This window comes from Anolis sagrei, chromosome 6 (assembly GCF_037176765.1).
Source record: "Anolis sagrei isolate rAnoSag1 chromosome 6, rAnoSag1.mat, whole genome shotgun sequence".
Classification (NCBI taxonomy): Eukaryota; Metazoa; Chordata; class Lepidosauria; order Squamata; family Dactyloidae; genus Anolis; species Anolis sagrei.
The window spans coordinates 16,796,582-16,868,670 of NC_090026.1; the positions used below are offsets into that span (position 1 = coordinate 16,796,582).

Sequence of the window (72,089 nt, forward strand, 5' to 3'; positions counted from 1 at the left end):
ATCCACAGATCACTGCTGGCTCACCTGGGACGCTCTTATGGTGCCCTGGGGAGGCTGAAACTGCGTTCTTTTGAACGACGGATACGGAGACCCACTGGGCCCCAGTATCTGTGGGTTAACCAATCAGCTCAAAACAGGTGCCATATTTTTCCTAGACTAATTTTAAGACTGCTATCTTACTTTTTGCAGAACAGACCCCTGCGCTCTGGAAAAACCCTTTTTGTCTCAAAACCTCATGTGGGGACCAGCAAGCCTCTTTCCATGGCTCCACACTGCAACAATGTTCATGCCTCCATTTCATGTGCACACAGAAACCTGTCGACCCCGAGGAAGTCCCTTGGGACACCCCAAATCCTTGGCAAGCTGTTTTGGCCTTTATGAATTGGAACTGCAGTTTTCTTTTTCTTTTATGAATGGACTCCGACCCCTGAGTGCTCCCATTGCCTCCCATATGCTCTCCGTGGACTTTTATGAACTTCTCAGGAACTTTTATAAACTTTCTTCAACTTTCATGAACTTTTTGAGGACTTTTATAAACTTTTACAGACCTTTAAGAACTTTTTGGAACTTCCATGAACTCTTTGCCAAACCACTACGAACTCTTATGAACTTTTATCAACTTTTCCAAACTTTGATGGACTTTGGGAAGGGATGATGTAGGACCCCTGACCCTGCATGATTTCCCCCTCACCTTATGAATTCCATGTATGTTCCCATACCCTATTTCCCCATTCCCTATATATGTGTATGTCAGTATTTAAAAAATGATGGAAAAAGCCAACTTTTCGTGAAACCAGCACCTCATGGCTCCGAGAAGTTTCCCAATTTCCTGGGCCAGTAAATCCCTAAACAAATGTCTCAACCAAAACCCATTTGCATAAACAATAAATAAATGACTCTGATCAAAGCAGACCTTGGAGGGCTTAGCCAGGCCATCTGGAATGATAGGGTCTAAGGACTTTCAGATCACCCAACACAAAGGGCAATTCTCTATCTGCGAGGAACCAGAGATTTCGCTACAGCCTCATCCATTGTGTCATATCCTGACAGGCCAAAACTAACATTGACTTCATCAGTGAACTCCATATCTCAGGACAGTAAAACAAAAGGACCTAGCCTCCCAGGGCTAGACAAAGATGCTGATTCAAAAGATGAAAACAATAACTTTGATTTGGCTCAAGAGGTTAAGCTATCACTGGATCATAGGGCAAACATTAGTCATTTTAATCCTGTCATTTTACCTCTCCCATTCATTGTTTCCTGCCCAGCATGCCTCCTGTCTCCTCACTGGCTGAGCAGCCAAAGCAGGGCTAGCGCTCTGATTGGACAGGGCGCAGCCTAGCTGATCGTGCCTCCCAGGCAGCTGATGACTCTAGCCAATCAGCGCGAAACTGGCTGGGGTAGGGGTGGGAGCAGGAAATTTGTATTGGACAGCTCTGTATTCCCTATAAATATTGTAATATTTTCCCCAATGAGTCATGTCGTCTCCTGGGTAAATTATTGCAGTCATCATCCATTCCAGCTGGAATGAGATAAACATTTCAGTGGCTTTCCTTCAACTTGGTAAGATTTTATTTGGGAAAAATTAGGGGAAAATTCCTTTGAGTGCTTGCTGTCTCACCAGGGTTCCCGGATACTCTTTGTGGGGTCTGGCCAGTCTCTGCTTTGCCAGGGCCTCCCAAATTCATGCTTGACATCAAGTGGAAGACACATAGCTCAGTTGCACACACACCATAACTCAGATGTGTTTGCCAGCCTGTGTGGAATAGGTCTTGCTGTTATCTAACTATGCCCCTCCCAAAAATTATGGTAATATATTCTAAAACATGCAGGAAGAGCTGTAAAAGTTGGGCAGAGTGAAATGGTCTCAGCTACTAGTTATAGACCCGAAATTTGTCCCATCTGTTTGATTTGTGTTTCCATTTCATTCCGTCCATTTGGATGGCACGAAACAGGAATGCTTCTCCTTGTACAAAAATAAACACCTATTGGGGCGTCCATTATTTGACTCCAATTATTAATAAGTTATTGTACAAGTAAACTTGTGACCAGTGTGGTATAGCTGTTTGAGCATTATACTATGTAACACAATTTTTATTCCTGGGTTGTAAATGTCATTTCCTAATTGGTTGTATCATAAAAACATGGGAACACTTTGTTTTTGCAGGACATCCTGCAGCACATTTTGCTATAGTTTTCCAATGAATATCTCATCGAGTCTTGACAAATTCAACATAGTTTGTGGCAGCCACAAAGACGAAGCTTCTGGAGTATAACAACTAATTAAGTACTGGGTGGCACAGCGGGTTAACTGCTGAGCTGCTCAACTTGCTGACTGAAAAGTTAGCAGTTCGAATCTGTGGACAGCGCAAGCTCCTGCTGTTAGCCCCAGCTTCTGCCAACCAAGCAGTCCAAAAACATGCAGGTGTGAGTAGATCAATAGGTACCACTTCGGCCGGAAGGTAATGGCATTCCATGCAGTCATGCTGGCCCATGACATTGGAGGTATCAAAGGACAATGTTGGCTATTCAGCTTAGAAATAGAGATGAGCACCACCCCCCAGAGTCTGAAAGAATTAGACTTAACGTCAAAGGGAAACCTTTACCTTTACTTACTGCACAATTAAACAGGAAATAACACTTTAAAACCTTCCTTTTTGGGAACTTTGGAAGAGTGCCATGCTGTGGAGCTGCCAAAAGGTATGGAAAGAACCGGTTTTAATGTTTGATCAGAAAGGGTTGGGAAACTTTCTAAGAAAGATGGCACGGGCCGTTCCAGCTGGGTCAGTCAAAGGTACCCTATGAATGAAGGTTTTGAAGGCAGCCGACTGGAGGTTAATATTTTTGCCCTTAATTTTGCCCCCCCCCCCAAAAAAAAACATTCCTTTGACTTATTAATCATCAGTAATCTTTGTTCTCCTCTGATATATGGTGTCTTGGATTATACTGCGTAACACGATTTTTGTTCCTGGGTTGTAAATATCATTTTCTAATTGGTTGTATCATAAAAACATGGAAAGGGTTTATTAAACTGCAAAAACTTTGTTTTTGCGGGATATTCTGCAGCAGATATTGCTATAGTTTTCCAATGAATATATCACTGAGTCTCCACTAATTCAACATAGTTTGTGGCAGCCACAAAGACGAAGCTTCTGGAATATAACAACTAATTAAGTACTGGGTGGCACAGCGGGTTAAACCGCTGAGCTGCTCAACTTGCTGATCGAAAGGCTGGCAGTTTGAATCCATGGACAGGGTAAGCTCCTGCTGTTAGCCCCAGCTTCTACCAATCTTACTGTTCAAAAACATGCAGGTGTGAGTAGATCTATAGGTACCACTTCAGCGGGAAGGTAACGGCACTCCAAGCAGTCATGCTGGCCCATGACATTGGAGGCATCAAAGGACAACATTGGCTCTTCAGCTTAGAAATAGAGATGAGCACCACCCCATAGAGTCTGATAGAATTAGACTTAACGTCAAAGGGAAACCTTTACCTTTACCTACTGCACAATTAACAGGAAATAACACTTTTAAACTTTCCTTTTTAGGAACTTTGGAAGAATGCCATGCTGTGGAGCTGCCAAAGGGTAAGCAAAGAACCAGTTTTAATGTTTGGTCACAAAGGGATGGGAAACTTTCTAAGAAAGATGGCAGGGGCTGTTTCAGCTGGGTCAGTCAAAAGTACCTACCGAATGAAGGTTTTGAAGGCAGCCGACTGGAGGTTGATATTTTTGCCCTTAATTTTGCCCCCCCCCCCAAAAAAAAACAACAACATTCCTTTGACTTATTAAACATCAGTAATCTTTGTTCTCCTCTGATATATGGTGTCTTGGATTATACTGTGTAACACGATTTTTGTTCCTGGGTTGTAAATGTCATTTTCTAATTGGTTGTATCATAAAACATGGAAAGGGTTTATTAAACTGCGAAAACTTTGTTTTTGCGGGATATTCTGCGGCAGATATTGCTATAGTTTTCTAATGAATATATCATCGAGTCTCAACCAATTCAACATACTTTGTGGCGGCCACAAAGACGAAGCTTCTGGAATATAACAACTAATTAAGTACTGGGTAGCACAACGGGTTAATCCGCTGAGCTGCTCAACTTGCTGACCAAAAGGTTGGCAGTTTGAATCCGTGGACAGGGCAAGCTCCTGCTGTTAGCCCCAGCTTCTACCAACCTCGCTGTTCAAAAACATGCAGGTGTGAGTAGATCTATAGGTACCAGTTCAGCGAAAAAGTAATGGCACTCCAAGCAGTCATGCTGGCCCATGACATTGGAGGCATCAAAGGACAACATTGGCTATTCAGCTTAGAAATAGAGATGAGCACCACCCCCCAGAGTCTGATAGAATTAGACTTAACGTCAAAGGGAAACCTTTAGCTTTACCTACTGCACAATTAACAGGAAATAACACTTTAAAACTTTCCTTTTTGGGAACTTTGGAAGAGTGCCATGCTGTGGAGCTGCCAAAAGGTACGCAAAGAAACAGTTTTAATGTTTGATCAGAAAGGGTTGGGAAACTTTCTAAGAAAGATGGCAGGGGCCGTTTCAGCTGGGTCAATCAAAGGTATCTACTGAATGAAGGTTTTGAAGGCAGCCGACTGGAGGTTGATATTTTTGCCCTTAATTTTGCCCCTCCCCCCAAAACATTTCCTCAACTTATTAAAGAGATATTGCTATAGTTTTCCAATGAATATATCATCGAGTCTCAACCAATTCAACATAGTTTGTGGCAGCCACAAAAACGAAGTTTCTGGAGTATAACAACTACTTTCAAGGTAAGTACCAAACAATTAAATGGGAAATAGCTATTTTCAAACTAGGAACAGAACATTTTTCAAATTTGGTTACATAGTTTTGTCCAGGAACTTGGGAAACCAGAGTTTGAATCCCTCAGCTATGGAGGCTATAATAAATAGGGGGTCAGTTATTAGCAAATCCCACACCACTTATAAAAGATTATTAACCAAATCCCAACCTTGTACCACCAAATTATAATGGTTAGGGATTAGTTGTGAACAAATCCCAGCCTCTTTCCAACTACTTGTAATGGAATTTGGTTTAGGTAATTTAAAATCAAAAGCTGAATAACCTGGAACACTCTTCTGGCCGGAAAACCTTTTAAAAGAGCACTGGCTACCACCAAAATTTAAAGAAATGTTAAGCCTTTGGCTTGACTTGAGGTATCTTTAGGCTAGAATATGCTGGATTTGCACTCAGATTCCTATTCAAATAAATGCTGCCACCATTAGACTTTGGTTTCTTCTGTAAATTGCTATAAAATTTCTCACACAGAGGCACACATGAGACAATGGCTGTGAACAAAGAACAGTATTGTTTATTTGAGAGAACTTGAACAAAACAGGCATTAAGCTTAGCTGTTTCAATGTTGAATAAAGCGTATGGTTTCTTTAAATAGTTCAAAACTTAATTGCAAATAACACTCCTCTCTCCCTGACAGGATTCCTCTCTGACTAGTAATCCTAAACTCCACACAGACAGTCCTTTCCTTTTGGGATCTGCCTCTCCACTTCCCTAGCTATCCTTCCCAATAGCTGTCAATTCTTTTCCTTAATTAACTCTGCTGACTAACTGATCAACTTTAGGGTTAAACCGCTAACTCTTCTCTTCTTCACACCAAACCCTAACTCCTTCTTCTTTGACACACAGACCCTAACGGAGCTGTCAGGTTTTAAAAAAACACCCTTAAAGTCATTTTTCCCCTTTTCCAAGTTAAGCTCCGCCCACTCTCTCCCAGCCAATCACAAACTCCCCTCCTTTCCCTCCAAGCTGCTCCTAAGCACGCCTCCTCCAGGAAATGAGATTCTAAGATGGATGCCCCCAGGAACCTTTCTAAAATGGCTGCTGAACTTCCTGGGCCTACTTTTCTGGACTTTTCCTAGCCTAACAGTAGGGAATTAATCACAGAGCCCTGTTTGGGAAAGTCACTCTCTCTCAGCCCAAGAGTAATGCGATGTAGAACCTCATTTGAACAAAACGTGTCAAGGATAGTGACAGTGGAAGACACGTATTTATTTATTTACAGCATTTATATTCCGCCCTTCTCACCCTGCAGGGGACTCAGGGTGGATTACAGTGTACACATATATGGCAAACATTCAATGCCAATTTTGACATACAACATATACAGACATAGACAGAGGCTATTTAACTTTTTCTGGTCGCCAGGGGAGCTGTTGCTTTCATCGTCCATCTGCAACACTGATGAAGTACTTCCGCATTCCCCGCATGCTTTTTTGCTGGAGTGCTTTGCTGGAGTCTTTTTTATGGCTTCATAAATTAGTTAATTTAGCCTCCCCACACTTTAAGGTGGTACCTAATTTTCTTACTTGACAGATGCAACTGTCTTTTGGGTTGCAAAGGTCGACAACAGGCTACACAATTGGTTGGAAACCCACTCCAACATGGGCTGGCTTTGAACTCATGACCTTTTGGTCAGAGTGATCTTAATGCAGCTGACACTCAGCCAGCTGCGCCACAATCCCGGTGCTCAACTGCAGGTGCACTCCTTACTCAGCGCTCAGCTGCAGGCACCCTGGCGCTTTGGGCCTATGAGTGCAGGCTTTGGGCCTAATATGCATTGTCTAAACTCTAAAGGAATACTTTTCATTTCATCTATGCTGACGATCATGCCATCACCACTCAAGCAGGGAGCTTTGAAATGGTTGAGCAGAAGCTCTACGAAGCTTTAGGTGCTCTTACTGTCTATAAATGTCTATAATAATCTTACTATCTATAAATGGAGCCCCCGGGGACATGAGAGAAGCCTCCCACAAGGATGGTAAAAACATCAAAACAGACGGCCAATTCTCTCACACCAGAAACGACTTGCAGTTTCTCAAGTCGCTCCTGACATGACAAAAAACTGTCTATAACAGTAAGAACCAGCTGATTCCTAATCCATCTAAAACTTAATCATCTTAAAAGCAGACAAGCATCTCGAACTCTGAGGATTACCTGGGAAGGAATCCCATTGGAGCATTGCAGCACACCAAAATACCTAGTAGTTGCTCTGACTTATAGGAAGCACTGTTTAAATATCAAGCAAAAAGTGGGTGCTAGAAAAAATATCATACAAAAACTGACTGGCACAACTTGGGGATCACAATCGGACTACTCTGCTGCTAAACATGCATGTCCAGTGTGGAATACATCTCACCACATTAAAACAGCGGATGTGGATCTTAATGAAATATGTTGCATTATCACAGGATGTCTACACCCTACACTGCTGGAGAAATTATACTGTTTAGCCGGCATTGCACCACCTGACATCCTTCAGGAAGTAGCAGCCTGTAATGAAAGGAACAAGACATTAACATCTCCGGCCCATCCTCTATTCGGATATCAGCCAACAAACCAACACCTTAAATCGAGAAAAAACTTCCTAAGCTCTACAGAGATACTTGCAGGAACAGCTCAGCAAGTGAGAGTCCAAAAGTGGCAGCTTAAAACCCAGAACCTCAATCAGTGGCTGAGACCGGAGGAGAAACTCCCCCCTGGCCATACAGAAGACTGGGCAATCTGGAAGATGCTGAATAGATTGCATTATGGCACCACGAGATGCAGAGCCAATGGGGTTACAAAGTGGAGACCACAATATGCGAGAGTAGAGAAGAGCAAGCCACACACCACTTACTACAATGCAGTCTGAGCCTACCACATGCACAATGGAGGAACTTCTTACAGACACACCAGAGGCACTCCAAGTAGCCAGATTCTGATCAAAGGAAATTTAGCTCTAAAATCAGAACAGTCAGTGAAGAACAACAATTAAAACAAAAAAAAGGGGGGGGGAATTCCAGACAAGAAACAATCAAGGCCAGCTAACACCTCCTAACAAAGGATGGCTCCAGCCAGGAATCAGACAGGTTTCAAAGCTGCAAAGCTATTAAATCATAATCAAAGTGGCCAATTGCAACACACACATCTGCCTCAAACAGACAAGAGTTCTTTCTCCGACCCTGGACATTCCACAAATATATAAACCCCACTTGTCTAGTTTCCAACAGATCTCACAACCTCTGAAGATGCCTGCCACAGATGTAGGTGAAAAAAGAGAATGCTTCTGGAACATGGCCATACATCCCAGAAATCTAAGAGCAATCCAGAAATTTAGCATAATGCCAAGTTTTTAACTTTGTGGTTTTTCTATACATTATCCTTGTATTCTCAATTCGCTTCTGACACGATAAATAAAAAATCTACCACAAGGATTTATCTCAATTGGTGTTCCCCAGTAAGCAGACCAACATGAGCTGTTTGAAAGTACTGCAATGAAATGACATATTTTAAACTTTTTAGAATAAAATTAATATATTTTCAGTATTTACCAAGAACCGCTAATGAATCACAATTAAGACCAAGTATCTTGGCCTGAAACAGATCTCAGCAAGCATGACAAGAAAGGGGAGCTTTTTGATGCCAATGTATATAACTTAGTACTAGGGTAATCTATACTCAGGACAGGTTGGGAGATGTAGTTTAGTGAGGCACCACTGCTCTTTGGCAGAGAAGGCTAAAGACTCAGTTCTTGTGGGTTTTTTCGGGCTATATGGCCATGATCTAGAGGCATTTCTCCTGACGTTTCGCCTGCATCTATGGCAAGCATCCTCAGAGGTGAGGTCACCTCAGACCTCACCTCTGAGGATGCTTGCCATAGATGCAGGCGAAACGTCAGGAGAAATGCCTCTAGAACATGGCCATATAGCTCGAAAAAACCCACAAGAACTGAGTGATTCCGGCCATGAAAGCCTTCGACAAGGCTAAAGACCTTTACAACTATAATTCCACAGGATGCCATAGCACTAAGTCATGGCATTTAAAGTGGCATCAAACTGCATTAACAATTCAGGCCCAGACTATTTGAAAAACCACATCTCTGCGTACAAACCAGCACTAGCACTGCAGTCCACAGAGGAGGCCCTGCTCTCGATCTCATCCCCATCTCAAGTGGGGCTGCTGGGGACGAGAGCGGGGGCCTTCTCTGTGGCCGCTCCCTGTCTCTGGAACTTCCTCCCTAAAGAACTGAAAATGGCTCCTCTCTCCTCTGCTTTAAAAAGCTTTTAGTAAATTTGATGAAGTAGAAAGACCCATCTGTGTAATCTAGTCTATAGAGAGAAGAGAAGGATCAGCATCTCTTACACCCATCCTCACCTTGACATCAGATGCTTCCTTAGCCTGCTGATGTGATATCTTATATTATGCTTTTAATGTATAGTGTTTTAATTGGTCTGACTCCTTGTACTTATTATGTTTATTTAGCTCAATCCTTTGCTTCGGATGTCTACTATGGCTGTTACAAATTATGGGAGTTGGAATCCGAAACAAAGTTTGCCCACGCCTGGTGTAGATGCACCCAAAGTCCCAGACTAGAATAGTAACCACTACCTGATATTATCTCTCCTTCTGTATAATTTGTTGTGTTTAAAGCAGATCCGTATTGAGCAATTCTTGACGCAGAGAGCTGGAAATGTTCATTCCAGAAACAATCCAGGTCTCATCATAGCAGGTGGTTCCCATAGCCCAGTACAAGGAGGGGCAATTTGTTTGGAGAACACCCAGGAAAATACAAACTAGAGAGTTGCATAAGAGATGAGTGATGTTTGCCCAGCAGGAAGGCTCCCAAGATAAAGAGTCGACACCTCAAATCTCACGGGCGTTATAAAAGATGAGACTTTTCTTCAGCTGATTCTGTGGAACCCAGATACAGATCTACATCAACCAAGGGCTGCAATGTAAGTTGAGGGTACTTTCACATTTATCTCCCCTCCCTTTGGACATAAGGGAGAGAGGAGTTGACAACCAATGTGGTCTTTTATGGGGATTGGTGGGACTTTGGGATGGTTACCTAAACTATAGAGAATCCTCTACATTCAGTATTTGTAGAATTTGGAGACAGCTGTTTCAGGCAAATACAAAGAGGTTCATGTCTCTTCAATAAAGCTTGGAAAAGTTACTTTTTAGCATGGCACAGAAAAGAATGCTTAGTTTGTCCAGGAGAAACTAAGTGAATAGGTAAAAAAGAGGTCATAGGAAGCCCTAACTGGCAAATAGAGGGAGAAAACATGGAGGCAGTGACAGACTTTGTATTTCTAGGTGCAAAGATTACTGCAAATGCAGACTGCAGCCAGGAAATCAAAAGACTTTACTTCTTGGAAGGAAAGCAATGACCAATCTTGACACAATAATGAAGAGACATCACACTGGCAATGAAGATCCGCATAGTTAAAGCAATGGTATTCCCTGTAGTAACCTACGGATGCAAGAGCTGGACCATAAGGAGAGAGAAGCTTTTGAACTGTGGTGTTGGAGGAAAATTCTAAGAGTCCATACTTCAGGAAATAAAGCCCGACTGCTCATTGGAGGGAAGGATATTAAAGGCAAAGATGAAGTACTTTGGCCACATAATGAGAAGACAGGAAAGCTTAGAGAAGATAATAATGCTGGGGAAAATGGAAGGAAAAAGGAAGAGGGGACAACCAAGGGCAAGGTGGACGGATGGTATCCTTGAAGTGACTTGTTTGACTGGAGGAGCTGGGGGTGGTGACAGCTAACAGGGAGCTCTGGCATGGGCTAGTCCATGAGGTCATGAGAGTCAACCTGGGAATCACAACCAGACACAGCGAAGGAATCTGCCCTTGCACTTTGCTACTCTGCAGCTGAATACACATACACAGTGTAGAGCACATTTCACCAAGTTAAAATGGTGGATGTGGCTCTAAGGGGTGAGAATGATGGAGTATTAAAATGGTAAATAAATAAATAATATAATTCATGAGACATGCCGCAATATTACAGGATGTCTATGCTCTACACCACTGGAGAAATTACACTGTTTAGCCGGTATTGCACCACCTAACATCCGTCAGCCAGTAGTAGCCAGTAAAGAAAGGACAAAGGTATTGACATCTCCAACCCATCTCCTGTTCGGGTATCAGGCAGCAAGCAAACACCTTAAATCAAGAAATAGCTTGCTAAGATCTACATCCACAGGGGTTGTGACTTCACAACCTCTGTGGCTGCTTTCTATAGATGCAGGCAAAACATCAGGAGAGAATGCTTCTATAACATGGCCATATAGCCCGGAACACCTACAACAACCCAGAGATTCCGGCCATGAAAGCCTTCAACAATCATGTAATATTTTTAATGGTAAAAACATTAATGGATTGTATATGCAACATTCTCTTTTTTTTAGGATGCTTTGTTTCACCCTCCTCACCTTACTTTGCTGTGGCTTCACCAGTGCAGGTAAATCCTTCCTGGGGGCACCTTTTCCCTAAAGAGTTTTTGTTGTCCAAGAATAAGTTATTGTGTTCTTTTCCCATTGCAGGGGATGGCTTCAGCTTCAGTAAGGCAGTGAATTTCACTCCAGACTTTACTCTGTGGGCCTTGACACACAGCCCTATATCCCAGAATATCTAGGCGCAAAATCCCACAATATCTGCTTTGAACTGGGGGCGCATCCAGACAGCCCCTTTAACACGGGAGTTCCCGTAATTAAAAGGGGGCTGTTCAGATGACATCCTAGCAAACACAAATTAATGCACCACAAACCAGCAAAACCTTGGTTTATGGCAAATTAATTTGTTAGTGGGTTTATTCCGCACCTTCTTGGAAGGCGTGAGATAAACCCACTACTTCCACTGTCTGGACTGCTCCCTCTGGACTCCTGAGGGGAAAGTCCAGACAGTAGTCCCGCAATTTTCCGGGCTAAATTAGCCCAGAAAACAACTAGCACATCAGCTCCCTCCCCAAAATCACACAAAAGCCCTCCATTACAGTGGTGCCAGAGCTTTCCTGGTGCCTAAAAATGATGCACCAGCAGAGCGAGGGGTGGGGAGTTATTTTCCTCCTCCCCCACTTTCTCCAGGCACCACTCTAATGAATGAGAACTCTGGCACCACTCTAATGGAGGCCAGGTAAGTCCTTTTACTTTTCATTGGGGGTTTTCAGGGAGAAGGCTAGAGTGTCCAGGTGTTCTCTCAGAAAGTCTTGGGAGAACATCTGGACACCCAACCCGGAAAGCATGCGCTTTCTTGGGGTGGGGGGAGAGACACTCAGATAATGTGGGATTTCCTGCCTTGATATTCCAAGATACAAGACTATGTGGAAGGACCCTACAGTTTAAAGAAGGTGCTGAAGACTATCCCCAAAATAGGGCTAGCATCTTGGTTAGCCCCTCTAAGTTCAGACTAAAACCTGGAGCAGATTCACACACACAGCCCAATGACATGGAAGACACTAACTGCCTCTGCTTCTCATTAACCCCTTCCCTGCTCTGGGATTTATTTTAGAAGTCTTCCCGGCACGTTCTTCATCCTTTTCCGGCGAGTATGGCGGGGGCGGCGGAAAACGCTTCTCACACTCTGGGAACCAGCTGGACGGACCCATAACAGCCATTAGGGTTCGAACTAGCCGCTCTTACATTACAGGGTAAGGAATGTATGGGAGCCTGGAGGACAGGAGACTAGCTGTATTTTGATATTGTTGTAGATGGTTAACACTTGAACAACTAATGTATTTGCTATTGTTATGTGCCTTCAAGCTGGTTCTGACTTGTGATGATCCAATCACAAGGTTTTCTTGCAGAAGATCTGCCATTACCCTCCTCTGAGGCTGAGAGAGCATGACTTGCCCACTGCAACCCAGTAGATTTCCATGGCTGAGTGTCTGCCACTTAAAATAAATCTAATATTTTCTTTAAGTGTGGGGAAATTCAGAAGAATCTCTGTAAAACTGTAGTAGGAATCATGCAATCACCAGATGTCTAAAACTTCTAGCATTCTTCATCCTCAACTATGTGGATGGGGCAAATGGGAGTTGTAGTTGGGGTATTAGTCGGGGGCTACATGATTCCCTTGCCTGCTGCAAAACGTCCTTGGTAGAGTAGGAATGAACGCAGACTCAAAGTGTGGCGTAGCAGTTTGAGCATTGGAATATGTCCAGAGAACAGAATTCAAATCCCAGCTTGCCCATGAAAACCCATTGAACAAGTCACACATCCTTGATTACAAAAACTCAGCAACATGTTCACCTTAGGGTCACCACTTAGTACTTGAAGGCACACAACAAGAAGCAAGACTGAAAAAAATTAGAGCTTAGCAAGAGAGTTAATTTAAATTAAGTTCTGATCAAGGCCTAAATACTTGAAGACACCAGATCCCATTTGGTTATAGAAGCTGAGCAGGACTGAGCCTAGTTAGTGCTTGGTTGGAACTGAAATCTGTGTGGGCTAAGCATATTTGTTTCAATGGACTAATGAGCGCCTGATTCTACATTTCATGGTAGTCCTCTTGGGATATAAAAGGCTCATTCAGGCCTCATCTACACTGCTATATAAAATCCAGATTATTTGCTTTGAACTGGATTATATTAGTCTACACTGCCATATAATGCAGTTCAAAGAAGATAATCTGGATTTTATATGGCAGAGTAGATGGGGCCTCAGAGAGGCCTGCATCCTATCCTGGCTTATACATCTTCTGCTCTTTCCAGTATCCAGGTCCGTTATGGCAAAGAGTGGAGCGAGTACCAGGGAGGCTCAGATGGAGACTTAGAGGAGATCTTCCTGCAGCCAGGCGAATCCGTCATCCGGGTCCAGGGGAAATACAGGAGCTACCTCTGCCAACTCGTGTTTATTACTGACAAAGGGCGCAACCTTCCCTTTGGGAAGGACAGAGGCACCAGATTTAATGCTGCTCCAATGTACCCTGGCACCGTCTTGCGTTACATCAGTGGCAGCTCTGGTTCAGCCATTAATGCCATCGGTTTCTACTGGGATAACTACCCCAGTAGCTGCCCCAGTTGTGGAAAGTGAGCATAAAATAGTGAGAGACAAGGTAATTAATACAAGAAGAGGCACCTCAGCGTAAAGTCGTTGGCTTCACCCCAATATGGCCACCATATCCACCCATTCAACGAACCTTCTAGTCCAATCCCCACGAAGTTCCCTTCTTTTGTAGCTCAGTTAAGCCAACCCACATCTTGCCTCAGTCCTGGTCCACTTCTTCTAAGCTTTGTCTCTTCTCAAATGGCCATCGCTACCACTGCTAGCAAATAAAAGCAAATTTTGAAACAAGTCATCCTGTGTTTCATTATTTGTTGTCAACCTACATGGTTACAATGGGAACAGAGGTCCAGACTGGTGCTGTCAAACCAGGACTTTTTGAATGCCATGAGAGCTCTCTACTTAAGGTCAGTGGGAGCTGCACTCAGGGTCAACAGCATCATTAGCAGAGCAAATGGAGCATCATATTTATTTATTCACACCTTGGAGTATCATATTTACTTATTATATCAGGAACAAACCAAACAGTTGTATTGTATTTTTAAAACCCCCACAAAGTTTGAGAACTTGGCATTCTATTAAATATCCTTTGACCAGAAGATGGCCACTTGGAGTTCCTCTGGTGTTGCTATAACAAAGTCCTCCATTGTGCATGTTGCGTGGCTCAGACTGCATTGTAATAGGTGGTCTGTGGTTTGCTCTTCTCCACACTCGCATGTTGTTGACTACACTTTGTAGCCCCATTTCTGAAGGTTGGCTCTGCATCTCGTGGTGCCAGAGCGCAATCTGTTCAGCGCATTCCAAGTCACCTAGTTTTCTGTGTGCCCAGGAGGGAGTCTCTCATTTGGTATCATCCACTGGTTGAGGTTTTAGGTTTTAGCCTGCCACTTTTGGATTCTCGTTTGCTGAGGTGTTCCAGCGACTGTCTCTGTATATCTGGGTGATATCCTAACAGGGGATGGGCCGGAGATGTCACTGCCTTGGTCCTTGGTCACTGTTGGTTGCTACTTCCCGGCAGGGGGTCGGGATAATATAGTTACAGATAAACAGATTCACTCCATATACAGTTACTCAGACTTTATACAGTTCATATCCCAATATCGGCTAAACAGTGTGATTTCTCCAGTGGGGTAGGGCGCATGTCTAATTGAAAGCCACATCCACTGTTTTAGCGTTTTAGTGTGGTGGGATGTGATCCACGCTGGGCATGAAAAGCGCAAGGATGCATCATGAATGGGCTACATTATTGTAGTTCTTCAATTTGTCAACGTCCTTATTTTTATGTTTCTGGTATCTATATGGAAACTCTCCAACCATCCCTCTGCACCATATATTCTGCGCGAAAATGGTTACAAAAGTACTTTTCTACAGAAATGAAAAATTGCAGATGAGAACTCATGTCTTTAACAACAGACTATCAACTGTTCTTTTCTTTTAAACAAGAGCAAAGCAGTTTAACTGCTGTTCTTTGAAACTGTCTCAGCATTAAAGGAATTCAGTGTTGAGGCATTTAGAGTTTTGTCACAAGGACCTTTCAATAGATAAAGAGAGTTGCTAATGAACATGATAAAGCATTTTCTCAATGCTATCTTTCTGTAGCATAATGATTTCATAAAGGATGTCAAGGGGAAATTTTCTACTGTGAGGACCAGCTATAAAACTGCTAAATGTGTTGTTGAAAGTGGGAGATCATTGACTGATGGCAAATTTGTTCAAAAATTCATGGCCAAGATATTGAAGAAACTGTGCCCTCAGAAAGGACCTTATATTAGTTATGCTGATGATTTATCATTATTATTTTATTTTTTATCCGCCTCTCCTCGTGTCACAAGAAATATAATATGCAGATTTCACAAATGTGGATTTGATATGTGTGGGTATGAATGGAGTTGAATGAAAGATATATAAATGAGAGTTCATAATTTGGAAACACCATTCTAAAAGACCAAGGCCTGCAATGACTAAATCATTAACTACCTGCTTGCTGGACTCTAATTAAAAGTTGCTAATGAGAAATGAAATACTAAATTGTGATAAGAACTGTGACAATGATAAGATCAATGTTTACAATGTTAAGAAGGAAGTCAACACAAGGCTAACACCAATCAAGAAGAATCAACATCTGGCCAGGAATCTGAGATGAAGTCAGGAGGTGAAAACTCAAAATAATTCCAAACAGGGCAATTATTTACTACATCAGCAGAAATATTCCTATAAAAGACTCAATCTAATAATTCTCAAATTGTGACATGCAGAGATGCTGTTCACCCGCCTCTCTAGTCCATGAGAAGGAGAGAGATGGTGTATGTCTCCTCTCAATGGAAGAAAAAGGAGTGCGATTTTGGAGTCTTGGATTTTGTGCAGGAAGTCAGGTTCTGCTGTATGGAAACTGATTCTTGGCATTGTTCTTATGGAAAGAAGTTTTGGCATGTTGGCGTTTTAGAAGTTTTGCCATTATGGAAGTTTTGGAACAATCCGTTGACAGGCTGCAAGGAAAGCAGGTGTTCTTCTCCAGGAGATGACGGGAAGAATGGTGATGTATGCATGATTGAATGTTGACTAAAAATGTAACCCCTTTCATTGTTTGTTTGTTAGCCAATGTAACTGTAAGCGGTCTGTGAATCCAATATAGTTGCATAGAATCTGTATGTCCAAGGTCATTCTTTGTGTGAAAGTTCTATAAAAGTTCTGATGTACCCTCTCACACTGGAAAATTGCAATAAAAAGAACCTATACTTTAAAGTTATTGAAAAATTATTCATGACACTTGTGGCTTCAAGATGAAGAACTAGTGGTACATCTACACTGGAGAATTAATGATGCAGTTTGATAACACTAACTGCCATGGCTCAACATTATAGATTCTTGGGATTTGTAGTTTTGTGAGGTGCTCCTTGAGGTTGCCAATATTTTTTGGTCTTCTTAAACCCTCTCCCTAAGGGTTGTGTAGGACATGGTTACAATGCCTCCAGATGGCGATGTTTGGCCATAAGAAACAGAGGAAGAGGCTTCTATGTTCTCTGTTCGCAAGCCCTGTCCTATGTGTTTTCGGTTTGATCGGGTTTGATTGTAATGGATGATTGGAGTCCTGAAAAGCTATTGAGCGCAAGGAAATAAATATAAGACCCACATTTTCCACAATGTCATTGTTCCTTTTCCCAGGAACAGATTCTTAATCCTATCACCATGGACAATATGCTGCTTTGGAACACAATGGATACTGAGGAAGAGTCATGCTCGATTGGGGCTCATTGAAGACAATCATCACAACAATAAAACTCATGGGACCTGATGGCCCCTCTTTGTCTGTCCCGAAGTTGGAACAATGTGATCCAATAATAAAACTATGACTTCTTTGTCTAAAGTTTCCATCCTGCCCCCCCCCCCCCCAGCAGCCATTGGAGAGTGTAAATCGGCATTGGAAGTAGAGAACACTCTCTGATTGGCTGATGGACACCACAGTCTCGCCTCATCAGAGAATCCCGCTCAGCTGCTTGTGATGTCAAGAGAGCTCCACCAATTACAATGGGGTGGGAGCAGGAATTTCAAAGAATTGTCCTGTATAAAAATGTTTGTTTTTCAATGTTATCTCATCTCAGCTTTCTTTGGCAGATTACCGCAAGCTGGCATCTACTTTAGCTGTCCTATAAAAAAAACAAAAAACCTTGGTGGCTTCTTCAATTTGATGAGATTTTTTGATTGAGAAATATTGGGTTATAGTTTCTTCGTCTTGCCAGGCGCACAGATCCATGGGCGACCCACTGCTAGTGCTGGTATCCACCTATTGGGACTCTATGTAACGCAATTTTTATTCCTGGGTTGTAAATGTCATTTCCTAATTGATTGTATTGTAAAAACATGGGGAAAGTTTGTTAAACTGCCAAAACATTGTTTTTTGCAGAACATCCTGCAGCTCATTTTGCTATAGTTTTCCAATGAATATCTTATCAAGTCTTGACAAATTTAACATAGTTTGAGGCAGCCACAAAATGAAGTTTCTGAAATATAACGACTACTTTCAAATTAAGTACTGGGTGACACAGCGGGTAAAACCGCTGAGCTGCTGAACTTGCTGACCAAAAGGTCAACAGTTTGAATCCACAGACAGGGTGAGCTCCCGCTGTAAGCCCCAGCTTCTGCCAACCAAGCAGTCCAAAAACATGCAGATGTGAGTAGATCAATAGGTACCACTTTGGCAGGAAGGTAATGGCACTCCATGCAGTCATGCTGGCCCATGAACTTGGGTGCATCTAAGAACATTTCTTTGGCTTAGAAATGGAGATTAGCACCACTCCCCAGAGTTGGATACAATTAGCTTAATGTCAAAGGGAAACCTTTACCTTTATGTACTGCACAATTAAACAGGAAAGAACACTTTAAAACCTTCCTTTGGGGGACTTTGGAAGAGTGCCACACTGTGGAGCTGCCAAAACGTACGCAAAGAACCAGTTTTAATGTTTGATCAGAAAGGGTTGGGAAACTCTAATAAATATGGGAGGGCCGTTTCAGCTGGGACAGTCAACGGTACCTACCGAATGAAGCCAACTGGAGGTTGATACGAATGGGAACCCCTTCCCCTTATTGTTGGTCCAAGATAAACCTGTGCACCAGTTCTGCAAAAAAAGACATCATTTGAATGCCTTTGTCTCTATTTTCCACTCTCCATGGAATGACCCTCCACTTATCCATGAGTCATATCAAAATCCTTAATTTTGACCCCCCAAACATTCCTTCGATTTATTAAACATCAGTAATGTCTGTTCTCCTCTTATATATGATGTCTTGGATTATATTATGTAACGTGAGTAATAAATGTTATTTTCTAACTGGTTCCATCGTAAAAATATGGAAAGAGATTTGACTGGGAAGAAACAATATGGAATAAGATATTGAAGATGGAAAAGAAAGTAATAACAATGATTTATAACAAGTTGCTAGTATGGGCAACTGAAAAGGAACAGGTCAAATCCTGCATGATTAAATGGGCAGAAAATTTAAGAAGGCCAATTCAATTTAGGGAGTAGGAACAAATGTGGAACAGAAAATTAAAATATACTTATGCAACAGATTTGAAAAAAACTGGATTAAAATGTTTCACAGGTGGTATAACACTCCAAAAAAAAAAAAGCTAGGCCATATGTATGAAAATATTTCTGAAAAATGTTGGAAAGGCTGCTAACAGGTAGGCACATTTTATCATATGTGGTGGACCTGTAAGGAAACTTTGAAGTATTGGCCATTGATCCATGAAGAGACACAAAATTTTTTGAAAAGGTCTTTTAAAAAGAAGCCTGAATTAATATTTCTAAAGAAATTGATAAACTAGAAGAGGAGAATCTAATCAAATTAAGGAAAAATGTGAAGGATACTCTGGCTAAATTTGCCAAACTCAAATTGTCATGGTTTGGTAGAATAGCTTTAATAAAGATGAAAATTTTACCTAAAATAAACTTTTTGTTTAGGATGCTACCTATTAAAAACTCAGCTGGAGAAATTACAAAGTGGCAGAATATGATAAACACCTTCTGCAACGAGAACAAAAGAGTTAGAATTAATAAGGCAAAATGGTATAAACTACAAAAGAAGGGAGGTCTGGGAATACCAAACTTAAAACTATACTATACAGCAAGCCAGTTAAGGTATATTGTTGAAGGGATTATGAGTCAAAAGGATTTAGAATGGTTAGAAGAAGAGGGTGAAGGCATAGATATGAAACTAGAATATATTTTCTTTATAGGGAAAATTAGGAATCTAGACAAGAAATGGTATAACAAAATAGAGAACCCTTTTCTAAAAAACATATTGGGAATATGGTCTAAATATGAAGAAAAATTAATACCACCAATATCCCCATTAATTTGTGTTGATTACAAATAATTTCCCCATAAATCTCAAAAAGGAGTTGGAAAGTGAATTCAAGGAAAAAGGAATAACAAAATTCAAAGATTGGGAATCAAAGATGAAAAATATAGGTGAGATAAAGGTCCAGTTATCAGGAGGGAATATTGGATGGTATAAAGTTCTACAACTGGAAAGATGGTTAAGGGAAATAAGAAAGAAATATAAAGGAGAGAAAGAATTTACCAAATTTGAAGAAATGATTAGCCAAAGAGGGAGTAAGGAAGGAAAAGAAAGAACAAAAGGTATAACAAGTGATATCTACAAAATGCTGCTGGAAGGAGTCCAGGAGCAGGACCACCTTAAAAGAATGTGGGAGTTAGATTGTAATAAAGTAATACACCCACAAAACTGGAAAGGAATGTGGAATATGCGTATATTAAAAAATATGTCTATAAGAATAAAAGAGAATTATTACAAAGTGGTGTGGAGATGGTACCTCACACCAATCAGATTAAATCAAATTGACAAGAAACATTCTAAGCAGTGCTGGAGGGGCTGTCAAGAAACTGGCACATATATACACATGTGGTGGTCTTGCAAATATGTTCAAAAATTTTGGGAAAATGTATTTCAAGAAATAAGAAGAATCACCCAAATAGAGATAACAGGAACACCGGAGATAGCACTGCTGTCATTTATTGATAATGTTAAAATACCAAAAGAACTAAAAGAATTAATTGCCAATCTGGTAACAGCAGCAAGATTGCTAATAGCTAAAAAATGGAAAGGAGGGGAGTGCCAATTGGAAGAGTGGTATAGGGAGATCTGGGACATCACAATAAATGATAAACTGACAGGAAACATTAAAGTTAAAAGAGGATTATCAAAAAAAGATGGTTTTGGGAAGATTTGGGGGAAATTGATAGAATATGTATATATAGAAGGTAAGGGGACCAAACCTGTAATAGAAACAACTGATTTTTGGGAATAAGTATTGTAATTGGCTGGTTGGGGGTGAAGGGTTAGCACTGGGTGATTGGATGTAATGAAGCAGGAGAATGAAATATTATAGGTATCAAGACATACATGTTCTGTTCAAATTGTTAATGGGAAGTGATAAGTATAAGAACATTTAAAAACTGAATATGTTAAAGCTACAATAAAAAAAGTTTAAAAAAAGAAGAAGCCTGAATACTATCTGTTAAGTTTTACAGATTTGGAGTTACAGCTTGGTGAAAATGATGATAAACTAATTACATATATTACAACAGCGGCAAGAATTATTTTTGCGAAATTTTGGAAACAGGAACAAATTCCGGCCATAGATGAGTGGCTGGACAAAATAAGAGAAATAAGAGATATGGATGAACTAACTTTTTTTTATTAAAAAAGAATACCGGGAAATCATTAAAGAGGACTGATTGGGACCTTTTTTTTTTACTACGATAAAAATAGAAGAATGAAAGACATAGAAAAGATTTAAACAAAACCGTGAAACAAATGAGAAGAAGAACCTGAAGACGGAATGGAAGTCAACCACCCCCCCCCCCTTTTTTTCCTTCTCTTTTTTTCTCTTTACCTTTATTCCTACTTTCCTATCTTCTCCCAAATATTCCCCCTCTTTCCATGTAATTATATGTAACCTCAATAAAAATTATTTTTAAAAAACATGGAAAGGGTTTATTAAACTGCAAAAACTTTGTTTTTGTGGGACATCCTGCAGCACATTTTGCTATAGTTTTCCAATGAATATCTCATTGAGTCTCAACCAATTCAACATAGTTTGTGGCAGCCACAAAAAAGGAAGTTTCTGGAGTATAACAACTACTTCCAAAGTAAGTACCACACAATTAAATGGGGAAATAACTACTTTCAAACCAGGAACAGAACATTTTTTCAAATTTTGTTACACGGTGTTGTCCAGGAGCTTGGAAGACCAAAGTTTGAATCCCTGCTCAGCTATGGACGCCTGTTTGGGAAAGTCACACTCTCTCAGCCCAAGAGGAATGTGATGGAGAACCTCTTTTGAACAAAACTTGTCAAGGATAATGTCAGAGTGAGGACGAGCTCGCAGGCCCTCGGCTTCAAGCTGATATGACCACGCAGCAGGGAGTTCCGCAGTTCCTAGGCACATTGACTTTCAAGATGAAGAAGGAATTGTGGCTCTAGCAGTAGCATCAATAGAGACTTTTCTTTTCCTTGCTAGATCCCCCGCTTCATTGTAACAACCCCCCAATAAAAAAGTATATTTTCTTTCAACTTTTTCTCTCTCCAGAGTGATATATTGTCTCTTTCTAAATAAAAAAGAGAGATAGAAAACCTATAGCGAAAGCTTTCTCATAAGAAATATATAAATATCAAAGAGGGAAGAATAATAGATAGAGAAAGAATAGTAATACAGAGATTTGAACAAAGTAAGAAGAATTGAGGTCACTTTAGGGTGTAGGGTTTTTGAGGGGCCTTTCTTTCTTTTTTCCTTTTTTTTCCCCTCCCTTTTGTGTGAGCTGTCTTAAGGGGGTTTGTGTTTTGGGTTGGATATTTGGTGTCTATTTGCTTATTTGCTCTTGTTTATTATTTCCTTATTTGCTTTACTTACTTTTCTCAATGTTGTTTTAATGTATACGTTGTAAAAACTCAATAAAAAAATATTAAAAGCAGAGTGATATATTGTATCCCTTTTACTGACTCTTAACACTCTTCAGCATTAATCTTTCCCTTTCCGAGGCGCAGATCACTGCTGGCTCACCCAGGACAGTCTTACAGCGTCCTGGGGAGGCCGAAACTGCATTCCTTTGAACCACAGATACAGAGATCCACTGGGCCCCAGTATCTGTGGGTCAACCGGTCAGCTCCAAACGGGTGCCATCTTTTTCCTAGACCAATTTTAAGACTAACTGCTATCTTACTTTTTGCAGAACGGACCCCTGAACTCCGAAAAAATCATTTTTATCTCAAAACCTCATGTAGGGACCAGCAAGCCTCTTTTCATGGCTCCACGCTGCAACAATGTTCATGCCTCCATTTCATGTGCACACAGAAACCTGTCAATCCTGGGGAAGTCCACTGTGTTCATCTCCTGGGACACTCGGACCCCTGGCAGGCAGTTTTCATAGAATCATAGAGTTGGAAGAGACCTCATGGGCCATCCAGTCCAACCCCCTGCCAAGAAGCAGGAATATGGCATTCAAAACACCCCTGACAGATGGCCATCCAACCTCTGTTTAAAAGCTTCCAAAGAAGGCGCCTCCACCACGCTCTGGAGCAGAGAGTTCCACTGCTGAACGGCTCTCACAGTCAGGAAGTTCTTCCTCATGTTCAGATGGAATCTCCTTTCTTGTAGTTTGAAGCCATTGTTCTGTGTCCTAGTCTCCAGGGAAGCAGAAAACAAGCTTGCTCCCACCTCCCTGTGACTTCCTCTCACATATTTATACATGGCCATCATATCTCCTCTCAGCCTTATCTTCTTCAGGCTAAACATACCCAGCTCTTTAAGCTCCTCTTCATAGGGCTTGTTCTCCAGACCCTTGATCATTTTAGTCGCCCTCCTCTGGACACATTCCAGCTTGTCAGTATCTCTCTTGAATTGTGGTGCCCAGAATTGGACACAATATTCCAGGTGTGGTCTAACCAAGTCAGAATAGAGGGGTAGCATGATTTCCCTAGATCTAGACACTATGCTCCTATTGATGCAGGCCAAAATGCTATTGGCTTTTTCTGCTGCCACATGACATTGTTGGCTCATGTTTAACTTGCTGTCCACGAGGACTCCAAGATTTTTTTCACACGTACTGCTCTCGAGCCAGGCGTCCTCCATTCTGTATCTTTGCAATTCGTTTTTTCTGCCTAAGTGGAGTATCTTGCATTAGTCACTGTTGAACTTCATTTTGTTAGTTTTGGCCCATCTCTCTAATCTTTCAAGATCGTTTTGAATGTTGCTCCTGTCCTCTGGAGTATTGGCTATCCCTCCCAATTTGGTGCCATCTGCAAACTTAATGATCATGCCTTCTAACCCTTCATCTAAGTCATTAATAAGGATGTTGAACAGGACTGGGCCCAGGACGGAACCCTGAGGCACTCCACTCGTCACTTCTTTCCAGGATGAAGAGGAAGCATTGGTGAGCACCCTCTGGGTTCATCCATTTAACCAATTACAGATCCACCTCACCGTAGTTTTGCCTAGCCCACACTGGACTAGTTTGTTTGCCAAAAGGTCATGGGGGACCTTATCAAAGGCCTTACTGAAACCCAGATAAGCTACATCCACGGCATTCTCCGCATCTACCCAGTTTGTAGATTAATCTGGCATGACTTGTTTTTGATAAATCCATGTTGACTATTAGCAATGACCACATTTGTTTCTAAATGTTTGCAGACCATTTCCTTAACAATCTTTTCCAGAATTTTGCCTAGTATCGACGTGAGGCTGACTGGACGGTAATTGTTTGGGTCATCCTTTTTTCCTTTCTTGAAGATTGGGACCATATTTGCCCTCCTCCAATCTGCTGGAACTTCTCCCGTTCTCCAAGAACGCTCAAAGATGATTGCCAATGGTTCCAAGATGACTTCTGCTAGTTCCTTCAATACTCTTGGGTGTAGTTGATTTGGCTCTTGGGACTTGAACTCATTAAGAGCGGCCAGGTATTCCTGGATGAGTTGTTTCCCAATTTGGGGTTGGATGTCCTCTAATCCCTCATCCACTTCATCTTGCTGAGGTTGAAGATGACTTTCTTTTTATGAGAAGACCGAGACAAAGAAGGCATTAAGCAGTTCTGCCTTTTCCCTATCCCCTGTCAGCTTTGCCCCCATCTTCTCCTCGAAGAGGCCCTATCGCCTTCTTCTTCTTCCTTTTTCTACTGACATAAGAAAAGAAGCCCTTTTTATTGTTTTTAATGTCCCTGGCAAGCCTGAGCTCATTTTGTGCTTTAGCCTTGCAGACCTTTTCCCTCCAGGAGTTGGCTATTTCTTTGAATTTTTCTTTGGTGATTTCTCCCTTTTTCCACTTCTTGTGCATGTCTCCTTTGAGTCTTAGCACAGTCAGAAGGTCTTTGGACATCCATTCTGGCTTCTTTACATTTGTCTTATTTTTTCTCTTTGTTGGCACTGTTCGCAATTGGGCCTTGAGTATTTCATTCTTGAAAAACTCCCATCCATCTGTAACTCCCTTGTCTTTTAGTATCTGTGTCCACGGAATGCTGCTCAGTGTTTCCTTCATTTTTCGGAAATCAGCTCTCCTAAAGTCCAAAATGCGGGTTTGACTTGTCTTAGTTTCGACCTTCCTTTGTACCTCAAATTGCAGGAGCCCATGGCCACTTGCCCCCTAAGGATCTGACCACTTAAACTGCATCCATCAGGTACTCTGCATTTGTTAGGATGAGATCAAGAGTAGCCGACCCCCTTGTTGCCTCTTCTACCTTCTGGACCATGAAATTGTCTGCAAGGCAAGCGAGGAATTCGTTAGACTTTGTGCTCTTGGCCAAGTTTGTTTTCCAGCAAATATCGGGATAGTTGAAATCACCCATGACTACTACATCTCTTCTCTGTGCCTGTTTGGTCAACTGTTGGCAGAAGACTTCATCAAGTTCTTCCTCCTGGCTTGGAGGTCTGTAGTAGACGCCTACAACGAGATCTTTATTAGTCCCAGTTCCCTTGATTCTTATCCAGATGTTTTCAAGCTGGCTTCCCAAATTGCTGTCTTGCATCTCTTCTGCAGCGTAACAGTTTTTGACATATAAGGCTATTCCGCCTCCTCTCCCCTTTGTTCGGTTTCTGTGAAAGAGGTTATAGCCCTCCATGTCTACATTCCAGCGATAGGAGTCATCCCACCAGGTTTCATTGATGACTATGACATCATATTTGTGGTGTTGTGCTAAAAGTTGGAGTTCATCTTGTTTATTTCCCATGCTCTGTGAATTAGTGTAAAGGCATGTGAGCCCCTGAGATCTTCCCCTGAGCTGTTTATTTGGAATTATTGTGCTTTCGGTACTTGATCCTCATAGTGTTTGTGCAGCCCTCCATTTAGCCTTCTGGAGGTTCCCTGGCATTGTGGGTAAAGTACTGTTCGCAAGGCTGTTGTCCCCCTCTCCGGTGCACCTAGTTTAAAGTGCGCCTAATGAGGTTTGTGAGTCTGTGAGCAAAAAGGTGTTTTCCTACTTGTGTGAGATGCATCATAGGGCAAACATTAGTCATTTTAATTCTCCCATTCATTATTTCCTGCTCAGCATGCCTCCTGCCTCATCACTGGATGAGCAGCCAAAGCAGGGCTAGTGCTCTGATTCGACAGGGCGCAGCCTAGCTGATCCCGCCTCCTAGCCAGCTGATGACTCTACCCAATCAGTGAGAAGCTGGCTGGGGGGGGGGGAGCAGGAGTGGGAAAATTGTATTGGACAGCTCTGTATTTCCTATAAATATTGTAATATTTTCCCCAATGAGTCATGTCTATGGGTGCAGGCTTTGGGCCTATGTGCCCAGGCTTCGCTGGGCCTACAGCAGAGCGCCAAGTAAGGAGTGCTCCTTATTCAGAGCTCGGCTGCAGGCCCTGTGAGGCCCAGGTGCGTAGGTCCAAAGCCTGCACCCGTAGGCACAAGCGCATTGGCCCTAAGCGTGAACCCCCTCCCCAAATAATGGACTGAAAGATCTTACGGCCCCGAAAACAGAAAACAAATATGTGACCTCCAGTTTTGGGAGGCTCAGACGAAATTGATCTGGGGCCCCACCAAAAGCCGGGACATGAAACAAATGAAGGTAAGCCCCAAATGCACATGACTATCAGCTACCTTTCTTTGTAAGGGACCTCTCTGGACTTTCCAAGAATAATATATGGCCGGGCACAGTTGGACTGGCACCAAACTCTTGGGTGTGGTGTGTTTTAATAGTCCAAAAGGAATGGAGACATCCTGTTGTCTCAGGTAATCTCTATAAACCTTTTAGGAGCCCCACCCAAAATTGCTGGCACAAAATGACCCATCGTAGCATTTTACCTTAAAGGCCCATCTCGAACCCGGATGAAAGAAAAGACTGGCATATCCTGGTTGTCCAAAGTGAAAACTGGAAAGGTTTCCTGTACCGTTAAAGGCTGTGAAGGTCAGAGAACTTTAGCCAGTGTAGCTTGTTACCTGGTTGCAGCATAGGCAGCTTCTAGTGAAATTCCCAATTTCCCATTGCTTTCATCTGAGTCAAAACCCCGAATGCAACTGTTTCAACAACTTCTACACAGAGACAAGGAGAACTACTATAGTAATATATGCAAAGAAATAGAAGAAAGCTACAAAAATGGAAGAACAAGAGACCTCTTCCATAAGATCTAAGAAATCAAAGGGAGATTTAAACCAAGAGTTGAGATGGCTACCAGGGAAATACATTACTTGACCAAGTAGAAATAAAAAGATGCTGGAAACAATGAATGGGAGAACTATATAAAAGAGATGAAAGGGTGACTGATTCGTTTGAAGGAGAACCATAGTTATTATTTAATACTAGACACAAACGAGTGTATGCATTATGCACTGAAACAATGGGTAAAAAGTAGGTTGCTTTATTAGTAGCAATCTTGGAATCTGAGCTAACATTTATGGAATCTATACAATTATCTCTCTATAATAACAACATTAGTAATTCCAAACCGGTCTCCTGATATGGTAAACTGGTGTAACCAGGATGGCGGTCCCTCTGGATTGAAGGTGGTGCTGTTGAACGCCAGATCTGTCAATGGAAAAACAACTTTCATCCAAGACTTAATCCTGGATGGGCGGGCAGATCTGGCGTGCATTATGGAGACCTGGTTGGACGAAGCGGGAGGCGTGAATTTGACCCAGCTTTGCCCACCAGGTTTTTCCGTGCAGCACCAGCCGAGATCCAGAGGGCGGGGAGGCGGAGTCGCAGTGGTCTATAGAGATTCCATCCCTCTGACCAGGGGCCCCATCCCGCAGTCAACAAATTTTGAATGTGTCCACTTGAGGTTGGGTGACCGGGACAGAATAGGGATTCTGTTAGTGTACCGCCCACCTCGCTGCACTACAGTCTCCTTACCTGAGCTAGCGGGGGTGGTCTCAGGCCTGGCATTGGAATCCCAGCGGCTCCTTGTGCTGGGGGACTTCAATGTCCATGCCGAGGCGGCCCTTTCAGGAGCGGCTCAGGACTTCATGTCTGCCATGGCAACCATGGGGCTGTCCCAGCAAGTATCTGGCCCCACTCATAGTGCAGGACATACATTGGACTTGGTTTTCTGCCAGGGATGGGAGGAAGGTGGTGGGGTCGAGGAGCTGACCATCTCTCCGTTGCCATGGACCGACCACTTCCTGGTCAGATTTAGGCTCACTGCGCCCCCTAACCTCTGCAGAGGTGGAGGACCCATTAAGTTGGTCCGCCCCAGGAGGCTTATGGATCCGGATGGATTTCTGATGGCTCTTGGGGAGTTTCCCGCCACCTCGGTAGGTGATCCTGTCGAGGCCCTGGTCACTCTCTGGAATGGGGAGATGACTAGGGTAATTGACACGATCGCTCCGGAATGTCCCCTCTCAAGTAGCCGAGCTAAACCAGCTCCCTGGTTCACCGATGAGCTGGCAGCGATGAAGCGAAGGAAGAGGGAACTAGAGAGTGTGTGGCGTTCGGATCCGAGTGAGCCAAATCGAACACGGTTTGTGTCCTTTTTAAGGGCATATGCCGCGGCAATAAAAGCAGCAAAGAAGGCCTTCTTTGCGGCCACTATTGCATCTGCAAAGAACCGTCCGGCTGAGCTGTTCCGAATTGTCAGAGGCCTTTTAAATCCCACCACTCATGGTGGGAACCCTGACGATTCGACTTCTCGCTGTGAAGCTTTTGCTCAGTTCTTTGCAGACAAAGTCGCTTTGATCCGTTCTGGTCTGGATACCATGTTAATGGCAGTCTCTGAGGATGTAACACGAGCACCTGCTTGTCCAGTTTTGATGGATTCATTTCAATTGGTGAAACCCGAGGATGTGGACAAGATACTTGGAGGAATGAGGCCAACCACATGCATCCTGGACCCCTGCCCATCCTGGCTTCTAAAGGAGGCCAGAGGGGGATTGGCTGAGTGGGTTAAGGTGGTGGTTAATGCTTCCCTTCGGGAAGGCAAGATTCCAGCGAGCTTAAAACAAGCTATAATAAAACCGCTGTTGAAGAAACCATCACCGGACCCCACTAAATTCGACAACTATCGGTCAGTTTCCAATCTCCCCTTCTTGGGCAAAGTCTTGGAACGTGTGGTGGCCTCACAACTCCAGGTTTTCTTGGTAGACATGGATTATCTAGACCCGGCACAGTCTGACTTTAGGCCGGGACATGGTACTGAGACAGCCTTGGTCGCCTTAGTGGATGATCTGCGCCGGGAGCTCGACAGGGGGAGTGTGTCCCTGTTGGTGCTGCTGGACCTCTCAGCGGCCTTCGATACCGTCGACCACGGTATCCTTCTGGGATGCCTCGCAGGGATGGGTCTTGGAGGTACTGTTTTGCAGTGGCTCCGGTCATTCCTGGAGGGTCGATCTCAGAAGGTGTTGTTGGGAGACACCTGTTCAACCCCACAACCATTGTCTTGTGGGGTTCCTCAGGGCTCAATATTGTCTCCCATGTTGTTTAACATCTACATGAAGCCGCTGGGGGAGATCATCCGGAGTTTCGGGGTACGGTGTCATCTGTACGCGGATGATGTCCAACTCTGTCATTCCTTTCCACCTGCTACTAAGGAGGCTGTCCAGGTCCTGAACCGGTGCTTGGCCGCTGTGACGGTCTGGATGAGGACGAACAAATTGAAATTGAATCCAGACAAGACAGAGGTTCTCCTGGTCAGTCGCAAGGCCGAACAGGGCATAGGGTTACAGCCTGTGTTGGATGGGGCCGCACTCCCCCTGAAGACGCAGGTTCGCAGCTTGGGTGTGACCCTGGACTCATCGCTGAGCCTGGAACCCCAGGTTTCGGCGGTGACCAGGGGAGCATTTGCACAGCTAAAGCTTGTGCGCCAGTACCTTGGGAAGTCTGACTTGGCCACGGTAGTCCACGCTCTGGTTACATCCCGTTTAGACTACTGCAACGCTCTCTACGTGGGGTTACCTTTGAAGACAGCTCGGAAGCTCCAACTAGTCCAACGCTCGGCAGCCATGATTTTAACAGGAGCAGAGCGCAGGGAGCATACAACCCCCCTGTTGCGCCAACTCCACTGGCTACCGATCTGCTACCGGGCTGAATTCAAAGTGCTGGCATTCGCCTTTAAAGCCCTAAATGGTTCCGGCCCAAGCTACCTATCTGACCGCATCTCTGCCTATGAACCCACCAGGAGTTTGAGATCTTCCGGGGAGACCCTGCTCTCGATCCCGCCTGCTTCTCAAGCTCGGCTGGCGGGGACGAGAGATAGGGCCTTCTCGGTGGTGGCTCCTTAGCTGTGGAACGCCCTTCCTACGGACATTAGACTAGCACCATCTCTAATGGTATTCCGCAAAAAGGTGAAGACCTGGATGTTTGTGCAGGCGTTTGAGTAATTTAGTGCAATCTGGTAATGGAACATAGGAATGGAACAATGGACGACGAACCTGGACTACGCTTGGATGATGAGAAGATTGGGTACAGTTGTTTTTTGTAATAATTGTGCATTGTAATTGCTTAGTGGTAATTTATGGATAATGTGTTAAGTCAATTGTTATATGTTGTATGAAACCACTGCTGTCTCTACTGTTTTTACTGTTTGTGAACCGCTGTGAGTCGCCTTCGGGCTTGAGATACAGTGGTATATAAGCAAAGTAAATAAATAAATAAATAAATAATAAATATAATATGCATTGTCTATACTCTAAAGGCACACCTTTCATTTCATCTATGCTGATGATCGTGCCATCATCGCTCAAGCAGGAAGCTTTGAAATAGTTGAACAGAAGCTCTACAAAGCTTTGTGTGCTCTTACTGTCTATTACAGGGAGAACCATCTGCTTCCTAATCCATCTAAAACACAAACATGTGCATTTCATCTTAAGAACAGACAGGCATCTCGAACTCTAAGGATTACCTGGGAAGGAATCCCACTGGAGCATTGCAGCACATCAAAATACCTGGGAGTTGCTCTGACTTATAAGAAGCGCTGTTTAAATAACAAGCAAAAAGTGGGTGCTAGAAAAAATATCATACGAAAACTGACTGGCACAACTTGGAGATCACAATCAAACTACTCTGCTGCTGAATACGCATGCCCAGTGTGGAATACATTTCAACACATTAAACAGCGGATGTAGATCTTAATGAGACATTTCACATTATCACAGGATGTCAACGCCCTACACTGTTGGGAAAAAACTATACTCTTTAACTGGTATTGCAGCACCTGACATCCTTCAGGAAGTAGCAGCCTGTAATGAAAGGAACAAGACATTGACATCTCCGGCCCATCCTCTATTCCGATATCAGCCAGCAAGCCAACACCTTAAAGCAGGAAATAATTTCCTAAGCTCTACAGAGATACTTGCAGGAGCAGCTCAGTAAGCAAGAGTCCAAAAGTGGCAGTTTAAAACCCGGAACCTCAATCTGAGAAACTCCCCTCGGGCACACAGAAGAATGGGCGATCTAGAAGGCACTGAACAGACTGCATTATGGTACCACAAGATGCAGAGCCAATGGGGCTACAAAGTGGAGACCACAATATTTTTATTTATTTTTTATTTATTTACTGTATTTATATACCGCCTTTCTCACCCCTGGCGGGAGACTCAAGGTGGTTTACAACATACTAATGGCAGTCCACAGAGGAGTCCACAGAGAAGGCCCTAACAGCTCTCGATCCCACCCTGTTTCAAGTGGGGCTGGTGGGAACGAGAGCGGGGGCTTTCTCCGTGGCCGCTCCTTGCTTCTTGAACTCCTTCCCTAAAGAACTAAAAATGACCGCTCTCTTCTCTCCTTTAAAAAGCTTTTAGTAAATGTGATGAAGTGGAAAGACCCATCTATGTAATCTAGTCTGTAGAGAGGAGAAGGATGAGCATCTCTTACACCCATCCTCGCCTTGACATCATATACTTCCTTTGCCTGCTGACGTGATATATTATATTATGCTTTTAATGTATAGTGTTTCAATTGGTCTGACTCCTTCTACTTATTATGTTTATTTAGCTTAACCCTTGGATTCAGATGTTTACTATGGCTGTTAGGAATTGTGGGAGTTGGAATCCGAAACAAAATTTGCCCATGCCTGGTGTAGATGCACCCAAAGTCCCAGACTAGAACTGTAACCACTGCCTGACACTATTTCTCCTTTTGTACAATTTGTTGTGTTTACAGCAGATCCGTATTGAGCAATTTTGATGCAGAGAGCTGGAAATTGTCATTCCAGAATCAATCCAGGCTTCATGGCCCAGGGCCAGGAGGGGCAATTTGTTTGGAGAACACCCAAGAAAATACCAATTAAAGAGTTGTATAAGAGATGAATTATGTTTGCCCAGCAGGCAGGCTCCCAAGATAAAGAGTCGACACCCCAAATCTCACCTTATAAAAGACTAGATTTTTCTTCAGCTGATTCTGCGGAACCCAGATACAGATCTACATCAACCAAGGGCTGCAATGTAAGTTGATGGTACATTCACATTTATCTCCCTTCCCTTTGGACATAAGGGAGAAAGGAGTTGACATCCCATATGGTGTCCCTCTTTTATGGAGATTGGTGGGACTTTGGGATGGTTTCCTAAGCTATAGAGAATCCTCTACATCCAGTATTTGTAGAATTTGGAGACAGCTGGTTCAGAGCAATACGAAGAGGTTCATGTCTCTTCAACAAAGCTTGAAAAAGTTGCATTTTTAGCATGGCACAGAAAAGAATGCTTGGTTTAACCAGGAGGAACCAAGTGAATAAGTAAAAAAAAAAAAGAGTGCATAGGAAGCCCTAACTGGCAAATAGAGGGAGAAAACATGGAGGAAGTGACAGACTTTGTATTTCTAAGTGCAAAGATTACTGCAGACACAGACTGCAGCCAGGAAATCAAAAGCTGCTTTCTTCTTGGGAGGAGAGCAATGACCAATCTCGACAAAATAGTGAAGTGTAAAGACAATTATGATGGGGAAAATGGAAGGAAAAAGGAAGAGGGTCCAATCAAGAGCAAGATGAATGGATGGCATCCTTGAAGTGACTGGATTGACCTTGAAAGAGCTGGGGGTGGTGATGGCCGACAGGGAGCTCTGGCGTGGGCTGGTCCATGAGGTCACAAAGAGTCAGAAACGACTGAATGACGAACAACAATAACAAGAGACAACAAAGAGCCGCATAGTTAAAGCAATGGTATTCCCTGTAGTAACCTATGGATGCGAGAAGTGAACCATAAGGAAGGCTTAGCAAAGGAAGACAGATGCTTTTGAACCGTGGTATTGGAGGAAAATTCTGAGAGTGCCTTGGACCATGAGAAGATCCAACCAGTCCATACTTAATAAAGCCCGACTGCTCATTGGAGGGAAGGATATTAAAGCAAAGATTAAGTATTTTGGCCACATAATGAGAAGACAGGAAAGCTTAGAGAAGACAATGATGCTGGGGAAAATGGAAGGAAAAAGGAAGAGGGGCCGACCAAGGGCAAGATGGATGGATGGTATCCTTGAAATGACTGGGTTGACTCTGAAGTAGCTGGGGGTGGTAACGGCCGGCAGGGAGCTTTAGCATGGGCTGGTCCATGAGGTCACGAAGATTCGGAAGTAACCGAATCAATAAACAACAACAGGAAGCCCTAAATCAGTGTTTCTCATCCTTCCTAATACCGTGACCCATTAATACAGTTCCTCATGTTGTGGTGACCCCCACCCATAAAATTGCTGCTTCATAACTGTAATTTTGCAACTGTTATTAATTGTAATGTAAATATCTGATATGAAGGATGTATCTTCATTCACTGGACCAAATTTGGCACAAATATCCGATGCACTTTGAATACTGTGGATACTTTGAATTTGAATACTCGTGGGGTTGGGGAGATTGATTTTGTCAGTGGGAATTGTAGTGTCTGGCAATTATAGTTCACTGCCTCACCCCCTACCAACCCCAGAGATCTCTCTGTTCTGAGGACCAAGATTTATTGGAAGTTCCCAGTTTTAAAACCTTGTGTCTAATAGCAACTAGACGCAGAGCCTTTACAGTAGTGGCACCATCGCCCTGGAACACTCTGCCACCAGAAGTTCGTGCCTTGCGGGACTTATCAGCTTTCCGCAGGGCTTGTAAGACATACCTGTTTCAACAGGCTTTTGACCTTTGATATGTTGTTTTAATTTGTATCAGATTCCAGTTTCTTTTTGTAAGCCACTCCGAACCCTAGGGGAGTGGCGGCATATAAGTTTGAATAATAAATAAATAAATAAATAAATAAATAAAAGAGCATTCTGAATTCCATCAACAATGGAATTGAACCAAACTTAGCACACAGAACTCCCATAACCAACAGAAAATACTGGGTTTGGTGAGCATTGACCTTGAGTTTTGGAGTTGTAGTTCACCTACATCCAGAGAGTACTGTGGACTCAATCAATGTTGGATCTGGACCAAACTTGGCACGAATGCTCAATATGCCCAAATGTGAACACTGGTGGAGTTTGGGGAAAATAGAGCTTGACATTGGGAGTTGTAGTTGCTAGTATTTTTATTTCACCTACAATCCAATAGCATTCTCAACTCCACCAATGATAGAATAGAGCCACACTTCCCAAACAGAACCCCCATGACCAACAGAAAATACTTTGTCTTCTTATGATCTTTGGTGACCCCTCGTGCCCTCCCAGATATCATACGAAAGCTGACTGACACAACCTGGGGATCACAACCAGACACAGTTAAGACATCTGCCATTGCGCTTTGCTAATCTGCTGCTGAATACACATGCCCAGTGTGGAATACGTTTCACCAAGTTAAAATGATGGATGTGGCTTTAAGGGGTGAGAATGGTGGAGTATAAATATGGTAAATAAATAATAAAATTAATGAGCCATGCCGCATTATCACAGGATGTCTATGCTCTACACCACTAGAGAAATTATATTGTTTAGCTGGTACTGCACCACCTGACATCCACCCAGAAGTAGCAGCCATTAATGAAAGGACAAAGGTATTGACATCTCCGGCCCATTTCCTGTTCAGATATCAGCCAGCAAGCCAATGACTTCAGTCATGAAAAAGCTTACTATGATCTACAAGGATACTCTCAGGAACATCTCAGCAAGAAAGAGTCCAAAAGTGGCAGGCTAAAACCCTGAACCTCAATCAGTGGATGAGAACCCCCCCCCCCCCCGGGCACACAGAAGGCTGGGCAACTGGGAAAGCGCTGAACAGACTGCGCTCTGACACCATGAGATGCAGGACCAACCTTAAGAAATAGGGCTACATAGTGGAGTCAACAATATGCAAGTGTGGAGAAGAGCAAACCACAGACTCCTCACTACAATGCGGTCTGAGCCCTGCCACATGCACAATGGAGAATCTTCTTACAGCAAGACCAGAGGCACTCCAAGTGGCCAGCTTCTTCTGGTCAAAGGGAATTTAGTATAATGCCAAGTTTTTAACTTTCTTTGTGGTTTTTCTATATAACTGTATTCCCAATTTGCTTCTGACACAATAAATTTAAATAACTTACTTAGAAATCCAAAATGCTCCAAAATTGTCCAGTTGGGTGGCTGAGTTCAATGAGTTGCTTTGTTCAATGTACAGAAACTTGTTTCATGCACAAATTATTAAAAGTAATGTATAAAATTGCCTTCAAGGTATCATTAAGTATATGCAAATATTTCAACTTTTGAAAGGCAAAACATTTCTGGTCCCAAGGATTTCAGATTAGGGGTACTTTACCCATAATAAAATGTAACAATCATGTAATATTTTAAATGGTAAAAACACTAATGGATTAACAATAAAAAAAATTAATGGATTGTACATGCAACATTCTCTCTCTTCTTTTAGGATGCTTTGTTTCACCCTCCTCACCTTACTTTACTGTGCCTTCACCAGTGCAGGTAAATACTTCCTGGGATTTTTCCTAAAGAGTTTTTGTTGTCCAAGAATAAATTCTTGTGTCCTTTTCCCATTGCTGGAGATGGCTTCAGCTTCAGCGAGGCAGTGAATTTCACTCCAGATTTTACTTTGAGGGCCCTGCCACACAGCTCTATATCTCAGAATCTCAAGACAAAAAAATCCACAATATCTGCTTTGAACCGGGAGCACATAAACCCTGGTTTATGGCAAATTAATTTGTTAGTGGGTTTATTCCGCACCTTCTTGGAAAGCGCGGGATAAACCCACTACTTCCACCTTCTGGAACTCCTCCCCCAAAAATTCTGGACTCTTGAGGGGGAAGTTAAGACAGCAGTCCCACAGTTTTCTGGGCTAAATTAGCCCAGAAAATTGCAAGGACACCACCCCCCCTCCCCAAAATCCCTTTGAAAAGTAAAAGAAAAAGACCAGGTAAGTTCTTTTACTTTTCATTAGGGGATTTCAGGGTGGGTGCTAGAGTGTCAAGTGTTCTCCCAGAAAGTTTCGGGAAAACATCTGGACACCCAACCCAGAAAGCATGCGCTTTCTGGCGTGTGTGTGGATAGAGACCTGGAAACATTTACAGTTTTTAAACACGAATGTTCCTGGGATAAATGCCTTGCTAGAAGCGCTCTGGGTTATCTGAGTCCACACTCAGATAATGTGGGATTTCCTGCCTTGATATTCTGGGATAATGTGTGGAAGGACGCTACAGTTTAAAGAAGCTCTTCAAAGTGCTGAAGACTAGCCCCAAAATAGGACTAGCATCTTGGTTAGCCCCTCTAAGTTCAGACTAAAACCTGGAGCAAATTCACATACACACACCTCAATGACATGCTACTCATCAACCCTTTTCCTGTTCTGGGATTTATTTTAGAAGTCAACCAGGCACGTTCTTCATCCTTTTCTGGCGAGTTTGGTGGGGGCGGCGGAAAACGCTTCTCACACTCTGGGAACCAGCTGGACGGACCCATAACAGCCATTAGGATTCGAGTTACCCGCTCTTACATTACAGGGTAAGGAATGTATGGGAGCCTGGAGGTCAGGGGACTAGTTGTATTTTGATATTGTTGTAGATGGTTAAAAATTGAGCAACTGATGTATTTGCTATTGTTATTTATTTATTTATTTATTTATTTATTTATTTGTATACCGCTCTTTTCAGCCCTTAGGCGACTCAGAGCGGTTAACAACAAACAGCAGCAAAATTCAATGCTAGCATCATACAAACCATTTAAAAACAATTAACACAATAATACACTAAGCAATTAACATCAATAAACATCAATAAACAACTCATTAGCGTCTCATAACTAAAATCATAATCCAAGCTCGTCATCCGTTGTTCCGATTTCCTATAATTCATTATAATTCATTGCACTGCCTATTCAAATGCCTGTTCAAATAACCAGGTTTTCACTTTCTTCCGAAATACCATTTATGAGGGAGCCGATCTAATGTCTGTGGGAAGGGCGTTCCACAGCCGAGGGGCCACCACTGAGAAGGCCCTGTACCTCGTCCCCGCCAACCACGCCTGAGTTGCAGGCGGGATTGAGAGCAGGGCCTCCCCAGAAGATCTTAAAGTCCTAGTGGGTTCGTAGGCGGAGATGCTCTCAGATAGGTAACTTGTACCTTCAAGCTGTTTCTGACTTGTGATGATCTCATGACAAGGTATTCTTGCAGAAGATCTGCCATTACCTTCCTATGAGGCTGAGAGAGCATGACTTGCCCACTGCCACCCATTCGGTTTCCATGGCTAAGTGTCTGCCGCTTAAAATGAATCTAATCTTTTCTTCAACTGTGGGGAAATTCAGAAGAAACTCTGTAAAACTTAGATGGGAATCATGCAGTCACCGGATATCTAAAACATCTAACATTCCTCATCCTCAGCTATGCTGGATGGGGCAAATGGGAGTTGTAGTTGGGACATTAGTAGGGGGCTACACGATTCCCTTGCCTGAGACAAATCTTCCTTGGTAGAGTAGGGTTCCCAAATATTTTGTCTCATAATTCCCATCAGCCTCACCCAATGTGGTCAATGTTAGGAATTATGGGGTTTGTATTCCAAATCATCCAGTGTTAGATATTTTTAATATTTCTGTAAGAAAGTAAATGAATCCATTTACATGCATACACAAAGGTTGACAATTAATGAGAACCTCCCCAATTAATGAAACTTCTAATGGCAACGTTGAAATTAATGCAGACTCAAGGTGTGGCATAGCGGTTTGAGCATTGGAATATAAATGGAGAACAGAGTTCAAATCCCAACTTGCCCATTAAAACCCATTGAACAAGTCACACATATTTGATTTCAAAAACTCAGCAACATGTTCTCCTTAGGGTCACCACTTAGGTCTTGAAGGCACACACCAACAACCAGGACTGAAAAAATGTAGAGTTTAGGCAGAGAGTTTTTAAATTAAGTTCTGATCAAGGCCTACGGTAAATACCTTGAAGATACAGAACCCATTTGGTTATAGAAGCTGAGCAAGATCGAGTTTAGTTAGTGCTTGGTTGGAACTTTAATCTGTGTTGGCTGAGCATATTTGTTTCAATGGACTAATGAGTGCCTAATTCTACATTTCATGGTAGTCCTCTTGAGACACAAAAGGTTAATTCGGGCCTCATCTACTCTGTCACATAACATCCAGATTATCTGCTTTGAACTGGATTATATTAGTCTGCACTGTTATATAATCCAGTTCAAAGAAGATAATCTGGATTTTATATGGCAGTGTAGATGGGGCCTCAGAGAGGTCTGTGTCCTACCCTGGCTTACACATCTTCTGCTCTTTCCAGTATCCAGGTCCGGTATGGCAGAGAGTGGAGCGAGTACCAGGGAGGCTCAGCTGGAGACCTAGAGGAGATCTTCCTGCAGCCAGGCGAATCCATCATCCAAGTCCAGGGAAAATTCAATAGCTACGTCAGCAGACTTCTGTTTGTCACTGACCGAGGGCGCTACTTTCCCTTTGGGATGGGCAGAGGTATCAGCTTTAATGCTGTTCCACTGTTCCCTGGAACCGTCTTGCGTTACATCAGTGGCAGCTCCGGTTCAATCATTGATGCCATCAGTTTCCACTGGGATAACAAACCCACTGGGATAACAATATCACTGGGATAACTATCCCACAACTTTCCCAGTTGTGGAAAGTGAGTATAAAACAGCAAGAGACAAACTGCTTAATGAAAACAGGAAGGGGCACCTCAGCGCAAAGGCTTTGGCTTCACCCTCTTGTGGCCACCAGACCCACCCATTCAACCAACCCTCTACTCCATTTCCTCAAAGTCCCCTTCTTTTGGAGCTGAGTGAAGCCAACCCACATCTTGGCTCAGTCCTGGCCCACTTCTTCTAAAACTTTGTCTCTTCTCAAATGGCCACAACAACCACTGCTAGCAAATAAAAGCAAATTTTGAAACTAATCATCCAGTGTTTCCTTATTTGTTGTCAACCTACATGGTTACGATGGGAATAGAGGTCCAGACTAGTGCTGTCAAACTAGAACTTTCTTTGAATGCCATGAGATTGTTATCAAGCGTGACACACACACACACACACCCAAATAAATTATAGTCTATAATTAGAGAACGTATAGTTTACCAAGGACACAAGGCTGGGATGGTATAATAAAAAGAAAGCTTGGCCAGGTTGCACAAGGACTAAAAGCAACAAAATCTCCTCACTGTTAAGTCTGCGTACATTTACATCAAAGTTTTATATGTATATTTATAACAAAAGGTGTTGGAATTCATGCCACATAAGACATTCCCTAGCTATCCACTAAACAACCTTCAATGACTCACTAACAATGGGATTCAAAAGCATTCGGTTTTAGCTGGAGGAAAAAACATCTGCATATCTATTTCCTAGTCTGAATAGTCAGGGGAGCAATACATCTTACAATCCTGCAAATCTCTTGAGAAGACAGACAGAAAAATGTCAGCATGCTAGAGGAAGCAAAGACCCCCAGCACTGAAACGATGGTCCTCCGCCATCAACACTGCTGGACCGGCCACATTGTCCAAATGCCCAATTACCATCTCCCAAAGCAGTTACTCTACTCCCAATTCAAGAATGGAAAACAAAATGTTGGAGGACAGAAAAAGAGATTTAAAGGTGGGCTGAAAGCAAACCTCTAAAACTGGCATAGACACCAAGAACTCTGAAGCCCTGGCCCTTGAGCACTCTAACTGGAGGTCAGCTGTGACCAGTAGTGCTGTAGAATTTGAAGAGGCACGAATGGAGGGTGAAAGGGAGAAACGTGCCAAGAGGAAGGTACATCAAGCCAACCCTGACCGGGACTGCCTTCCACCTGGAAACCGATGCCCTTACTGCAGGAGAACATACGGATCAAAAATAGGACTCCACAGCCACCTATGGACCCACCGCCAATACACCACATCTGGAAGACAATCATCCTCGAGCTATGGGAGATCACCTAAGTAAGTAAGTACAGCTTATAATGAACTTATTTCTCAGAATGGATGTCCAAAGAACTTCTAACTGGGCCAAGACTCAGAAGAGACGTGCACAAGAAGTGGAAAAAGGGAGAATCCACCAAAGAAGAATTCAAACAAATAGCCAACTCCTGTAGCAAAAGGTTTCACAAGACTAAAGGACAAAATGAGCTTGGGCTTTAAAAACAATAAAAAGAGCTTCTTTGTTTACGTCAGTAGAAAAAGTAAGAACAAGGAGGTGATAGGACCACTGCGAGAAGATGGGGCAATGCTGACAGGGGATAGGGAGAAGGCAGAACTACTTAATGCCTTCTTTGCCTCAGTTTTCTCACAAAAAGAAAGTCATCCTCAACTTCAGCAAGATAGAGTGGATGAGGGATTAGAGGACATCCAAACCCAAATTTGGAAACAAGTCATCCAGGAATACCTGCCCGCTCTAAACGAGTTCAGTCCCCAGGGACAGGTCAACTACACCCAAGAGTATTGAAGGAACTAGTGGAAGTCATTTCAGAACCATTGGCAATAATCTTTGAGAGTTTTTGGAAAACGGGAGAAGTTCCAGCACATTGGAGAAGGGCAAATGTGGTCTCTATCTTCAAGAAGGGAAAAAGGGATGACCCAAACAATTACCGTCCGGTCAGCCTCACGTTGATACCAGGCAAGATTCTGGAAAAAATAGTTGAGGAAGTGGTCTGCAAACACTTAAAAATAAATGTGGTCATCGCTAATAGTCAACACAGATTTATAAAAAAACAAGTCATGCCAGACTAATCCGATCTCTTTTTTTATATATAGAATTACAAGCTGGGCAGATATGGGGAATACCGTGGATGTAGCGTATCTGGATTTCAGTAAGGCCTTCGACAAGGTCCTCCATGACATTCTGGCAAACAAACTAGTCAAATGTGGGCTAGACAAAACTATGGTTAGGTGGATCTGTAATTGGTTAAATGGACGAACCAAGAGGGTACTCACCAATGTTTCCTCTTCATCCTGGAAAGAAGTGATGAGTGGAGTTCCGCAGGTTTCTGTCCTGGGCCCGGTCCTGTTCAACATCTTCATTAATGACTTAGATGAAGGGTTAGAAGGCATGATCATCAAATTTGCAGATGACACCAAATTGGGAGGGATAGCCAATACTCCAGAAGACAGGAGCAGAATTCAAAACAACAGATTAGAGGGATGGGCCAAAAACTAACAAAGTGAAGTTCAACAGTGACAAATGCAAGATACTCCACTTAGGCAGAAAAAAATGAAATGCAAAGATACAAAATGGATGTGTGGCTCAAAAGCAGTATGTGTGAAAAAGAAACAACACAAAGCCAGCTCTGGCTGGGCAGGCAGAAAATTTGAATGATGAAATGTATGAGAAGTCTGTTTTTGCTGTATATGGTATCTCTTACTTTGGTGAATGATCACAGAGAGATCTTAATCAACTGATTAATAAAATACCTCAATAGCTTTCTTTTTCCAGCTTGGGTGAGCATTATTTCAAAATACCTGGCTTCCATTAGCTCTCCAAACACGGACCCTCAGGGTGGCCTGCTTCATTTGCTGGCTCAATTGGCTTGGGGACTGGGCTTCAGGTTTCTGCCCTAAATTCCTCTATTTCAAGATCTCTATCTACTTTGAAACAGTGGATTAAGGTCAGTTGGGGCTGCGCTCAGGGCCACCAGCGCCATTAGCAGAGCAAAATTCACCTTGGGGTATCATGAAAGGTCTACATTATTGTAGTTCGTCAACTTGTTAATGTCCAGAAATGAAAAATTGCAGATGAGGGCCGTGTCTTTAACAACAGACGATGAACCGTTCCTTTCTTTTAAACAAGAGCAAACAATTTGACTGTTCCTTGAAACTGTCTCAGTATTAAAGGAATTCAATGTTGAGGCATTTAGAGTTTAGTCACAAGGACCTCTCAATAGATAAAGAGAGTTGCAAATGAACAAGAGAAGGCATTTTCTCAGTACTATCTTTCTGTAGCAAAATTATTTCAGAAAGAATATCAAGGGGAATTTGTCTGCTATGAGGGCCAGCTATAAAACTGCTAAATGTGTTGCTGAAAGTGGGAGATCACTAACTGATGGCAAATTTGTTTAAAAATTCATGGCCAAGATATTGAAGAAACTGTGCCCTTGTAAGGGACCTTATATTAGTAATGCTGATGAATTATCATTATTATTTTATTTCTTACCTGCCTCTCCTCATGTCTCGAAGATGAACTAGAGCCACATCTGCACTGTAGAATTAATGATGCAATTTGATTATTATTATTATTATTATTATTATTATTATTATTATTATTATTTGAATTCTGCCCTGTCTCCCCAGGGGGGCTCAGGGCAGATTCCAACATACAATGGCAAACATTTAATTTATAACTCTAACTGCCATGGCTCAACATTATGGAATCTTGGGATTTGTAGTGTGGTGAGGTACTCCTTGGAAGAGAAGGCTAACAACATTGTAAAACTAGAATGCCCATGATTCCATAGCATTGTTTTTCTGATATGTTGGTCAATTAGGTAAAATCAAATGTGGGAGGTCCTGGCTGTATCAGTTTCCTACTTGGGTTTCAGGAACATCTGCTGAGAATCAGGTCTTCTTAAACCTTCTCACTAAGGATTCTGGAGGATGTAGTTACAATGCCTCCAGATGGCGATGTTTGGCCATTAGAAACAGAGGAAGAGGATTCTGTGTTCTCTGTTTGCATCCCCCCTCCTTGTTCTACCTGCAGGAGGACTGTTGTGATGAGGAGTTAGGTAGCTTCATCTCTTTGTATGAATGTGCCTTCCAGTTGCCTGTCAACTTATGGTGGCTTCACAAATCTCATTGGATTTTCTTAGGACAAGGAATACTCAAGAGGTAGTTTGAGTATTCCTATATTTTTTTCTGAAATATAGCCTCCAGAAACCTGGGATTTATTGATGGTCTCATATCTAAGAACTAACCACGGCTACCTTACCTAGCTTCCAAGATATGATGAGATCTGGCCAAGAAGCTACAGAATTAAACATCACACTTGTTTGGCAAGCACTGTTACTGGGACACCTGAGAAATTTGGAATAGATGCTTGTCTTTGAAGGCTTCTGTTAGTAGAAACATCTGCACCTGGGGAACAGTCCAAGGACAATTGATAGGAACTGGGAACTTGGCCTTCATAGACAAGTGTGATGGATGGCCTGTCAAGGCTTAGAGTCTAGACACACAAGGGTACAAATTAGTACAGAAATGTAAAATCACGTTGCATGTATAAATAATAGCTTTGCGTGCATAAACAAGACAATTTGCATGTCTAAATAAGCCGCTTTGGGCTATGTCAGTGAGCTTCAATGCAGACCTTGGATAAGGCAGTGCTGTGTACTTGTGGGCCAGTGAAGGGATATCTTGAGCTTTATGGAGCAAATGTGATGTCTACTGCTCTCAAACCTAAAAGGAACACTTGCCTTTGGCATAACATCTTCCAGCTGTATTTCCCATACCTAGAATTAGGAGAGCAATGACCAATCTCGATAAAATAGTGAAGAGTAGAAACATCACACTGGAAATGAAGATCCGCATAGTTAAAGCAATGGTATTCCCTGTAGTAACCTATGGATGTGAGAGCTGGGCCATAAGGAAGGCTGAGCAAAGGAAGATACATGCTTTTGAATTGTGGTGTTGGAGGAAAATTCTGAGAGTGTCTTGGACCGCGAAAAGATCCAACCAGTCCATAACTCTGGAAATAAAGCCCAACTGCTTATTGGAGGGAAGGTTTTTAGAGGCAAAGATGAAGTACTTTGGCCACATCATGAGAAGACAGGAAAGCTTAGAGAAGACAATGATGCTGGAGGAAATGGAAGGAAAAAGGAAAAGGGGATGACCAAGGGCAAGATGGATGGATGGTATCCAAGATGATGACGAGGAAGAGGAAGAGGAAGAAAAGAAGGAGGAGGAAGAGGAAGAGGAAGAGGGAGAGGGAGAGGGAGAGGGAGAGGGAGAAGAAGAGGAAGAACTGTATTTTTCTACCCCGTCTCCATCTCCCCAAAGGGACTCGTGGTTTACATGGGGCCCAAGGCAGAATACAATTAAAAACAAAGCAATAACAATTAAGACAGCATAAAACAGTGTAAAACAACATAACAATAATGACTAGCAACAACAATAACAGCAGACTACCTTTGAAGGGGCGGAGGAAAAAAGCCACTACGTGAGCTGGTTAAAGGGTAAGGTGGTTTAGTAAGGTGGATAACAATGTATAATGGCATAGGAAATATCATGGAAACAGAGCAAATTAACAGGATCAGATTGGCTTGACTCTGAAGGAGCTGGGGATGGTGACGACTTGACTGGTTTGACTCTGAAGGAGCTGGGGATGGTGACGGCCAACAGGGAGCTCTGGCGTGAGCTGGTCCATGAGGTCACGAAGAGTCAGAAGCGACTAAACAAATAAACAATAACAGAATTAGGAGACATGCCTCTCTCTAATGTTTTGACCAACAACATTCATCAGCCCCACAAGGCAAGAGATAGTTGGAATTTCAACAGAAACCATTTGAAGTGCCAACAATCCCCCTGGCTTGGATGAGGGCTATTGTTGCATAGTTGCATTTAGTTTTATAGATCCCCAACAGACATTGTTGCTTGTTTTCTGCTTCCCTGGAGACTAGGACGCAGAACAATGGCTTCAAACTACAAGAGAGGAGATTCCATCTGAACATGAGGAAGAACTTCCTGACTGTGAGAGCCGTTCAGCAGTGGAACTCTCTGCCCCGGAGTGTGGTGGAGGCTCCTTCTTTGGAAGCTTTTAAACAGAGGATGGATGGCCATCTGTCAGGGGTGATTTGAATGCAATATTCCTGCTTCTTGGCAGGGTGTTGGACTGGATGGCCCATGAGGTCTCTTCCAACTCTTTGATTCTATGATTCTATGATTGTTAAACAAATTCAGAAATCATAGAATTGAAAGAGACGTTGTAGTCCCACTCACCGTCATGCAGGAATCCAGAAAGATAGCCATTCAACCTCTGCCTAAAGTCCCAAAGAAGGGGCTAGTGGTCTAATTAACAAAAGACCCTCCTCATAATATTATCTCTTCCATAGGCAGCTTTTCTTTGTGGTAAAATAATATAGTTGCACTATTTACAATAACAAGGTTTCTATAACACAAATAAACAAATACATAGTAGCTTTACATGCAGCCGCCTTAACACTGGAGCTGGTCGCTTCTGTGGCGAGAGAATCAGCTGTCTACGAAGACGTTGCCCAGGAGATGCCCGGATGTCTTGCAATCCTGTGAGGAGGCTTCTCTCATGTCCCCCTCACTGGACACTCGCTGGAACACCTCAGCAAGTAAGAGTCCAAAAGTGGCAGGCTCAAACCCGGAACCTCAACCAATGGCTGATACCAAATGAGAGACTCCCCCCTGGGCACACAGAAAACTGGGCAACTTGGAAGGCACTGAACAGACTGCGCTCTGGCACCACGAGATGCAGAGCCAACCTCAAGAAATGGGGCTACAAAGTGGAATCCACAACATGCGAGTGCAGAGAAAAGCAAACCACAGACCACCTGCTGCAATGCACCCTGAACCCTGCCACATGCACAATGGAGGACCTTCTTGCAGCAACACCAAAAGCACTCCAAGTGGCCAAATACTGGTCAAAGGACATTTAATCAACTACCAAACTCACAAATTTTGTATTTTGTCTATTTGTTTGCTTTGTTCTGTTAGAAATGTAATATAATTGACTGGTTGCCCTGACACGACAAATAAGTAAAACACTGGGGCTTTTTACACGTGGTTTTTCTCACACAGCAGTTTACCTCACACTGACTGAGGAGTTCCCTCACTGAGGCAAACTAACACTAACAGGCTTCGGTCTACTCACTCTCCTCAGGGCAATGCTAGCTTTGGCCCACTAACTCTAACAGGCTTCAACCTACTCACTCTTTCAGTGCTTGGTTCACACATTTGTAATAAAAAATACCAAGTTAATTTTTAATATTTCTGACAGAGTCCACCACCCTCTGAGGCAATCTATTCCACTGTCAGCAGCTCTTAAGATTCAAGAAGTCCTTCCTAACGTTTGGTGGAATCTCTTCTCTTATAATTTGACCCTATTGGCTCATAATCCCAATACCATCATCACCAGAAAACAAGCTGTTCCTTCTACATAGCATTCCTTAAGATATTTTAGTATACTAGCTGTTGAAATCAGTAGTGATAGGGCTTGGAATGCAGATTGCAGACATTTTGCCACCCTCCTCTAAACATGTTCAAGCTTCCATTATAGAATTATAGAGTTGGAAGAGTCCTCATGAGCCATCCAGTCCAACCCCTGCCAAGAAGCAGGAAATTTGCATTCAAAGCACCCCCAACAGATGCCCATCCAGCCTCTGCTTAAAAGCCTGCAGAGAAGGAGCCTCCACCACTCTCCGAGGCAGAGAGTTCCACTGCTGAACAGCTCTCACAATCAGGAAGTTCTTCCTGATGTTCAGATGGAATCTCCTTTCCTGTAGTTTGAAGCCATTGTTCCGCATCCTAGTCTCTGTGGCAGCAGAAAACAAGCTCCCTCCCTCCTCCCTATGACTTCCCCAGCCACCCATATTTATACATGGCCCTCATCATAACTCTCTCAGCCTTCTCAGGCTAAACATGCCCAGCTCTTTAAGCCGCTCTTCATAGGGGTTGTTCTCCAAACCCTTGATCATTTGAATTACCCTCCTCTGGACACATTCAAGCTTGTCAACATCTCCCTTCAACTGTGGTGCCCAGAATTGGACACAGTGGGATTCCAGGTGTGGTCTGACCAAGGCAGAATAGAGGGGTAGCATCACTTCTCTGGATCCTTCTCTGGAGGCCAAAATCCCATTGGCATCCAGGTTGTAAGTCTGAATGATTTCTATGAATCTCTCGATTCACATAGCAGACCTTCCTTCATTCTTTAAAGGGGTTAGACAATGAATAAAGAACTTCAGGACTTGAGACTTTGTTTCAAATTGGCATTTTATTAGTTGGTATTACAAACGGCCTGTGATCTTGATCATGCTTTACATTTGACAGAAGAGAGAACTCTAATTAAACCGGACAGGTTTGTTGGCTCAATTGATCGACAGTAGAAAGACATCACAGTTTGCTGGAAGCAACAAGGACTGAGCAGATGGATCCAACATGTGTGGAGGAAGAAGGAAGGGTTTGCAAGGTGGGATAAAAGAGTGATAAAACACCAGAAATATATAAACCATAGTTTTCAACCCTTCATCTTCCAGATGTTTGGAACTTCAGCTCCCATAATTCCTGAGAACTGTCCAAGCTGGTTGAGAGTTCTGGGAATTGGAGTCCAAAACATAGAATCATAGAATCAAAAAGTTGGAAGAGACCTCATGGGCCATCCAGTCCAACTCCCTGCCAAGAAGCAGGAATATTGCATTCAAATCACCCCTGACATCTGGAGGACCAAACCACTGGCTTGAATGGATAAAATTGAATCCACCCAGAATAATTTTTGGATACTGAGGGGATTGAAAGAATGATTTGGCTCATAATGGGAGGTGATATGGGAAACAAATGGGAAAGGGAGAGCAGCCTTGCACTTCGGAGTTGAGTTGCACCTACCAACTATTCTCGCCAGCCTAGACCACATGCCACCATAAAGCCAGAGCTTGGAAGAATTAGTTTTTGGAACAACAACTCCCAGAATCCCCTGCCTGGCATGGACATTGGGAACTGTTCTCCAAAATTATCCTTCTAAAGCAGTGTTTCTCAACCTGTGGGTCCCCAGATGTTTTGGCCTTCAACTCCCAGAAATCCTAACAGCTGACAAACTGGCTGGGGTTTCTGGGAGTTGTAGGCCAAAACACCCGGGGACCCACAGGTTGAGAACCACTGGTCTAAAGCTCAGTGTCCTTGTCCGTTGCTGTTTTCACTCCTCTCTTTGTCCGGGCTTAACATCCCAGTGGAAACGGATGGCCTTAATGAAATAATCAGAGCGGCCACTAAGGTACCGCAAAACAGCATCCTTTTGGGGTGGAATTGCGTTGAAAAGGATGCCCCGGTCCTGTCCAAAGGATAATTGGCGCCGTTGATCAGTGATAAATTCGAGTTTGTGAAGATAGGTGCCATAACTCCCTCTGATTTGGGTAATGTATTCGCCTTGGAACAATGGGACCTCTTGCAGTTTTCCAAATGGGCCACCCACGTATTTACTCCACTGCTGGCCATATCGGATCTGGAGGCTAGAACGAAAGAAGAGCATCTGCTTGGTAATGTTCTTTCATAACAACAACAACAATAATCATCATCTATATACCGTATATACTCGAGTATAAGCCGACCCGAATATACACCAAGGCACTTAATTTTACCACAAATACTAGGAAAACAGATTGACTCGAGTATAAGCCGAGGGTAGGAAATGCAACAGATATTGGTAAATTTCAAAATAAAAATAGATAGCAATAAAATTACATTAATTGAGGCATCAGGAGGTTAAATGTTTTTGAATATTTACATAAAACTGTAATTTTTACATAAAACTTGCAAACCCTTCCAATAAAAATAGGGTAAAATAATAAATGTAATAATAATAATAATAATAAATAGAGTAAAATAAATAAATAATAATAATAATAATAATAATAATACATTTATTACGTATTTATAACAGAGTCAAATAATAAATAACCTTGACTCGAGTATAAGCCGAGAGGGACTTTTTCAGCCCAAAAAAGGCCTGAAAAACTAGGCTTATACTCGAGTATATACACTATATATAGAAATGTTCTGTGCATAATGAGTATCTTAAAAACAAAAGAACCAATGAACGAAATCACACCAAAATTGGCAACAAAACGTCTCACAACACAAGGAGTGACCATCACTCAAAACATTATGATTTTGTCATTTGGGAGTTGTAGTTGCTGGGTTTATAGTTCACCTATAATCAAAGAGCATTCTGAACTCCACCAACGATGGAATTGAACCAAACTTGGCACACAGGACTCCTATGACCAACAGATAACACTAGAAGGGATTGGTGGGTATTGACCTTGAGTTTGGGAGTTATAGTTCACCTACGTCCAGACAGCAGCGGGGAGTCAAACAATGATGGATCTAGATCAAACTTGGCACAAATACTCAATATGCCCAAATGTGAACACAGATGGAGTTTGGGGGAAATAGACCTTGTCATTTAGGAGTTGTAGTTACTAGGATGTATAGTTCACCTACAATAAAAGACCATTCCAAACCTCACCAACGATGGAATTGGGCCAAACATCCCTCACAGAACCCCATGACCAACAGAAAATACTGTGTTTTCTGGCAGTCTTGGGTGACCCTTCTGACACCCCCAGGTTGAGAAAGGCTGTCTTAAGGCCATCCAGTCCAACTCCCTTCACCAGGGCAAGAAAACATAATCAAAGCCCTCCTGACAAAGGGCCATCCAACCATTCACACACACACACATATATGTATATGACAGATGCAGTATCAAAGATTTGAAAGGGACCCCTGAAGAAGGATGTTCCAGAGTAGGCAAACCAGACAATCTCCACATCAACACTGGCAAAGAAACAGCAAGAAATACTATTTACCCACAAGCATAAAGGCATTACATTTATTAGAATCCAACACTTTCTCATTACTTTATTTTCCAGATCACTAGACTGGGCCACAGCAATGCGTGGCAGGGGACCACTAATTATTTATTTATTTATATACCACTCTGTCTCCCCTTGGGGACTCGGGGTGGTTTCTAAGCAACAACATCAAAACGTACAGAGTCACAACATGAACAGAAAATAACAGTAACAGCAACATAAACATAAAATTACCCAACAACACATACATTTTAAAAGAGAAAATCCTGCCTTTCTTGTGCATTACAACTCCCAGAATCTAACATATGTTCCTCATGTTGTGGGGTTACCACAACATGAGGAACTGTATTAAGGGTTCACAGTATTTGAAGGAGCCCCCAGTGGTGCAGTGGGTTAAACCCCTGTGCTGGCAGGACTGAAGACCGACAGGTCGCAGGTTCAAAACCGGGGCGAGCGCGGATGAGTTCCCTCTATCAGCTCCAGCTCCCCTTGCGGGGACATGAGAGAAGCCTCCCACAAGGATGATAAAACATCAAATCATCCAGGCGTCCCCTGGGCAACGTCCTTGCAGACGGCCAATTCTCTCACACCAGGAGTCACTCCTGACACGACAAAAAAAAAAAAAAGTATTTGAAGGGTTGAGAACCACTGAACTATTGCATGATTAGAGCTCCAAAATTGCACTCTCTCAGCCTCTCCTTTCAAATGGCAAATGTGTGAACTCTCTTACCCCACGATGAAATGCCAGACAGCTCGTATCCTAATAGCAGTGATTGGCCCTTTCTTTTGGATCCGTGCATGTGTGAACTCAGCTCCTTCGCTCCCACCATACTCGCGAGAAGAAGAAGGATGTGATAAAGAAGACGATTGTGGCTCAAATCTCCCTGAAATAAAATTCAGAAGACAAAAATTTGACAGAACAACCTATAGTTGAACTCGAGCTTGGGCTACAATTCCCATAATATCTCACTCATCACTGACCATGGTGAAGCCAGCTCTATCTAGGAGCTGTAGTCCAAACAAGTAACTTTTACTAGCTCTCTCCTGAATCTAACAACAAAAAAGACAGTGGAACAGTAGCTCTTTTTCCGCAGCCAAGACCTACCTCCATTGATGTTGATGCCACAACAGAGAAAGATGAAGAAAATGAAGCAAAATATCCTATAAAGAGAGATGATCGAGGAATATGTGATTATATGCACTTCATTTCAAAGATCTCAAGATGACATCTAAAAGTCACACCTCTTTCCAGTTTGACCCCACAAAAACTCTATGAAGGAGGCAATGACATAGTAAATTCATGGATGTGCCTTGGACAAAGTTACTCCTCTCTCCCTGATTTGGGGAAGATCTCACAATGACATGATCCCAACTCACTCATAGCCTTAGAAAACCCTACAAACATATACTTAGCTTTTGACAGAATTGGTATTTCCCATCCCATTTGGAAGGAAGCAGAATCCATGTTTTTTGCCAGATTTGTGGAGAAGGTTGTATCCTTTACTTACATCGTAACCTGTGCCATGGCACAATTTCTCAGCTGGTTTCTGCAACAGCAACTGAAGAGAAACCTCAGATTTTATAGTAGTTGCAATGGAAGGTGTGGAGCAATATTTCCTTAGAAAACCAAGAGCCACAAAGAGGAACAAGAAGACCAAATGAGGGGCGAAAGAGCACTGCAATGGGGAGTCAAGTTGCACATTTATATGGGTGCTATGCCATGAAATGGGAGAAAATAGACTCCATGGCATTTGCATGATGCATGGTGCCATCTTGGCCCAGTACTGAATACAGCCACTTAATACGTTGTGCCCCAAGTTAGAGAAAGTCGAGGAACGTGCTGGAGCTTCCCCAAAGCTCTGGAGGATAAAATCATAGAGCTGGAAGAGACCTTGTGGGCCATCCAGTCCAACCCCCTGCCAAGAAGCAGGAAAGTCACATTCAAAGCACCCCTGACAGATGGCCTTCCAACCTCTGTTTAAAAGCATCCAAAGAAGGAGCCTCCACCACACTTTGGGACAGAGAGTTCCATTGATTAACACCACTTACCGTTAGGAAGTTCTTCCTCATGTTCAGGTGGAATCTCCTTTCCTATAGTTTGAAGCCATTGTTCTGCGTCCTAGTCTCCAGAGCAGCAGAAAACAAGCTTGCTCCCTCCTCCCTAAGACTTCTCCTCACATATTTATACATGTCCCTCATCATGTCTCCTCTCAGTCTTCCCTTCTGCAAGCTAAACATCTCCAGCTCTTTAAGCCGCTCCTCATAGTGTTTGTTCTCCAGACCCTTGATCATTTGAGTTGCCCTCCTTCCAGCTGGTCAACATCTCTCTTCAATTGTGGTGATGTCAGAGGGGTCACCAGAGGGGTCTTTGGCGACCTCTCTGACATCTACACAATATCCCAGAGTACTTGTAAGATATCAGTACAAACACAAAACAATCTATGCGTAATGTCAAAGTGTATTATCAAGAAAACATATAATATTCTATTTACCAAAATCCCCAGTACAAAGCTCAATTCAGTGGTACACAGAAATCAAAAGGAGCAACCGCTCTCAAACGTAACAGTTCTGGGTTTGGATAGGGATTCCACTGTGTATAGGCTTCAGGGATACATTCAATGCAAAAAGTCATATAAACAAAGTAAGTATAGAGTCATGAGGCTATATGTAAGCTGAAGACAATAATGAAGATGAAGCGTCACTCTCAAAACAATCTTCATTGAAAAGATCCAACTCAAGTCCAGTGAAAAATGGAGCACTGCTTCTCAAAATAAGTCTTCAAAGAAAAGTCCCAATGGCATTCAACAGGGGTGCCCGGGTATTTTTGTACCCTGTTTCGGGGAAAGCAATCCCCTTCCTCAGGAGTTGATAAATTCAGCAACTCTAGACTTTTATCTATAACAAAACATAACATCACATAGAGTAACAAGTATTTTCCAGCACAATTACAGTAGTGAAGATGATGGATACATCAAACATATAACATATACTCACATCATGCCAAGTAGCTAATACAAAAAGTGACTCTGCTAGAGGTAAATTCACACTGCGAGTAATTCTGAAGGGTCATCCACCGGTTTATAAAGAGTAATCAGAAACTTAAAGGAAACAGCTAAAATTAAGTGACTCGTTAAGTCCTTGAGGGGAAAGGGTTTTCAACTTAAAGATCCAGAACATTTCCCTTTGGGATAATATTTCTTCCAAATTCATATGGGGTTTTGGTGTGATGCATTCCAGAGCACAAAATTTGAGGGAATTGGATGAATGTTTGTGTTGTGTAAAGTGTGAATATAGGAGGGACTCCATAGATAAACATTTTATTCTAGATTTATGTTCAGAAATTCTAATTCTCAGAGGTCTTGTTGTTTTTCCAATATACCACAAACCACAGTCACATGTTAGAAGGTAGATAAGATGACTGCTGTTACAATTGGAAAAATGTTTGAGCGTGGTGCCCACTTTGTTCCTATAGTTGTGTACCTCCTTAGTTTTCCATGATTGCGGGCAACATTTACAGCGTCCACAAGGGTAATGGCCTCTCAAAGTGCTTTTAGGTGTAGTAGTAGATGTGGTTAAATCTGTATGGATTAACAAGTCTCTTATATTTTGACCCCTCTGACATCACCACAACTGAAGGGAGATGTTGACCAGCTGGAAGGAGGGCGACTCATGGGGGTTCTGTGTGGGAAGTTTGGCCCAATTCTAGTGTTGGTCGGGTTCAGAATGCTCTTTGATTGTAGGTGAACTATAAATTCCAGCAACTACAACTCCCAAATGTCAAGGTCTATTTTCCCCAAACTCCACCAGTGTTCATATTAGGGCATATTGAGTATTAGTGCCATTGTTTGAGTCCCCAGTGCTCTCTGGATTTAGGTGAACTAGAACTCCAAAATTCAGTCAATGCCCACCAAACACTTCCAGTATTTTCTGTTGGTCATGGGAGTTCTGTGTGCCAAGTTTGGTTCAATTCCATCATGGTAGCATTCTTAACAGTAGCAAAATTACAGTTATGAAGTAGCAACAAAAATAATTTTATGGTTGGGGGTCACCACAGCATGAGGAACTGTATTAAAGGGTCGTGGCATTAGGAATGCTGAGAACCACTGATCTAGCTGGTTCTCTAGCAACATTTTCTCGCGTCTCCAGTTTTTACTGTCCTTTAGATAGTCGCTAGCAAATTTCCCAGAGCCCAGAGGGTTTCGTCTAAGAATAAGTGTAGGGAGCCTATCTCTGACTGTGCAATTACTCACCACACAACTATGGCTGGCTTCAAGATGCTATTATAAGTCATTCTTCTTAGAAGCAACTTTCCTCACTCTGAAAATCCCTGGTTTGAAGCTATGTAAGAGTACATTTCGTTTCAGCTTCCTTGCCCCTCAACATGGCCTTTTTGTTTTTCCTTCTGGGCTTCAGACATTTTCTTAAATCAAGGCCACTGCAGTATCACACTGCAATGCGCCTGCCTTTCTTCTTTATTTAAAGCATTCATATATCCAGTTTTCAGCTGGAAAGGCTCCCAGAGCAGCTTATCGATCAATTAAAAAAGCCAAACCAAACAGTTTTTGCCTTCAGGCTTGCAGTCTAACAAGACATAGAAGGAAAGAAAGAAAGAAAGAAAGAAAGAAAGAAAGAAAGAAAGAAAGAAAGAAAGAGGGAAGGAGGAATGGGGTGAAAAAGGCAAAACAAGAAAACTCAGACAGTGGTATCACTAGAAATGTGTTCAAGTGGGATTCGAATTGTATAGGAAACTTTACTTACTTACTTACTTACTTACTTACTTAGGTGATCTCTCGTAGCCCGAGGATGATGGTCCTCCACATCTGGTGTCTTGGCGGTGGGTTTGTAGGTAGCTGTGGAGTCCTATACTTGATCCACATGTTCTCCCACAGTGAGGGCATCGGTTTCCAGGTGGAAGACAGTCCCTGTCAGGGTTGGCTTGACGTGCCTTCCTCTTGGTACATTTCTCCCTTTCACCCTCCATTTGTGTCTCTTTGAATTCTCCAGCACTGCTGGTCACAGCTGACCTCCAGTTAAAGTGCTCAAGCACCTGGGCTTCCCAGTTCTTGGTGTCTATGCCACAGTTTTTGAGGTTGGCTTTAAGCTCATCTTTAAATCCCTTTTCCTGTCCAACAAGATTACATTTCCCATTCTTGAGTTGGGAATATAGTAACTGTTTTGGGAGATGGTGATCAGGCATTCGGACAATGTGATCAGTCCAGCGGAGTTGAAGGTGTAGGAGCATCGCTTCAATGCTAATGGTTGTTGCTTCTTCTAGCATGCTGATATTTGTCTGCCTATCTTCCCAAGAGGTTTGCAGGATTTTTCAGAGGCAACGGTGATGGAATCATTCCAGGAGTTGAGTGTGACGTCTGTAGATAGTCCATGTTACGCAGATGTATAGCAGGGTTGGGAGGACAACAGCTTTATAAACAAGCACCTTAGTATCTCTACGGATGTCCCGGTCCTCTCTGCATAGGAAATCATTAGAGGGTTGACATTAAAATGACTTCCTATAAATTATGTTTTAGCATAAATTGATTAATTTTAATAAAACTATCACTGTAATTAGATATAACCACAAAAATATTTGTTTGGCCAGCAGACACATGCTGCATAAATATACCTGCAAAATTAAAACTCTATTCTGTTTTACTTTTTGAACCTTATAATACGCATCCGCTCCAGCCAAAACCATCATTATTATCAATTACAATGATGTCTCGAATCCCTCTGTGTTGTCTGCCCATGCTGCAAGTACACTGTTTTTTCATTGCTGTTTGTTTTATAATCCCTGATTTTGTTAAATATTCTGAAATTTTAGCTACAATACTGCAGAAAGGTCTGGCCTAGGAGTGACACCATAAGTTATTGCAGTGAGTGGCACCAATCCTAGTGACATGCCCGAACTAAGCTTTATATCAGGCGTTAGACCTGGGTAACAACGGAAAAATTTGTTTCTAAAATCGATTTGTATTTGGGGTTTTTTTTGTTTCGATATTTAAAATAATTGCAAAATTTTCCCTTAAAAAAGTTCGATATTTACGAAATTTCGTAAATGGTAAAAAATTAACGAATCGATTTCCGAAACAATAACGAATCGATTCGTTAATGGCGGACGCGACCGCGAAATACACTAAAAAACCTCCAAAAACTTCTGAAGCTTCCCTCTCCCTCTGTTGTTGACTGTTGGTGTGATATTATAATTTTTTTTCACTAATTAAACCATAAAACTGGCCCAGACATGCGGAAATAATAACGAAACGACCTCAAAACAATAACGAAACGAACACAATAACGAAATACGAAGCATTTACAAAACATATTTAAAAATTTGTTTTTTAAATAATTGCTCCAGAATGGTTCGTTATCGTTTTGTAATTGGAAAAATTAACGAATTATTAACGAATTACGAATTAACGAAACGAAACCGCCCAGGCTTATCAGGCATGGGCAAACTTTCTAACTTGGGGGCTGCATGGCGGGCCAGAGCAGGGTGGGTGAGCTGGGAGGGGTCTCCCCAAGACCCCTCCCTGTCCTTTCCTCCCCTTCCTCTTCTCCCAAAAGGGTTGGTCTTGGTCAGGTTGAGATGATGGATGGGAGACAAAAAGTGTATCAATGAGACCCCGTATTGCCTATTCCTGAAAAAGAATCATAGAATCCTAGAGCTAGAAGAGACCCCCAAGGTCTACCCAGTCCAACCCCTCTATAGACAGCCTCTGCAGAAAAGCCTCAAGAGAAGGAGACCACCACACTCTGAGACAGCCTATGCCACTCTTCAGAAATTTCTTCCTAATCTTTTCAGTCAAATCGCTTTCCCTGTCATTTGAAACCATTGCTGTTTTTTGCCCTGGTCTCTAGAGCAGCAGAAAGTCAACCCCCCTCCCTTCCTCCTCAATGGGACAATCTTTTAAATCTTGATTTTGTCAATTGGGAATTGTAGTTGCTGAGATTTATAATTCACCTATAACCAAAGAGAATTATGAACTCCACTAACGATGGAATTGAACCAAAGTTGGCACACAGAACTCCCGTGACCAACAGAAAATACTGGTAGGGGTTGGTGGGCATTCAACTTGAGTTTGGGAGTTGTAGTTCACCTACATCCACACAGCACTGTTGAGTCAAACAATGATGGATCTGGACCAAACTTGGTACAGATACTCACTATGCCCAAATGTGAACACTGGTGGAGTTTGGGGGAAATAGGCCTTGACATTTGGGAGTTGTAGTTGCTGTGCTTTATACAATCAAAGAGCATTCTGAACCCCACTAATGATAGAATTGAGGCAAACTTCCCACACAAAACCCCCATGACCATCAGAAAATATTGTGTTTTCTGATGCTCTTTGGCAACCCCTTTGACACCCCCTCATGACTGCCCCCCCCCCCAAGGAGTCCTGGTCCCCAGTCAGAGAAATGCTGGCCTAAACAATGAGTGAGTCTGGGATCTCCTTTAAATTATAGTAATTATTTCTAAATTTGAAAATAAATCCAGCGTATACAGATTTTATTAAAAGTTTTACTCCTTTTCTTTCCTTCCTTAGCCATTTCCCCAACAAACCCACTTTGCCTGTTTTGCTGTGGCTAAACCTTAGCCAGTTATCCATAATCTTGCTGGCTCACACAAATATTCTAATCTAAGAAATGATGTGGAAGATAGCTTGGATAGTCATAATTTACTACTCTCATTTTCCCCCCCATTTATGTGAGTTTTACAAGTTTCCATCACTTTAAACTCCCACCTAGAACCGTTGGCAACATTTCTGGAAGCCATGTCAGAAGGTTTTCATCGCTGATTTTCATTTCAGTATCTCTGCCCCTCTTTGGTGAAGCCCTTTGGCCATTTTCTGAAGAAACGGAGCCACGGCAATAACCTTGTGAATTGCACCTGCCGACCTTTTATGAATTATTTATTGTTTATCTTAAGACTTTATACCTGGTGCTTAGTTAAAACAGTTCCAAGAGAAGTCTACATGTTATGTTTACAATAAGACAAAAAGCCTAAGTCCTCTTCATCTTTGAGTTTGTAATGTAGAGGTGAGGAACAAAATAAAAAAGGAGGAAAGAGTGCTGAAGTTAAGAGGAGAACTCAAGGAACATGACCTACCATGGCTTCCTAGGTGAGGGTTCTTCATGAAGCAGAGGGGTTTCAAGAAGAGGAAGCTTGTCAAGATTGGGGGATTTCTATCATCATGGCCGTGAGTGTGAATACTTAAATTCTGTGTGTTTAGTTATAACTGTGATAACAAATTCCAGCCATCACCAATGGGATGTAGTTTGAGGTGACCATGTGGAAAAGACAATTTGAAAGCATCATCTTCTTGGGAGACTTTGGACCTCCAAAAAGAAGTCCAGGAGCTTTGAGATTGCCCAGCCACAATTGCCAAAACTCAATGATACGTACTTATGGGATAAAGCTATTGTCCTCCCAACCTTGCTATATGCCTACAAAACGTGGACTGTCTACAGAGATAACATCTCCTGGAATGAGTCCATCAGCGTTGCCTCCAAAAAATCCTTCAAATCTCTTGGGAAGACAGGCAGTTAAGGCATGTCAAACTACATTAAGTCTATGATAGAGATGCAGACAAATGTCAGAAATACAGTTTAATGGTGTAACATTAGGAAATGTTGACCATTTCCATTACCTTGGCAGCCACCTCTCCACAAAAGTCAACATTGACACTGAAATACAACACCGTCTGAGCTCTGCGAGTGCAGCTTTTTTCCAAATGAAGCAAGGAGTGTTTGAAGACCAACATATCCGTAGGAATACCAAAGTGCTTGTTTATAAAGCTATTGTCCTCCCAACCCTGCTATACGCCTGCGAGACGTGGACTATCTACAGACGTCACATGCAACTCCTGGAAGGATTCCATCAGTGTTGCCTCCGGAAAATCCTGCAAATCTCTTGGGAAGACAAGTGGACAAACATCAGCATGCTGGAAGAAGCAAAGACCACCAGCATTGAAGTGATGCTCCTACGCCTTCAGCTCCGCTGGACTAACCATGTTGTCCAAATGTCCGGTCACTGTCTCCCAAAGCAGTTACTCTCCTCCCAACTCAAGAATGTGAAACGTAACATTGGTAGACAGGAAAAGAGATTTAAAGATAGGCTTAAAGCCAACCTCAAAAACTATGGCATAGACACTGAGAACTGGGAAGCCCTGACCCATGAGCACTCTAACTGGAGGTCAGCTGTGACCAGCAGTGCTGCGGAATTCAAAGAGGCACAAACGGAGGGCGAAAGGGAGAAATGTGTCAAGAGGAAGGCGCATCAAGCCAACCTTGACTGGGACCACCTTCCACCTAGAAACCAATGTCCTCACTGCAGGAGAACATGTGGATCAAGAACAGGGCTCCACAGCTACCTACAGACCCACCGCCAAGACACTACTCTTGAAGGACCATCATACTCGGGCTACGAGAGATCGCCTAAGCAAAAGTAAGTAATCATGGGATTTGTAATTCAGAGAGTGCTCGTGCCTCACCAAATTACAACTCCCAGGATTCCTTAGTATTGAGCCATGGCAGTTAAGGCATGTCAAACTACATTAAGTCTACAATGGAGATGCACCCAAAAGCAGAAACAGTGATCTAAGCATAGTTTTCTGAAAAAGAGATTTCAGTCTATGGAAACTTCATGTGGCATTTTGAAGTGGGAATCTGTCATTCTGAGAGTGACCCCTTTCCATTTCTTCTCCGCGTGGCCTTTTCATCTGCAGGCTCTTGGACATTTTCTTAAATTGGGGGCACTGTGGTATCATTTTACACTGCTGCTGGATTCATTTTTAATTGCTTGATTTATCGCTTTAAGCATTTAGAGATGCTCATCAAAGAGGACGGCTTCCAAAGAAGCGCATAGATCAAAACAAAGCACGATGGTCTTTGCCTTCATGTTTACAGCTATAGTAGCAAACAACGTAGAAAGAAGAAAGACAAAGAACCAGGGGCGGGGGGGGGGGGGCACCTATTTTGAACATCAGCCTTAATATTCGACATTTCATATAATTATAAGCCATGATGGAAAAGATCAATTAACAGTTTAGAAACGGGTCTTAACAGGTTTCATCATGTCTCCAATAAAGAGTCCCATTACCCCATCTTTTCAGAAGGAATATAATGCATCAGAACTTGTCTCGCAATCTCCTGAGCAAAAAGCACCAATAGTGAGGAATTCAATGAGATAACTTGTCAAGAGAATCCCTTGGAGGGTGAGGAGTGTCCCTATATCCAATTTATATTCCCAGATAGAAACCATAGAATTAATTTAACTGTTGACTTACCAAGTTCTCCTTGGGCCTTTTCCCCATGGGCTGAACTTGCCAATTAGAAGGTTGGTGATTCAAATCTGTGGCATAGGGTGAGCTCCCGCTGTTAGCCCCAGCTCCTGCCATCCTAGCAATTCAAAAACATGCAAATGTGAGTAGATCAGTAGGTACCACCTTGGCAGGAAGGTAAATTGTGCTCCATGACATAGGAGGTGGCTACGGACAATGCAGGCTCTTTGGCTTAAAAATGGAGATGAGCACCACCCTCCAGAGCTGGAGATGAGCACAATCCCTAAGAGCCCTATATAATCTGATCTAATATTTTTCTTGATATTGAAGATAGACTAATTGGCTGTAGTTCCTGAATATTTTTTTTTACTTTCTTTGATGAGAGAGACAATCTTTGCTTCTCTCCAATCCCTTCACATCTCACCAAGATTGCTAAATATGGAATCCGAGAACTTGTTGCCATCCTCACTCTTATTCTCGAAAGGGGACAAAGGTCCTCTCTTTTCTACAAAGTGAATTCTAGCAAGGGCTCCGAGACTTATAATAGTTGTGTAGAAGACTGAACTCCAGTAGGTGATGCTGGTTGTATGACACGCAACCTCAGGTGAAATGCCTTCTACACAACTGTCAAAGGCATCCCTAATTATGTCTATACTGAAGCCAGCAAACCTGCGGCCACATGGTGAGTTCATAGATGGGGGAAGAGTTGGACAAGGAGCTCCCTCGATTATTGTTCATATTTTTGACACAAAAATTCTGTTAAAGCTAATTGTCAATTTGTACAACTGTCAGTATGCAACTGGTGTGAAAACAAATTTTTATTCACGCAGAACTGTTGCAGGTGAACAATAATGCACATAGAGTAGCATGTCAATGTGCATTAGCAGATCGTTAGCACATTGCACATTGAGACGACGGCTAGGATCATTAACTGTTTTCTCATGCATTATGCTATGGTGGTAGTCAGTCCAGGGATTGCACAGTGCTCGCATGGCATAATTCCACTGGTGGATATTTAGGCTATACGAAGGCAACAATAAACAGCAATTGCTCCAGAATCTCTTAATGAGGATGCATGAACGGCAAAACCAGGGAAATAGGAGAGAACAGATACATAAATTTATAATACTTGATGGTCAAAGTGGAAATCACATGGGAAATGGAGGCTGGTGGAATTAAAGAAAGCTTCAAGTCTTCTCTCGGAGATTCAAAATGTTTTTGTATACTGATATGAGGCTTACTTGACCTGGTTTCTTTATTTCACAGGTACATATTCTTAGTTTTGAACAGAATGTTTGCTGAAACATGTTGAAGTGCTCTTCTTCTTTATAATGTAGGAAGCTCTTCCAATTTTTTGAAGTATCTCTGCCTTTAGTACCAAACTTTCTGTCAAAGCCGCATGCCCAGGAACACACCTGCTTTATTAACTGAGGCGTGTATTGAAGCATGTAAGGAATCAATGTGTGTGTGTGTATGTGTGTCAACAGTAAAATAAGATGCATGAAGCTGATTACTCAGGCTATGCCCAGGGAGCAGGCTGAGCCTGGGACTTTTGGATAGTGTTACATTTTTGTTCAGGCTTGAGCTATGCAGGTGTTTGGAACAGAGAAAGAGAACCAGGGAGAGAGGCAGAGTTTGGAGTGTGCTCTCACTTCATGAACTGCTAAAGGAGTTTATCTATATGAACAGAGAAAGACCATTTTAAATATCTCATAAAAGGTCATTATTTGAGTTGATACAACTGATCACATTGTACATATGATGTTCTGAACTACAAAGAGTAAACTACTTGTTATTCATTGCTCATCTGCATGGCATATTTTCTTTCTTTGGAAAGGCAGTGTGTAAGCTGATCAAATGTCAACTACACATGGTTTATTTTACATTACACCACAGTGTACACATACCACTTGTGCTTGCATTTCATACAACATATATGGGTTCATTCACATCCTGGTGGGCTTCTCTCTTGAGCTTGCTTTTTTTGCAAGGCAGCCCATAAGATGAAAAACATCTGACACCTTTTTGAAATATGTTTTTTTAATTGGTTGGAACTGATGGGAACCTTCTGGGTCCCTTTGAGTGGGATAAGGAATTGGATGAATGGTGAGAGAAAGGTGGAAATGGTTAAACACATAGAAGAGGAGCTGTCAGAACATTTCTTGGCTTCAAGGGCAATGGTGAAGAACCATAAGGTTCATAAACAACAGTGAAGGGAAACCCAAAGGGATTTTACATCTCAGCAGTGCAAAAGTAATTTGTATTCCATTAGAACGGCAGGAATGAGAAGAATTTTGCCCTTCCCAGTTAGATGTATTGTCAAAGGCTTTCATGGTCAGAATCACTGGGTTGCTGAGAGTTTTCCAGGCTGTTTGGCCATGTTCCAGAAGCATTTTCTCCTGACATTTCTCCTGCATCTATGGCAGGCATCCTCAGAGGTTGTGGGGTCTGTTGGAAACTAGGAAAATGGGACCACTGAAATCAACAAGCATGTGGACAAGCTCAACAGAAAAGAAGAAACCATGAAAGTGAAAAAAATCTGGAAACCAGCATTAAAAAAAACTCTAAAATCATAACAGTAAATGAAGAACAACACTCAAAAACAGGGGAATTCCAGATAGGAAACAATCTTGTTGGGAGGTAATCACCTCCCAACAAAGGATTCCCCCAGGAAATAAGCCAGACGTTGAAACTTCTAGGCCATTAAATGCTAATCAAGGGTTTTTGGTTTTTTTTGGGGGGGGGGGGTTGGTTTTTTTGGTTGTGTCAGGAGTGACTTGAGAAACTGCAAGTCACTTCTGGTGTGAGAGAATTGGCTGTCTGCAAGGACGTTGCCCAGGGGACGACTGGATGATTTGATGTTTTTTATCATCCTTGTGGGAGGCTTCTCTCATATCCCCGCATGAGGAGCTGGAGCTGATAGAGAGAGCTCATCTGCCTCTCCCCGGATTCGAACCTGCGACCTGTCGGTCTTCAGTCCTGCCGGCACAGGGGTTTAACCCACTGCGCCACTGGGGGCTCCATGCTAATCAAGGAGGCCAATTGCAACATTTACACTTGCCTCAAGCAGGCAAGAGTTCATTCTCCCAGCCTGGGTCTTCATATATAAACCTTACTTGCCTAGTTTCCAACAGCCCTCACAACCTCTGAGGATGCCTGCTTTAGATGCAGGTGAAACGTCAGGAAAGGATACTTCTGGAACATGGCCATACAGCCCGGGAAACTCACAACTTAGGCAAAAGCAATCTGGCGCAGCCCCTTTTTCGCTTGAGTATTTTGCCTCCTTAATAAGTTTTGCCATCTTGATCACACTCTAATGTTGCTCGGCCATGTGCGTCCCATTTTCCATCTGCAAAATGTTGGAGGGTATGCCGTGTTTGAAAATAAATGATTTAAAAGCAGTTAATCAAGCATTATAAAAGGATACCACAGAGGTGAATTAAGACAATGGCTCAGAGCCAAAAAGTGTTGAGCAGCGAAGATGAAACGAAGAGATCCTATGTCAGTCCCTTTGGTGGCTTCAAGGAAGGAATTTTGCTAATGACTTTGGAGATATTGCCTAAAATGAAACAACCTTGTTAAAAGCCTGGGAGACAAGGAAATACACTTAAACCAATAAGGCATGACCCAGATTTTCCTCAGCCATCTTCCTTGTCTTTCTTGTAGATAAGTAGGCTTAAATTATACGTACTTAAGGAAGAACATGTATACGTCAAGACAGGAACCAGAGTTTATCAGGTCACTATTATAACACATGGCAGGGTACAAATTGGGATTGTTGGATTGAAAACTGGAGATGGTTTTCTGGGGTGAGTGAGGCTTCCTACGCGATCCCTCGTTGTCTGAGTAGGATTGTCTTCCAAGATCGGTGTAGTGGCAGTGGGTCCAAAGGTGACTGTGCAGCCTTATTCTTGATCTGCATGTTCTCCTGCAGTGAGGGCATTGGTTTCCAGGTGGAAGGCAGTCCCGGTTGGCGTTGGCACATTTCTCTCTTTTGCTCTCAATTCGTGCCTCTTCTTCAAATTCTACAGCAATGCTGGTCACAGCTGACCTCCAGTTGGAGCGCTCAATGGCCAAGGCTTCCCAGTTCTCAGTGTCTATGCCACAGTTTTAAAGGTTGGCTTTGAGCCCATCTTTAAATCTCTTTTCCTGCCCACTAACATTCTGTTTTCCGTTCTTGAGTTTGGAATAGAGCAACTGCTTTGGGAGATGGTGGTTGGGCATCCAGACAACATGGCCAGTCCAACCGAGTTGATGGTGGAGGACCATCGCTTCAATGCTGGTGGCCTTTGCTTCTTCCAGCATGCTGATGTCTGTCCGCTTGTCTTCCCAAGAGATTTGCAGGGTTTTCTGGAGGCAACGCTGATGGAATCATTCTAGGAGTTGCATGTGACGTCTGTAGATAGTCCACGTCTTGCAGGCGTATAGCAGGGTTGGGAGGACAATAGCTTTATAAACAATTTCTACGGATGTCCCGGTCCTCAAACACTCTGCTTCATTCGAGAAAAAGCTGCACTTGTATTTCAGTGTCAATGTTGACTTTTGTGGAGAGGTGGCTGCCAAGGTAATGGAAATGGTCAACATTTTCTAATGTTCTAATTCTCATGGTGGTCCGTGAGAAGGCCTTACTGGTACATTATTTAAACTGTTATGTTTATTCATATCATGATCTGATCACCATGCTCAATATATCCCATATGCTTGGGGGTATTGGGGTAACTATACAAAAGATTTGCTAGGGTAGACCCTCTTTCACTCAGACTCACCCCCCCCCCCCCCCCTGAATCAAATTCAGCTCCCCCCAAATCAAAATCCTGGCTACGGGCCTGCCTGGTGGGAAGGTCAAGAAGAATGCTTTCCTTTCAGTTTAGGGATCTGAAAAAGCTTTATAATGATTCATGGGAGATAATTGCCTCAGTCAGGTCAATGTTGTTATTTTATCACGGTCTTGCTTTCTGAGTTTAATGTACCAAGTTTTTGCCAAATTCAAGATTTCTCTGTGAGATTTTCCTGCTGTCTTGTTTCATGGATTCAAGTACCTAGTTTCATGGATTTTTATGTTCTCATGGATCTTGTTTTCCTTTGAATCTTAAAGACTTTTTCTTATATTGGATCTTTACTGTTTCTGCTATTTTTAACTGCTTTGCTTACATACAATCTTCAATAAACTGCTTGCTGATTTTACCAAGCTGATGTAGTGTTTAAGGTCAGAGGTGTTCCTGCTCTGGTGTATGACACATAAAACATTATAGTGTGGAATGGCTTCTGACCATCGCACACCAAGAAGAATATCTCAGAAGTAGAAAAAATGCAGAAAATGGCTTCCAAGATAGTATCAGATGCACTCCTTTTTGAGAGAATCTCAAGAAAGGGTTAATGGGGATGAGGATTATAATAGAAGCTTTGGTACATCTCATTTTTGGCAAACTGCATGGTGGAACATGTGGTTTTCTATTTCTGCCACTGTTGACTAATGACTTCAATCACTTGCCTCATTTCTCTCATGTAAGTTCCAGATTAAACCCAGGATCGTTTCCTCATATAGACCGTTATTACCACAGAACCACTTAGAAATTCTGTTTTGCACAAATGGGACCACTGGACCACTTGAACTGGCTTTAAGTGAATTGCTTCATTCCTTAGAAACCTACCACTTCACAGCAGAATGCCAACACAAACCACAAAGGCTGGCCACTTCAGGTATCAAAAGTAAGTAAGCATAGGTTGCTAAAAGAGCATTTTTATCACCCAATGGACAAGGTCAACTCAGGCTGTAGCAGTTGTTGTGCATGAAAATAGAACTGTGACGGGCTGTGTATTCTTTAAGCAGAAAATATAGTAGACGCCTGCAGTGGTGAGAGGATCCCTCATATCCTTTGCTGAACGTAGCAGTTGTTAAATTTTCTCTGCAGGGGTCTTCCGTATACCATGTAGCTGTGGCCAAGTCTACATAGGCACCACCAAACACAGAATTGCTCAAACATGAATCAATGACCATGAAAGGCACTGCAGACTAATCCAACCAAAGAAGTTACCCATAGCAGAGTTCCTGATGAACCAACCTGGACACAGCATATAATTTTAGAACACAGAAACACTGTACCAATGTAACAACTACCATGCCAGGCTACACAGAGAAGCCATTGAAATCCACAAGCATGTGAACAATTTCAACAGAAAGGAGGAAACAATGAAAATAAACAAAATCTGGCTACCCGTATTTTTTAAAAAACCTCTAAAATCAGGACAGTAAATAAAAAGCAACACTCAAAAAGCAGTGGATTTCCAAACAATAATCACTCAAGGTCAGCTAAAGTCTCCCAACAAAGGATCCCCCAGGCAGGAAGCAATGAGGCTTTGAAACTGCAAGGCCATTAGATGCTAATCAAGATGACCATTTGCAATATTCACACTTGCCTCAAGCAGACAAGAGTTCTTTCTCCCACCATGGACATTCCACAGATATATAGACCTCGCTTGCCTAGTTTCCAACAGACCTCATAACCTCTGAGGATGGCTGCCATTGATGTGGGCGAAACATCAGGAGAGAATGCTTCTGGAACATGGCCATACAGCCCAGAAAACTCACAGCAACCCAGTGACTCTGGCCATGAAAGCCTTCAACAACAGATATAAGGCTCTCTCTCTAGTCCCAGGATTCCTTAGGAAGGAGCAATGATAAATTGCTACAGCTATATGATGTGGATACAACCCAAGTATAACTTTATATGGCCCTGCAGTGTAATCCCATGGCAATAAGAAGCCCCCCTCCAAGGCCATAGACTCCAACCTCAGGTGACAGTGTTGCATTTTCCTACTCTGCCCCACAGGCATAGATTACATGCCCTTCAACATTTCACGGGGGGAGGGGGGGGACAGGATACCTATGGCGAGTAAAACTGAAGTGGTCAAGATGGCAAAAGTTATTAATGAGGACAAACATACAATCTATTAGAGCAGGGGTCCTCAAACTAACGCCTCTAATGGCTAGAGCTGATGGGAGCTGGAAGGCTGCTCCAAGTTCATTTACCCGGCCCTTGCTCAGGGTCAACCTAAGTCTGAAATGAGTTGAAAGCACACAACAACAACAACAATCCTATCTCATCAGCCAAAAGCAGACCCACACTTCCCATTGAAATACGAATAAGATTATATTTGTTTAAATTGTTCTTCATTTTAATTATTGTATTGTTTTTAAGTGTTTTTTGCACTACAAATAAGACATGTGCAATGTGCATAGGAATTCATTCATGGTTTTTTCAAATTATATTCTGGTCCTCCAACAGTTTGAGGGACTATGACCTGGCCCTCTATTTAAAAAGTGTGAGGACCCCTGAATTAGAGGCTGCAGCACTTTGCTTTTTTATTGGAGACTACAGGAAAGAACAAAATATGCCCTCACCTGTCTCTCCTACAGATTCCACGGAAAGCAATTTCGTTTTATATTTTGAACTCAGTTTGCAGCAATTGAAATAGGCTGAGGACCAAGGGGGACACTGGGCGGAAGAGGTAAAAACTGGGATATTTTAAAAGCAGCTGAAATGGTGGCCTGACAAAAGATTAATGGAGACTGTTTCTGCTGAACTGGAAGAATTGGTGACCATAAAATTATTCCCTGTTCTTTACCTCAATCGGAAAAGTTCTATTGGAATGAGGATGGAGTAGTCTGCTCTAGATACGTTTAATGTAAAGTGTGCCACATACCTCAAAGTCAAAACTTTATACCAACCATATTCCCGGTTTCATTTCAGAATTGTGAAAGTTGAGTTAGAAATGTTGTTCGTTGCTCTCCTCCACATTGCCAGCAGGAGCCCAGCAGGGCTTTGGGAAGGTTGGCTGAGCACTTCCGCTAAGGAAGACGATTGTTCTCCAGGGAGGATGATATTTCGATCCCAGCAGTATTTTGGCAGTGAAAACCCATTTTTCCATCACCCCCTAGGGATGAGCATCCTCTAGGGATGATTCATCCCAAACTAGAGACTCCCTCCCTATACATCCCCTTGTCAACTTTCCCAGTTTAAAAACTACTCTGCCACCTGTTTGATTTGAATCAGCAGGAATCTGGTTCTGTTTTGGCTCAAACCAGATAATAAGCTCTGAATCATGATGAATGAATCTATATTAAATATATTTTCTAGACAATCTCTCAATGCCAGTAAATAATAATAATAATAATAATAATAATAATAATAATAATAATAAATGCCAGCTGCAGAAAGCCACCTTACTGGGATCTGCACGCATTATTCGCCGATACTTGGGAAGTGTCTGACGTGTGATCCAATACAACAGCCAGCGGAGTGATCTTGTCTGCTGTGGACTCATCTTGTTGTTTTTCAAATAGTAATAATAATAATAGTAATAATAATAATAATAATAATAATAATAACTTTATTTATATTCCATGACCAACAAAAATACTGGAGGGTTTGGTGGGCATTGTCCTTGAGTTTTGGAGTCGTAGTTCACCTACATCCAGAGAGCACTGTGGACTCAGACAATGATGGATCTGGACCAAACTTGGCATGAATACTCAATATGCCCAAATGTGAACACTGCTGGAGTTTGAGGGGGGGGATAGATCTTCACACTTGGGAGTTGTAGTTGCTGAGATGTATAGTTCACCTACAATCAAAGAGCATTTTGAACCCCATGAATGATAGAATTAGGCCAAACTTCTGATGGTCTTTGGTGACCCCTCTAACACCCCCTCGCGACCGACCCCCAGGTTGAGAAACACTGATCTAGATGGTCTCCCTATATGTCACCATTTTGATAAAGTCAAGTAGATTATATCTCCTTTCCCCCATGCTAATCAAATCACCCTTGGAAAACTACCTATCTCTTACTAACCCTGAACTAACCCTCTCTCAATGGAACGTGAGAATCAGGGAAAGCCACGTAAAGTATGCATGCATTCCATGTACATCCCATTCTGTCTCTCCTATACTCATGAACTGAAACCTCTTTCTATTGATAAACTCTGATTTCATTGAGAAACCTACTGCAGTTATTGTGGGGGTTTTCCAGCTTGTATTGATGCCATCTGGACTGTCTGCTGCTAAGCATCAGCTCATAAGTTGCAGGCGATGCTAGTCCACTCAACTGTTGATCACCTGTAATTTGCTTATTGTCTGTAATAATAATAATAATAGTAATAATAATAATTTTAAAAAACTTTATTTATACCCAGCTACTATCTCCCCAAGGGACTCGGTGCGGCTTACATGAGGCCGAGCCCACAATACAACAATAACAAAGCAATAGCAACAAACAATACAAATCAGTTAAAATATAACCCATAAGCAAAAATAAAAATAAGCAATACAGTAACACAACAAGCATTTTAAAACCTATGGCTGGGCCAAATGTAAAATTAAAATTTAAAAATACTGTACTGTACTGGACTATCCCTTTGTGCTTAAATGGACTGAGACACTGAGTCAATCAAAACACATTTACATATTACCACACCACATTCCTAATTTCCACGCACCCTCTGGACGCAGATCTTCTACAAACTCAGGCTTCAACCCAGAAAATGACAGCTCCTTAAATCTCCCATCACCAGGTGGACCAATCACAATGCTCCTGGCCAACAGGAGCCTTGGCCAAATTTCAGCCAATCAGAGGTATTCTGAATAGCTGCTGAGGTGAATAAGCATGCTCTGTATTTTCCAATGCTTTATATTCATATTAGTATTGTGAGCATTAACTCTGCCAATATCCTATTTGTCCATTGAGATTAAAAGACTTCTGTTCTTGCCTTCACACTCATTGGTGTTTCATGCGACCTTTTGGCTGCATGACACACTGGGCTCATGAACCCACAGTTTAGCAGTAGCTGAAATCACTCAATAGTAGGGGTTGGAGTACCTTTAGATTTCTGGTTGATCCCAAATCATTTGCTGTTGCCCAGACCCTGATGAATAAACACAAACTTACTTTCAATAGGATCTCCTTAGGAAGCCTGCTTACTATTCCATCTGAAACTGACTTTTTTACAAGTGTAGTTATGCATGCATCAAAGTAGAACTGAGTAGCTTTGTATTCACCTAGGCCAGGGGTCCTCAAACTTTTTAAACAGAGGGCCAGGTCACAGTCCCTCAAACTGTTGGAGGGCCGGATTATAATTTGAAAAAAAAATGAATGAATTCCTATGCACACTGCACATATCTTATTTGTAGTGCAAAACACTTAAAATCAATACAATAATTAAAATGAAGAACCATTTTAACAAATATAAACTTATTAGTATTTCAATGGGAAGTGTGGACCTGATGAGATAAGATTGTTGTTGTTCTGTGCTTTGAAGTCACTTCAGACCTAGGTTGACCCTGAGCGAGGGCCCGGTAAATGACCTTGGAAGGCCATATCTTGGTTTGAGTACCCCTGGCCTGATGGATCCGAATGGATTCCTGACGGCTCTTGGGGATTTTCCCGCCACCTCGGTAGGTGACCATGTCGAAGCCTTGGTCGCTCTCTGGAATGGGGAGATGGCCAGGGCTATTGACATGATTGCTCCGGAACGTCCCCTCTCAAGTAGCCGAGCTAAACTAGCCCCTTGGTTTACTGAGGAGCTGGCAGTGATGAAGCGAAGGAAGAGGGAACTAGAGAGCGTGTGGCGTTCGGATCCGAGCGAGTCAAATCGAGCACGGTTTGTGTCCTTTCTTAGGGCATATGCCGCGGCAATAAAGGCCGCAAAGAAAACCTTCTTTGCGGCCACTATTGCGTCTGCAAAGAACCGTCCGGCGGAGTTGTTTCAGATTGTCAGAGGTCTTTTAACTCCCGCCACCTCAGGCGGGAGCCCTGACAATTCGGTCACGCGCTGTGAAGCATTTGCTTGGTTCTTTGCAGACAAAGTCGCCTTGATCCGTTCTGGGCTGGACGCCGCGTTAAATGCAGTCTCTGGGGATGTAACAAGAGCACCTGCTTGTCCTATTTTGATGGATTCTTTTCAGTTTGTGAAACCCGAGGATGTGGACAAGATACTTGGAGGAATGAGGCCCACCACGTCCATCCTAGACCCCTGCCCATCCTGGCTTCTGAGGGAGGCCAGAGGGGGATTGGCTGAGTGGGTAACAGTGGTGGTGAATGCCTCCCTTCGGGAAGGCAAGATTCCAGCGAGCCTAAAACAGGCTATTATAAAGCCGCTGTTGAAGAAACCATCACTGGACCCCACTAAATTGGACAACTTTCGGCCTGTTTCCAATCTCCCCTTTTTGGGCAAAGTCATGGAAAGCGTGGTGGCCTCACAACTCCAGGTATTCTTGAGAGACACGGATTATCTGGATCCGGCACAGTCTGGTTTCAGACCGGGACATGGTACCGAGACGGTCTTGGTCGCCTTAGTGGATGATCTGCGCCGGGAGCTAGACAGGGGGAGTGTGTCCCTGTTGGTGCTCCTGGACCTCTCAGCGGCCTTCGATACCGTCGACCACGGTATCCTTCTGGGGCGCCTTGCGGAAATGGGCCTTGGGGGCACTGCTTTGCAGTGGCTCCAGTCATTCCTGGAGGGACGCACCCAGAAGGTGTTATTGGGGGACTCCTGTTCTACACCACAACCTTTGACTTGTGGGGTTCCACAGGGTTCCATACTGTCCCCCATGCTGTTTAATATCTACATGAAGCCGCTGGGTGAGATCATCCGGAGTTTCGGGGTGCGGTGTCATCTGTACGCAGATGATGTCCAACTCTGTCACTCCTTTCCACCTGCTACTAAGGAGGCTGTCGAGGTCCTGAACCGGTGCCTGGCCGCTGTTACGGTCTGGATGAGGGCGAACAAACTGAAATTAAATCCAGACAAGACAGAGGTACTCCTGGTCAGTCGCAAGGCCGAACGGGGTATAGGGTTACAGCCTGTGCTGGACGGGGTCGCACTCCCCTTGAAGGTGCAGGTTCGCAGCTTGGGTGTGACCCTGGACTCATCGTTGAGCCTGGATCCCCAGGTTTCAGCGGTGACCAGGGGAGCATTTGCACAGCTCAGGCTCGTGCGCCAGCTGCGCCTGTATCTCGGGAAGTCTGACTTGGCCACAGTGGTACACGCTCTGGTCACATCCCGCCTTGACTACTGCAACGCTCTCTACGTGGGGCTGCCCTTGAAGACGGCCCGGAAGCTTCAGCTGGTTCAGCGC

At 42.8% G+C, this 72,089-nt stretch overlaps 3 protein-coding genes across 3 annotated transcripts; 2 read left to right on the forward strand and 1 right to left on the reverse strand.

Moving 5' to 3' along the window:
* The first annotated feature begins 10,810 nt into the window (after positions 1-10,810).
* Positions 10,811-13,874, forward strand: LOC132779273 (zymogen granule membrane protein 16-like). Its single transcript, XM_067469610.1, has 4 exons — positions 10,811-10,872; positions 11,228-11,280; positions 12,327-12,465; positions 13,528-13,874. Exons 1-4 carry the CDS (start codon positions 10,811-10,813, stop codon positions 13,847-13,849), a joined length of 576 nt encoding a protein of 191 aa, XP_067325711.1. The 3' UTR covers positions 13,850-13,874.
* A 19,337-nt stretch (positions 13,875-33,211) lies between these two features.
* LOC132779274 (zymogen granule membrane protein 16-like) lies at positions 33,212-39,035 on the forward strand. The gene is made up of 4 exons (XM_067470494.1): positions 33,212-33,222; positions 35,571-35,623; positions 36,517-36,655; positions 38,442-39,035. Exons 1-4 carry the CDS (start codon positions 33,212-33,214, stop codon positions 38,761-38,763), a joined length of 525 nt encoding a protein of 174 aa, XP_067326595.1. The 3' UTR covers positions 38,764-39,035.
* An 8,867-nt stretch (positions 39,036-47,902) lies between these two features.
* Positions 47,903-51,745, reverse strand: LOC132779275 (zymogen granule membrane protein 16-like). The gene is made up of 5 exons (XM_067470495.1): positions 51,725-51,745; positions 51,461-51,591; positions 50,781-50,836; positions 50,406-50,559; positions 47,903-48,310 (listed from the first exon to the last, which is right to left on the reverse strand). The coding sequence occupies exons 1-5, from the start codon at positions 51,743-51,745 to the stop codon at positions 47,998-48,000; spliced, it is 675 nt and encodes a 224-aa protein (XP_067326596.1). The 3' UTR covers positions 47,903-47,997.
* Positions 51,746-72,089: the final 20,344 nt, after the last annotated feature.

Coding starts and splice junctions, on each gene's coding strand:
- LOC132779274 (XM_067470494.1), top strand. Junction 35,624..36,516: donor CTGTGCCTTCACCAGTGCAG/GTAAATACTTCC, acceptor GATTTATTTTAG/AAGTCAACCAGGCACGTTCT. Junction 36,656..38,441: donor ACCCGCTCTTACATTACAGG/GTAAGGAATGTA, acceptor TGCTCTTTCCAG/TATCCAGGTCCGGTATGGCA.
- LOC132779273 (XM_067469610.1), top strand. CDS start 10,811: ATGCCGCAATATTACAGGATGTCTATGCTCTACACCACTGGAGAAATT. Junction 11,281..12,326: donor CTGTGGCTTCACCAGTGCAG/GTAAATCCTTCC, acceptor GATTTATTTTAG/AAGTCTTCCCGGCACGTTCT. Junction 12,466..13,527: donor AGCCGCTCTTACATTACAGG/GTAAGGAATGTA, acceptor TGCTCTTTCCAG/TATCCAGGTCCGTTATGGCA.
- LOC132779275 (XM_067470495.1), bottom strand. CDS start 51,745: ATGAGGAAGAACTTCCTAACG. Junction 51,592..51,724: donor TGAGGAAGAACTTCCTAACG/GTAAGTGGTGTT, acceptor GCTTCTTGGCAG/GGGGTTGGACTGGATGGCCC. Junction 50,560..50,780: donor TGGCATCAACATCAATGGAG/GTAGGTCTTGGC, acceptor ATTTTATTTCAG/GGAGATTTGAGCCACAATCG.